Below are 69,880 nucleotides of genomic sequence, written 5' to 3'. Positions count from 1 at the left end.
AAAATCTGTATCATCCTAAAGGAAGAGGTTGAAGGAGATTAAAGAAGAAGGCTGAGTTCCTAGAACCAGAAATTTACTTAATGGCTGTATAACACGAAACAACACACTGGTGGCAGGTAAGCAATCCATTGGCTTCTGCCAGAATGTGAGCTGGGGAACAGAGAGAGGATTGGCCAGTTATAAGTGAGGAGAGGGCAGTGCAAACATGCAGAGAAATATGTCATGAGAGATAGAAATATGAGCTCCATAAACCAGGCACAGCGATAACTTGGAAGGCGGAGTCCACTCCTAATGGCCTCTCGTGTCCCAGTCCACTCTGACTCTCACACTGAGCCTTTTCTTCCCTGTGGCTCTTTTTTGTTTTTTTTTTAAAGCTTATTTATTTATTTGGCTATGCTGGGTCTTAGTTGCAGCATGCAAGATCTAATAACGGTTCCCTGACCAGGGATCGAACCCAGGCCTCCTGCATTGGGAGAACAGACTGTTACCCACTGGACCAGAAAAAAAGTCCCTTTCCTGTGGCTCTTGAATGAATAAAATATTGACTAAGCAAGGCTGTGGCAGGAGGGAGACTCCAGTGTGCAGGGACCAGCGGGCCTCTGGTTGATGTAGCTGGCAACAGGAAGGGGCTGAGGCCTCCCTGCCACACCCACTATCCACCAGGCCCAACTGCCTCTAAACCCAGGACAAATCAGGGCAGAGTTCTCTTTTTAGATTCACAGCAGATCCGCTGGTGTAAATGCCACCGGCTGCCATCAGCTGCTATTTCCCAGCCACCGGCTCCCCACCCACTACTTCCTCCTGGGTGTCTTGACACAAGCTGCTTTGGTCAGGATGATTCTGACACAAATATCTGGGCCACCACAAGGTTGCTTCCTCTTCTTCCCAGCTGCCAGTAGAGGTTAGAAGGCAGAACTCCCCAGAGAAGGAGACAGAGCCTCAGGGGAAAGGAGTTTACTAAGTCTATCACCCTCTTCCAAGGCCCTTATGATGTCATGGCTAGGTGGACCATGCATTCTAAAGTTCTAAAAACTCAACTTGGATTTTTCCTCTACCTGGAGGGAGGGCTGAGTGGAACACACCAAAGGTAGGGATCTCGTAAAGATGGGCATTCACCTGCAATCCATGGACCCCGTGGTCCCTGGGTGACCTCACTTCAATGGCTCCATTCCCAATCTCTAGATGTAACATTGATTTTTTTGGGAGGGCGGGGAGGGGAATTGATTTTTGTGGCCAAAAACTAATATAGTTCAGGGCCAGCAATCTGGAACTCAGTTGAGTCCTACTGTCTTGCCATGTGGTGCTGATCAATTTCTTTACCTCTCTGGGCGGTTCCTTCTTCTGAACGTAGCTCAGAGGACAGGAGTCAACCTCTGTGAGTTCAAATAGGACCATATTCATCTTTATCCTCCCATGCTGTTGCATTCTGACCCCCACCTGCTAGTACAAGGTCTCCAGCTTCCTGCAAGTCTTCTGTGCTATTTCAGAAGGCCAGTCCCTGGTGTGTGAGCTGCTCCAGGCTTCCTACCTCAGCTTCTAGAGCCTAGACCTGAGGCAACTAGCCCCAAGTCCTTCAAATGCCAAAGTTGACTCCACGGGGTGATAGAGTCGGGAGAAAATCTCTCTATTCTGAATTTACATTATGGTAGAGGTGTCCCCAAGGCTCCACTGCTTGGGCTCCAGGGCATTCAGCTGGTGAAGCAGTTCTTTCAGGTTTTACTTACTCTCCTATCTCAACTTCTCTTGGTCTTGAACCCTAAGTTATGCTCAGGGGGCTGAGCCAGATATATATACTTAGATAGTAGCTACTGTAAATAGGAAAGACCTCAACTCCCCTCTGGCAACTTCATTCTTGGGTCAAGTTCATGAGTCTCCCTCCCCTTCAGGAAACTTCTCTACTCTCTCTTGAAAAGAATTTCTATAGGGTTACCTCTAAAGTTCTCTGGGCATGCCCAGCCATTCTTGAACTTCCAAAGTGGTCATAACCCAAGTTTGGCCTGCTTTATGTGTATTGAGGATATCAGTAACGTCACCCTGTTTGATTTTTAACAGCAAAGAAAGTGACTCCCTACCATCTCTCTACCTCCGTGAGAAAAAAGAAAACATTTCCCATCTTCTGATTAGGAGGCTTGAGTCCATCTAGAAAACAGGTCAGGGAAAATTCCCTGGTGGTTCAGTGGTTAGGATTCTGTGCTTTCACTGCTGTGGGTCAGGGTTTGATCCTTGGTCAGGGAACTACGGTCCCACAAGCCATGTTGTATTGCCAGAAAGAAAGGAGGGAGGGAGGGAGGGAAGAAAGAGAAAGTAGGTCAAACAGAAAAACAGAATCTGGAAGACTGATTATTGTACAAGTGTTTGCACTGTATGAAGTGTTTGGGGGGATATCTAAGTGATCAGGGAGGCTTCCTTTCAGGTCTCATCACCTATCAGACTGTCCTCACCCTCTCCGCCACCCCTCCTCCAGATAAATATTCCTGAAACTCCTTCAGGAACTATGGATAATTCCTTTCAAGGCCTTGGTTGACTCCCTATGAAAGAAGGTCTTGGCCAAATCTCACACTGTGGCAAGTACCAGGAGCCCATATGAACTGGCTAAAATTAAAACAATAAATCTGTTTAAAGGATATCACAGAGCCCTCAGGGGGACCTCAAAACAACTGAGTCTTCCAGGTGGCTGGAGTGAGCACCCCATCTCCCCTCATCCTTCACTTCCTCTCTGCAGACCACCTTTCTCTACCTCTTCAACAAAGCTCAAGAATGGTTGCCCTTTATTATTTTTTAAATACTTATTTATTTGGCTGACCCGGTCCTAGTTGTGGCAGGCAGGATCTTTAGTTGCGGCATACAAACTTCTAGTTGCAGCCTGTGGGATATATATAGTTCCATGACCAGGGATCGAACCCAGGCCCCCTGTCTTGGGAGCACAGAATCTTAGCCACTGGACCACCAGCGAAGTCCCAAGTTTGCCCATTATTGACAGCCTCATCCCAAATGAAAAGACCATGGGGCCCTCAGGGGGACCTCAAAACAACTGAGTCTTCCAGGTGGCTGGAGCGGGCACCCCATCTAAAAAGGGAGAACCTGACTGGGCCAGCCAGCTACAGTAATCAGCTGAGGCCAAGGGAACAGGGTCACATTCGAAATATAAACCAGCCTATAAACCTGCATCTGGCCATCTCATCCTCAACCCCCCTGGAAGGGGCAGTAGTACTCAAACAGAAGTTGTGAGGCTAGGGTGAGGCAGAAATGCCAAAAGTTCTTTGTTATTTGGGGTAAATTTCAATCTTACGACATAACTAGGCTGAAACTTCTTTAGCTTCACGTCCTACTCTTTCTTCTTCCTCAGCCTCTCGTCGGCCCATCCCTTTTGCCTGAAATGTGCATTCCCCATCACCATGTGTCAGAATCTTCCCAAGGTGATCTCAAAGGCTTCATGCCAGCTTCTGCACGCCATCCTTTATGACATCTTCTGCTAGAAGTGTAATAAGAAAATTTCCGATTTGGAAGAACTCCTGAATCACCTAATCCAACCTTCCCTCACTTCACATAAATCTGCTATATTTTAACTTCCACCAAATCTTCAGCCAGGGGCTACTCACACACCTGGGACACACATGACTTCTCAAGGAGATTCATTGTGTCTCCAGCACTGCTGCCTGTAGGAAAATGCTTTCTTGTATTACATGCCAGTGTGCCTTCCTGCAACTTCTATTCTTTAATTTTTTTTTTTTTTTTTCCTGCATGGCATGTGGGATCTCCATTTCCCAACCAGGACTGAACCTGTGCCCCTTGCGTTGGAAGTGCAGTGTCCCAACCACTGGAATGTCAGGGAAATCTCCCATGCTTTAGACTTGGTTCTGCCCTGGGGAAATTCTTGTACCTGCATTCCTGTGTGCTGAGTCACTTCAGTCATGTCTGGCTCTTTCCAGTACAACCTGTCAGACTTCTCTATCCATGGGATTCTCCAGGCAAGAATACTGGAGTGGGTTGCCATGCCTTTGAAACTGAAACTAAAACTGAAGTCACTCAGTCGTGTCCGACTCTTTGCGATCGTGTGGACTGTAGCCTACCAGGCTCCTCAGTCTATGGAATTTTCCAGGCAAGAGTACTGGAGTGGGTTGCCATTTCCTTCTCCAGGAGATCTTCCCAACCCAGGGATCAAACCCGGGTCACCTGCACTGCAGGCAGACGCTTTACCATCTGAGCCACCAGGGAGACGACTCTCTCCCTTTGAGAGAGTCAATTCCTAGACAGGCTAATAAGAAGTCTGGGGTCCCCAGGGAAGAGAAAGGGGTCTGGGGTTCTCGAAATGGAGATAGCGGTTTGGAATTTTCAAGAAAGAGGAAAGGACAACTGTTTTTCTCCACATTCCTTAATCTTAGTCACATAAAACGTTTTTTTTCTTTAAGCTGGGAACTGATGATTACACAACAAACAACTCTCTTGAAACCCTGTGCTAAGGATTATATAACAACAGTGTATCCTGCTTGAAGACAGTTTTTCCTTCCTGGAAAACCTTCTAGCTAATCCTATTATCTTAAATGTAAATTTACAATCTTGAGACCTTCTTTTGATTTATTGTCAGTTCAGTCCCTCAGTCATGTTTGACTCTTTGCAACCCCATGGACTACAGCACGACAGGCCTCCCTGTCCATCACCAACTCCTGGAGCTTGCTCAAACTCATGTCCATCGAGTCAGTGATGCCATCCAACCATTTCATCCTCTGTCGTCCCCTTCTCCTCCTGCCTTCAATCTTTCCCAGCATCAGGGTCTTTTCCAAAGAGTCAGTTCTTCGCATCAGGTGGCCAAAGTATTGGAACTTCAGCTTCAGCATCAGTCCTTCTAATGAATATTCAGGACTGATTTTCTTTAAGATGGACCGGTTGGATCTCCTTGTGGTCCAAGGGATTCTCAAGAGTCTTCTCCAACACCACAGTTCAAAAGCATCAATTCTTCAGCACTCAGCTTTCTTTATAGTCCAACTCTCATATCCATACATGACCACTGGAAAAACCATAGATTTGACTAGACGGACCTTTGTTGGCAAAGTAATGTCTCTGCTTTTCAAAATGCTGTCTAGATTGGTCATAGCTTTTCTTCCAAGGAGCAAGCATCTTTTAATTTCATGGTTGCAGTCACCACCCACAAGTGATTTTGGAGCCCCAGAAAATAAAGTCAGTCACTGCTTCTATTATTTCCCCATCTATTTGCCATGAAGTGATGGGACCAGATTTTTGAACGTTAAGTTTTAAGTCAGCTTTTTCACTCTCCTCTTTCACTTTCATCAAGAGGTTCTCTAGTTCCTCTTCACTTTCTGCCATAAGGGCGGTGTCATCTTCATATCTGATGTTATTGACATGTCTCCTGGCAATCTTGACTCCAGCTTGTGCTTCATCCAGCCCAACATTTCTCATGATGTACTCTGCATATAAGTTAAATAAACAGGGTGACAATATACAGCCTTGACATACTCCTTTCCCAATTTGGAACCAGTCTATTGTTCCATGTCTGGTTCTAACTGTTGCTTCCTGACCTGCATACAGATTTCTCAGAAGGCAGGTCAGGGCTTCTGGTATTCCCTTTCCTTTAAGAATTTTCCATGGTTTGTCATGACTTACACAGTCAAAGGCTTTGGCATAGTCAATAAAGCAGAAGTAGATGTTTTTCTGGAACTCTCTTGCTTTTCCTATGATCCAACAGATGTTGGCAACTTGATCTCTGGCTCCTCTGCCTTTTCTAAATCCAGCTTAAACATCTGGAAGTTCACAGTTCACATACTCTTGAAGCCTGGCTTGGAGAATTTTGAGCATTACTTTGCTAGCACTTGAGATGAGTGCAATTGTGCAGTAGTTTGAGCATTCTTTGGCATTGCCTTTCTTTGGGATTGGAATGAAAACTGACCTTTTCCAGTCCTGTGGCCACTGCTGAGTTTTCCAAATTTGCTGGCATATTGAGGGCAGTACTTTCACAGCATCATCTTTTAGGCTTTGAAATAGCTCATCTGGAATTCCATCACCTCCACTAGCTTTGTTCATAGTGATGCTTTCTAAGGCCCACTTGACTTCACATTCCAGGATGTCTGGCTCTAGGTGAGTTATCACACCATCATGATTATCTGGGTCGGAAGATCTTTTTTGCATAGTTCTCTGTGTATTATTGCCACCTCTTAATATCTTCCCTGGTGGCTCAGAGGCTTCCCTGGTGGCTCAGAGGGTAAAGTGTCTGCCTGCAATGCAGGAGACCTGGGTTTGATCCCTAGGTCAGGAAGATCCCCTGGAGAAGGCAATGGCACCCCATCTAGTACTCTTGCCTGGAAAATCCAATGGACAGAGAGGCCTGGTAGAATACAGACCATGGGATCGCAAAGAGTCAGACACGACTGAGCAACTTCACTTTCTTAATATCTTCTGCTTCTGTTAGGTCCATACCATTTCTGTCCTTTGTTGTGTCCATCTTTTCATGAAATGTTCCCTCTAATTTTCTTGAAGAAATCTCTTGTCTTTCTCACTTTATTGCTTTCCTCTATTTCTTTGCATTGATCACTGAGGAAAGCTTTCTTATCTCTCCTTACTATTTTTTACCTCTACATTCAAATGGGTATATCTTTCCTTTTTCTCTTTTGCCTTTCACTTCTTTATTAAAGTATATAACTCCCTTGCTAACACTAGCAGGTGTGGGGCACGCTCCATCCCCCTTCTGATGTCTATGTCAGAAGCTTTTTCTGTCCCTTTTTATACTTTAATAAAACCCTGCTATTCAAAAGCTCTTGAGTGATCAAGTCTGGTCCCTTGTCCCCAAATTAAATCTTCTTCTTTGGAGATCACAAATCCAACACCATTCACCGCAAGCTATCCTCTTGGAAGCTTGCCTGGTATCTTCAGGACAAGGTAAGAACACTCAGAGCTCTAGCCTGCTTTCTCAGTATGCACATTTTCTGCTTTACTTTATAACTCTATGGTGTGCTTGTGTCAATGAATGACATGCCCTGTGCGATGCAAGTGATGAGCCCTGCTCTGTGGTTTTATGGTGCCTCTTAACGACTGAAGGCAGTCCTAAAAAAGGGAGCCTTGTCGGGGGTTTATACCGACCTGTCAAGGCCAAGAGACACTCAAGGTCCCTGCTAGGGGAACGGCCAGAGACGGGCAGAGTGTATGGACTGAACTTTCCTTTCTTGGTCATCTTTTCCTGGTCTCTGAACATTTAGTGATTGCATGGGGAATTAGAACTACTAACCTAATTTTTCATATCATACACTTTCAAGGGAATTGTGATCCATGCTGCTACTGTGTACTTTTACGTAGACCCCATGTATGGAAGCGCTTAGCCTTGCTAGACTAGGCAAGCCTCACTAGAAAGTTACTGCTGCTGCTGCTGCTAAGTTGCTTCAGTAGTGTCCGACTGTGCGACCCCATAGACGGCAGCCCACCAGGCTCCCCCGTCCCTGGGATTCTCCAAGCAAGAACACTGGAGTGGGTTGCCATTTCCTTCTCCAATGCATGACAGTGAAAAGTGAAAGTGAATTTGCTCAGTCGTGTCCAACTCTTAGCGACCCCATGGACTACAACCTACCAGGCTCTTCTGTCCATGAGATTTTCCAGGCAAGAGTACTGGAGTGGGGTGCCATTGCCTTCTCCGAGAAAGTTACTAGGAGCATGTAACTCTAGCTCCAGCAGCATGTTCGGGAACTCGGCAGAACTCGAGTTCCAGGAACGCCTCTCAGGCTAGAGGTTACTCCCTTGGCTACCTGCCTCAGGGCCCAGCAACCTGAAAGTGAGTCTTTGTCACAGCTGTGTCTCCTCTCTATGTGGATAGAAGCACTGCTGGTGACCATGTGTTTCTTGAGGACACAGATCAGGTTACAGGATCTGGTCAGATTGGAAATACAATAGGCTTCTTCCTATGGTAGCCTTGCTCTTAATGGGCCAGAGGAGACGCTCTGATGGCTTTTATCTCAATTCCTTAGGTATTTCTTTCTGTATAATCTGTGGAAATGAACTGGAAGGATTGGCCCCAGAAACTTGAGGAGAAAAATCACTTTTTCCTCGCTGGCCAACCCTCCACCTCCTCTTTTGCTGTCATATATACTGGCGTGGTGACACACAGAAGGGACATCTTGGTTGTTGTTCATCCCTTTACACTCACCATTTCTATTGCAGTTAGGGCTGTACTCAGGAATGTACATGGGCACACATAAGATGGATGCTTCCCCCTAGTAGTACTTGCTTGGGAAACATTCCAAGCAAGTACTTGCTTGGGAAAGCTAATCTGTTACATTCTGGGTGGCATCAGAGGAAAAGGGGAAATCAAATAAAGGTCTTGGCGGTATGGAACTAAATCATTCTGGGATGCCATCAGGTCTATCCCTGGTGCATCTCCACCCCGCCTCAGTGGTAGAACCAGGAGGGGTGAGTAAGATGCCTGTGTCAGTAAGGGACAGACTAAGACCGACCAGGGAAAGAAAGCTGCGGTGGAGAGTCTGTCTACATTCCCATCTAGAGCAGGGAAGGACACTTCTATTGGAAAAAAGTCATGGCTGTGGATGCTGCTTTTTTCTCTCTTACAGATGGGAGCTAGCAATTCCAGAACGACTTCTTCAAAATGTATTTTTAAAAACTGGGACAAGTTTGATCCCCAGAGTTTAAAAAAGACACTCCTGATTGTCTTCCGTGATACTGAATGGCCCCAGTGTCCTTTAGAAGATGGGGAATGCTGATCTGTTGAAGGATCTCAATTATCACCGTTTTACAACTAGACCAGATCTGTAGAAAACAAGAGAAATGGGTAGAAGTGACATATGTGTTGCTCTTTATCTCTCTGTAAGACATGTCAGACTTATGTCCTAAGGGCGCAGATTTGGGTGTGAAATCTTCAGCTCCTTCCTGTCCTCTTACTTTGCCCCTGTATCAGGGGCTCCCAACTGAACAGGCTGAGAATCAGGGCACTCTTCCAGGAGGGGTTGCCTCAGTCTTGGTAGAAATTCAAACAGTACCAATTGCAGTGGAGACTATCTAGAGAATCCAGAAAAGTATATAGAAGACTTTGTGGGACTAACTTTACTTTATGACCTTACTTGGAAAGATGTAATGTATGTCTTGGGACGGACGCTGACTCCTGACTCGAGAGCTCTAGTTCTGAGGGAAGCTACTACTTTTGGAGACGAATGGCTTGAACGTGAGACAAGGGGAAAGAGGGAACTTGAAATAGCCCTCCTTCCTACTAGGAGCCAAGCAATTCCTATAATAGAGTCACTTTGTCGGGTGTATTCTTAAAGGACTCAAGTGAGCACATGCTAAAACTTTATATGCTGTTTGCTGACACAGAACAGGAGAGACGGCAAGTCCTGGTAAACTCTTAGTACAGACTACAGGAGGCTCTCCACAAGTTTACTAATGTCAATCTTCAAAGTGCAGAAGGAGGAAAACAGAAGGAAAAAGAGAAGCAGGCAAAAGACTGAAGCCCCAAGCTGTTAGATTTGCTCTGAAACAGCCTCAGGAAAAACGCCCAGAGGAACCCAGGTGAAAAGGGATGGACTTACTATCATTGTGGAAAGGAGGGGTATCTCAAGTGAGATTGCCCTCAGGCAGCTAAGCTGCCCCAGCTCCCTGTCCTGTCTGCAAATGACCTTACTGGAGAAGAGATTGCCCTCTGAGGTGTAGGCCCCAGGGGTCAGACTCTCAAGACAATCGGACCAGAAGTGCCCGGGGATCCCCACACAAGCTCTTGTCCTAGGAACACCTGAGGAAGCCCGGGTATTAATAGCTGTGGAGGGCCAATCAGTCTTTTCTTTTGGACACTGGGGCCACTTTCTGCTCAGTAAAGCTCCTGGTCTGCTTTCTTCATGATCCACTGCCATAATGGGGCTGTCTGGACAAGCCAAATATTTTTCGATCATTGATTTGAAGGATGCTTTCTAGAGTTAAACCTATGTTAGATCATCCTCTACCTATGACTTTAAGACAGTTGAAAGGATTCTTGGGCATTTCAGGCTACTGCCAAATTTGGATTCCAGGTTATGGGGAACTTGCCTGGCCTTTATATAAACTTATAACTGAGACTCAGCAGGCCCAAACTGACAAGCTGGTTTGGTCTCTAGTTACGCAAAAGGCTTTTAAGACTCTTCAAATTGCTCTCTTGCAGGCTTCAACTTTGAGTTTGCCCACAGGATCAGAGTTTAGTTTGTTTGTTACTGAAAATAAAGGCTACAGCCACATTGTTTAAGGGTGATTGTTACTATTGTTTTACTAATGCCTAAAGCTTGTAAGTTGACTAATGGGCAAAATCTTACTGTACTGACTTCTCATGATGTAAGTGGGATCTTAAACTCTGAAGTTCAGAGCAACAATGCTCCACCTTCAAAGCTGCTATAACTCAAGGGGTGTCAAAAGCTATAGGAATAGAATTATCACTTACGCTGTTCCTGAAGACCCCAATCTTCAGAAAAAGTTGAAAAGGATAGTGACATTATTAAAAGACACCCGTGTAAAGTAACTCAGGAAACACAAGACAGCTGGTTACCCATAGCTTTAATGAGGTCTTGAACTGCCCTCCCCATCCAAAGAAGGGGCTGTCTCTATGACAGACTGTTTTTGTGAAGAGATATTGTCATAGATCCTGAAGCCTTAAAATTAACTATGTGACTCAGCTTTTAGCTTTTCAAAAGAACTCGTGACCCAGCCTTTGAATCAAACAAGACGGTATTTGAGCCAGGAACCGAGATGGGCCTGAGAATCTATGCGGGCTTGCTTCCGTTGACTCCAAAAGTCCTGAGTCTGCCATTTGACCCTCAAGACAACGCCTTCCTGTCCTGGGCTCATTCTTACGCCACATAATTGCTGGGTCTGCGGAGCACTTCCCTCTTCAATTAAAGACTTCCCATGGTGTTTCTCCACTTCAAGGAAAGGACTTTCTTCAGTTCTGAGAATACCTTTCTCCAACAACAATCATATGTGACTCCTCTTCTTGATTTGATGACATCTAACAATTCTAAGACAGAGAAGGCAATGGCACCCCACTCCAGTACTCTTGCCTGGAAAATCCCATGGACAGAGGAGCCTGGTAGGCTGCAGTCCATGGGGTCGCTCAGTCGGAGTGACTTCACTTTGACTTTTCACTTTCATGCATTGGAGAAAGAAATGGCAACCCACCCCAGTATTCTTGCCTGGAGTATCCCAGGGATGGGGGAGCCTGGTGGGCTGCCGTCTATGGGGTCGCACAGAGTCGGACACGACTGAAGTGACTTAGCAGCAGCAGCAGCAGCAACAATCCTAAGATGGATGTAACTATGGGCATAATGTAACTTTTAATTTTGATTATGTTTCAACTTGGTTTAATGACTATTTTGCTGCACAAAAGAAGGTAAATGGGTCTAGATCTGGTGGTTTTCTACCTGATGTTTATCAAATATGGGATGAGGTCATATGGCTAACTCCTAAAGAGGGATGCCTCCCAGCTAATACTCCTATATGCTGGAAACAAATAGAGCCACTCCCAGAAGTTAGCCGACAACTTAATTATAATGATTAGAAACAATTGGGATTTTTGCCTCAAGAAATATGCAATGTAATCATTCCTGTGTTCCTGTGTTTTCCAATCCCAGTTCAGGTCCTCCTTTTGCCTGGCCAGGCACTAATTGGGACTGGATCCCTCAGGCATGCTGGCTTGCTCCAGACAGGGTCTACTGGATATGTAGCTCTTACCTATGCGCTGGCTTCCCCCTGGGTGGATAGGGAGATGCACCCTAGGTCTAGCTTTTACTCTTGGCTTCATATTTTCAGAGCTTACAGAGAAGCCTTACTAATCTGCCACATGTTAAAACTCATTGGGCAAGATATGTATTTCACTGGTATGATTATCTGGCTGCAATGTTCGTTCCCTCTCTGGGAACTACAGATAAGATGCTATGCTGTAAGTGGACGCTCTGACTTTCAGCACTTAGTGATGAACAAATACAAATTAGAAAGGCGGTTTTACAAAACAGATTGGCCTTAGATATTCTAACGGCTGCACAAGGAGAAACTTGCGCCATTTTTCATACCCAGTATGAGTACTAATGTTACTCACTTTACTAAACACATGAACAAGATGATTCAGGCTATGGATTCTCCTAAAGCCTCAGTCACCTCACTTTGGGAAATGTTAACTAGCTCCCCATGTTGGAAAACTATCTTAATCGTAATAATTCTAATTGTTCTGTTTTTACTAGTTGCTCCCTGCATCTGTAACTGTATAACTGGATTTGTTTCTAACCATTTGAAAGCTTTTAAGTTACAAATGGTTGTCCAGGCTCCTACGAGTGCCACAACCTCTTCCAAATATTATTTGGAGCCCCTGGATCAGAGACCCTCAATATGAGCCTTACAGGAATATGTTGCCTCAACAATTTAGGGACCATGCCCCTCAACAGCAGGAAGTAGTTAGGGAATGAAAATGACACCCCTTTCCCTTGGCAACATAATTCTCCTAAAAGAAAAGGGGGGAATGAGAGTCAATTCCTAGGTAGGTTGATAAGAAGTCCGGGGTTCCCGGGGAGGAGAAAGGGGTCTGGGGCTCTCGAAGCAGAGATAGGGGTCTGGAATTCTCAAGGAGAAAAGGACAAACATTTTTTCCCCTACATTCCTTAGTCTTAGTCACATGAGACATTTTTTTCTTTAAGCCCAGAACTGATCATTACACAACAAACAAATAAGTTTAAACTCTGTACTAAGGATTACATAATAACAATATATCCCACTTGAGGACAGTTTCTCCTTTCTGAAAACCTTCTGACTTATCTTGTTATCTTAAAATGTAAATTGTGGGAGTGGGTCTAGTCAGATCTTTACAACCTTGAGCCATTCTTTTGATTTATTGTAATAACCAATTAAAAAAGTATATAACTCCCTTGCTAACACTAGCGAGGGGGGCACGCTCAATCCTCCTTCTGACGTCTGTGTCAGACGCTTTCTCTGTCTCTTTTTATACTTTAATAGAACTCTGCTATACAAAAGCTCTTGAGTGATCAAGTCCTCATAAATCTTCTTCTTTGGAGATCAGGAATCTGACCTTTCACCATAAGCTATCACTTTCCTCCAGGGGATCTTCCTGACCCAGGGATTGAACCATATCTTCTGGGTGGGGTTCCTGACTGGCAGGTGGATTCTTTACCACTGATCCACTGGGCAAGCCTGGGGAAAATGCTTGGAACTACTCTATTCATTTTCCCACCCAGAAGCCTCTTGAGAAATGTGAGCACGGCTCATATCAGCCCTTAGTCTCTTTCTGGCTGAAAATCCTCAGTTCAGTTCAGTTCAGTCGCTCAGTCGTGCCCGACTCTTTGCAACCCCACGAATCAGAGCACGCCAGGCCTCCCTGTACATCACCAGCTCCCGGAGTTTATACAAACTCATGTCCATCAAGTCAGTGTTGCTATCCAGGCATCTCATCCTCTGTCATCCCCTTCTCCTCCTGCCCCTAATCCCTCCTAGCATCAGGGTCTTTTCCAGTGAGTCAACTTTTTGCATGAGGTGGCCAAAGTATTGGAGTTTCAGCTTCAACATCAGTCCTTCCAATGAACACCCAGGACTGATCTCCTTTAGGATGGACTGGTTGGATCTCCTCGCAGTCCAAGGGACTCTCAAGAGTCTTCTCCAACACCACAGTTCAAAAGCATCAATTCTTTGGTGCTCAGCTTTCTTTATAGTCCAACTCTCACATCCACACATGACCACTGGAAAAACCATAGCCTTGACTAGACGGACCTTTGTTGGCAAAGTAATGTCTCTGCTTTTGAATATACTATCTAGGTTGGTCATAACTTTTCTTCCAAGGAGTAAGCATCTTTTAATTTCATGGCTGCAATCACCATCTGCAGTGATTTTGGAGCCCCCCAAAATTAAGTCTGACATTGTTTCCCCATCTATTTGCCATGAAGTGATGGGACCAGATGCCATGATCTTAGTTTTCTGAATGTTGAGTTTTAAGTCAACTTTTTCACTCTCCTCTTTCACTTTCATCAAGAAGCTTTTTAGTTCCTCTTCACTTCTGGCATAAGGGTGGTGTCATCTGTGTATCTGAGATTATTGATATTTCTCCTGGCAATCTTGATTCCAGCTTGTGCTTCATCTAGCCCAGCGTTTTTCATGATGTACCCTGCATATAAGTTAAATAAGCAGGGTGACAATATACAGCCTTGACGTATACCTATTCCCATTTGGAACCAGTCTGTTGTTCCAGGTCCAGTTCTAACTGTTGCTCCCTCACCTGCATATAGGTTTCTCAAGAGACAGGTCAGGTGGTCTAGTATTCCTATCTCTTTCAAAATTTTCCACATTTTATTGTGATCCACACAGTCAAAGGCTTTGGCATGTCAATAAAGCAGAAATAGATGTTTTTCTGGAACTCTCTTGCTTTTTCGATGATCCAACATATGTTAATTTGATCTCTGGTTCCTCTGCCTTTTCTAAATCCAGCGTGAACATCTGGAAGTTCACAGTTCACATACTCTTGAAGTCTGGCTTGGAGAATTTTGAGCATTATTTTGCTAGCATGTGAAATGAGTGCAATTGTGTGGTAGTTTGAACATTTTTTGGCATTGCCTTTCTTTGGGATTGGAATGAAAACTGACCTTTTCCAGGCCTATGGCCACTGCTGAGTTTTCTAAATTTGTTGGCATAATGAGTGCAGCACTTTCACAGCATCACCTTTCAGGATTTGAAATAGCTCAACTGGGATTCCATCACCTCCACTAGCTTTGTTCGTAGTGATGCTTTCTAAGGCCCACTTGACTTCACATTCCAGGATGTCTGGCTCTAGGTGAGTGATCACACCATCGTGTGTGTGATCACTATGTGATCTAATTATACTATTAGATATTAGACTATATCTAATAGTGACATAAGACCAAGACCCAAGTCTTAAAACCACTGCAGGAGGAACACATGTTTCAACTCTGCTTCTAAAATCTGGTGTCTCAAGGGACTTCCCTGGTGGTCAATGCAGGGGACTTGGGTTTGCTGCCTGGTGGGGAAACTAAGATTTCCATGGCATGGCATGAGGCAATTAAACCCAAGAGCTGCAAGTAGAGAAATGCCCTCAGGCCGCTATGAAGACAAGGCCCAGCCCAGAAAAAAAAAGGTGATGTCTCAAAATAAATACAACAAAGATATCCAAAGAAATCTTTACATTAAAAAAAAGGTAGAAAATAAGTTAAATAGCCAATATGAATAAGAATTTGCTTATATCGCTTAAACAAATTCATTTTATAGAATATTGTTCAGCCTTTTACTAAAAAATGGTAAATTTTTAGCGTAGAAAGATTGTCGTGATAATGCGAGTAGAAAAAAACAAGTTGCAAAACAGTGTGTGTCACATCTGTTTGTCTGCTAGGCAGGAAGTCTGTCTTTCTCAGCTTCTCTCTCTCCCATCTCTCTGCCTCTTAGACATTTTGTTTTTTAGTGTATCTATATACAAATGGGGGGAGAATGTTTCCTGAACTCTTCATGCTGCTGCTACTGCTGCTAAGTCGCTTCAGTCGTGTCCGACTCTGTGCGACCCCATAAACAGCAGCCCACCAGGCTCCGCCATCCCTGGGATTCTCCAGGCAAGAACACTGGAGTGGGTTGCCATTTCCTTCTCCAATGCATGAAAGTGAAAAGTGAAAGTGAAGTCGCTCAGTCGGGTCCGGCTCTTAGCAACCCCATGGACTACAGCCTACCAGGCTCCTCGGTCCATGGGGTTTTCCAGGCAAGAGTACTGGAGTGGGGTGTCATTATTTCTAAATACTAGAGATGTCTTGTTTCTAGAGTATAGAGGATGAGGTTTGGGGGATCGTAATGATATGATTGATATCTGTAACTTTTTTTTATAAAAAGCACATATTACTTTCATAATCAGAAAACAGCGACAACAATAATAAAGGATTTGCAGTGCTTTGGTGAGCTCACAGTGCTTTGGTGAACTCCGAATATCACGGTGTTGATCTGTTTCCTCCTTCACATTCTTTTTGTTTATTCATTCAACAAATGCTCTTTAAGGCCTTGTCTGCACCAGACCTCGTGCTGGGCCTTGGGCTCTTAGAGCTTAGTGAGATGTGATCCCCGTTGTGAGAAGCTAACAGATGTCAGAGAAAACCCAGCATGATAAATACTAGAACAGAGGAAATCACTGGGGGAGGGACTCCCTGAGTCTTGATGATAATAGCACTTGTCAGCCATAGACATTTTTTGGGTGATTGGGAGCAGCCTGTGCAAAGGCCTAGAAGCAGGAAGAGCTGTGATGTGTTGCTTAACCCTCCACCTATTTCCTCCTAGTCCAAGCTATCACCATCCCTCGCTGCCCTCCACTGCATGCTTCCCCTCCAGACTACCTTTGACCTAACAGCAGAGCGATCTTTCAAAAATACAAAGGCAACCATGTCAACCCCCTGCTCAAAACCAACTCTGTGGCTTCCTCTTGCGACTAGGAGAAAGAAATCCAAAGATCCTCCACCCAGGAGATCCTGCACCCAACTCATCAGGAAATCTGTTGGTTCTGCTTTCAAAACATGTCCTGACTCCGACTGCCTCTCGCCATCTTCAGTGCAGCCACTGCTGCAAACCACCATTGCTTCTTCCCTGTGTTTTCATAGAAACTTCCTCACTGTCCTCCTGCTTCTAACTCCCAAACCCATCTGCTCCCAGCTTAGTCAGAGTTGTCGTGTCAGGCCTCTGGTCTAAACATCCAACATCTTCTATTTCACCCAGAGCCAAAGCCAAAGGCTTCACAGTGGCCCATGGTCTCTGCACATCAGGCTCTTCATTGCCCCTCTGACGTCACCCCTTCCTGCTCTTGTCTCACCCACCGCTTCTCTCACCCACTTGGCACTGCTCACAATGGCCTCCTGCTCTTCCGCTCACATCAGGCTCGCTCTGGCCCCGGGGCCTTTGCTCCTGGGGTTTCTCTGTTTGGAAATCTGTGCTCCTAGATGATCATATGACTTTCTCTCTCACCATCTTCAAAGCCGCTCTCCTGATTTCTATCTTTGTCTCAGAACCCTCTCTTCCCTGAGTACCATTTTCATTCCCATTCTCTCCTTGCTTCTCTCTTTTTCTTGTGGCAAGCATCATTGACTCACCAGGGCTTCTCACGTTTGCCACAAATACAGAGATGAAACTTCCTGCCATTTGGGATGATGGCAGGTGGTTAAGAGTGTGATAGCTATGTGGCTGTGGGTGTCATTTCTCACATTTTCTGAGGTAGGGGCTCTTGCTGAAGGAGGAAACAGCTGGACTCCATCTTAGACCAGGCTGCGAACATTAGGCTACACGTATGGTCACCCTCCCGATGGACTCTGAACTTTGTGCCCGGTGTCTATAGAAATGGCACACCAATGGAAAACCAGATCCCCGGATAAAAGAGCTTCAGGACTTGTACTTGGACTCTCCGTTGCCTAAAAGAATATGCTAAGTATCTCTGTAACAGAACAAAGTGGTAAATTCCATTATGTTTATCGGGATATGACCACAGGCCCATTGATAAATATCCACTGCATATCTAGTCTTGTGACACATGAATCTTGGGTTAACTTTGATCGTATCTCTCTTTCACCTTGTCCAGATTAGTTTCGAGGAATTTGGGGAGGTAGGTTTGAGCAAGTACATTTACGGTATATAAGGTTTTCACAAAAACTGGTTGGGGTCCTTGGCTAAGAGGAGACTCTGCCTTGGGCCCGCTGGTGTAATAAACTGCACTCCACTATCTGCATCGTCCTTCTGAGTGAGTTTGTTTCCCGGAACACGTGGCTACAACACTGTTAGATGTCCCAACGGGGCAAGTTCAGGCGAGGTGAGAAATGGGAACTAGGGTTGAACATGGCCTGGATCAGGTCCAAATCAGGAACCAGCAATGAGAACACTGACCTGGGTGTCAGGCCAGAGCAGGGGGGCTCAAGCCTATGGGAAAAGTTTTGAACCTTTGGGATTTGACTGAAGATTAAAAGCTTAAAAGTTAGGTTATATCAATCCTACAAAGACCTATGAAACCCTATGTCCTGTGCCTGCTACCCTGTGCCCTTCTGTCTGACTTCATCTCCTCAAACTCTCCCCACTCACTATGCAGCAGGCACTCAGGCCTCCTTGTTCCTAAAACTCCCCAAGTGCACTCCTTCCTGCCCCAGGGCCTCTGCAATTGCCATTCTCTCTTCCTGAAACACTCTCTCCAAGGTGTCTGCATTCTTATTCCTTTTTTCATTCAGGTCTTTACTTCAAGGTTACCTTCTCAGTGAGGCCTTCCCTGGCCACAATCACACAATGCACACTCACACACCAGACTTCTTACCCTCCTCTCTCCAGATTTTACTTTTTCTTCTTAATATCTATCCCTAACTAACAAATTAGAGATAGAACTGGACATGGAACAACAGACTGGTTCCAAATCAGGAAAAGAGTACATCAAGGCTGTATACTGTCACCCTGCTTATTTAACTTATATGCAGAGTGCATCATGCGAAATGCCAGGCTGGATGAAGCACAAGCTGGGATCAAGATGGCTGGGAGAAATATCAATAACCTCAGACATGCAGATGACACCATCCTTATGACAGAAGGCAAAGAGGAACTAAAGAGCCTCTTGTTGAAAGTGAAAAAGAAGAGTGAAAAAGTTGACTTGAAACTCAACATTTAGAAAACAAAGATCATGGCATCTGGTCCCATCACTTCATGGCAAATAGATGGGGAAACAATGGAAACAGTGACAGACTTTATTTTCTGGGGCTCCAGAATCACGTGTGGATGGTGACTGCAGCCTTGAAATTAAAAGATGCTTGCTCCTTGGAAGGAAAGCTATGAGCAACCTGAAAGAAAGTGAAAGGTGCTCAGTTGTATCTGACTCTTTGTGACCCCCATGGACTATTCTCCAGGCCAGAATACTAGAGTGGGTAGCCTTTCCCTTCTGCAGGGGATCTTTCTGATCCAGGGATCAAACCCAAGTCTTCATTGCAGGTGGATTCTTTACCAGCTAAGCCATAAGGAGTCAGACACGACTGAGCAGCTGAACTGAACTGTGGCATGTGGGATCTTAGTTCCCTGACCAGGGATCAAACCCAAGACCCCTACAGTGGGGGCACACAATCCTAACCCAGGGAAGCCCCAATTTGAATTAAAAACTAAAAAAATAATAAAAAGAGGATCATCCTATTTATTTCTAGTAAGAAATAAAAGAGTGGTAGGAAAATATCAGGCAAGTAATGGATGCTTGAGACTCCCCTAGGTTCATTCACAAGTATTTATAGAAGACCTCCTTTGTGCACTGGCTCTTAGAGATATAGCAGTGAACAGCAATCCCTGTCATCAGTCTGTTGCCATGCTAATGGAGACAGAGATAACAATAGATAAAGGCAGTCATTTGTTAGTTCAGTTCAGTCGCTCATTGTTAGTTCAGTTCAGTCATGTCCGACTCATTGCGATCCCATGGATTGCAGCAGGCCAGGCTTCCCTGTCCATCACCAACTCCCAGAGCTTACTCAAACTCATGTCCATTGAGTCAGTGATGCCGTCCAAAGATCTCATCCCCTGTCATCCCTGTCTCCTCCTGCCTTCAATCTTTCCCAGCATCAGGGTCTTTTTTAATGAGTCAGTTCTTTGCATCAGATGGCCAAAGTATTGGAGTTCCAGCTTCAGCATCAGTCCTTCCAGTGAATATTCCAGACCAGTTCCCTTTAGGATGGACTGGTTGGGTCTCCTTGCAGTTCAAGGGACTCTCAAGAGTTTTCTCCAACACTACAATTCAAAAGTATCAATTTTTCGGTGCTCAGCTTTCTTTATAGTCCAACTCTCACATCCATATGTGACTACTGGAAAAACAATAGCTTTGACTAGACGGACCTTTGTTGGCAAAGTTATGTCTCTGCTCTTTAATATGCTGTCTAGGCTGGTCATAGCTTTCCTTCCAAGGAGTAAGCGTCTTTTAATTTCAAGGCTACAGTCACCATCTACAGTGATTTTGGAGCCCCCCAAAATAAACTCTCTCACTCTTTCCATTGTTTTCCTATCTATTTGCTATGAAGTGATGGGACTGGATCCCATGATCTTTGTTTTTTGAATGTTGAGTTTTAAGCCAAATTTTCCACTCACCTTTTTCACTTTCAACAAGAGGCTCTTTAGTTCCTCTTCACCTTCTGCCATATGGGTGGTGTCATCTGCATATGTGAGGTTATTGATATTCCTCCCAGCAATCTTGATTCCAGCTTGTGCTTCATCCAGCTCAGCATTTCCCATGATGTATTCTGCATATAGGGCTTCCCTCATAGCACAGCTGGTAAAGAATCTGCCTGTAGTGCAGTAGACCCAGGTTCAATTCCTAGGTCGGGAAGATCCCCTGGAGAAGGAAATGGCAACCCACTCCAGTATGCTTGCCTGGAGAATCCCATGACAAAGGAGCCTGGCAGGCTACAGTCCATGGGGTCGCAAAACTCGTACATGACTTAGCGACTAAACTACCACCATTCTGCATATAAGTTAAATAAGAGAGTGACAATATACAGCCTTGATGTACTCCTTTCCCAATTTGGAGTACGGTACAGCCACATGTGGCAAGGTACAGCCAAAAAATAAAAATAAGTAAAATAACAATAAAAATAATAAAATAATTATTAAAAGTTTAAGTTGATACGTTGTATTTTCATTCAGTTCAAGAATTTTTTTTTTTTTTTGGCCAAGAGGCATGCAGGATTTCAGTTCCCCCACCAGGAATCAAACCCTCACCCTCTGCAGTGGAAGCACAGAATCTTAACCATTGGACCGCTAGGGAAGTCCTCCATCTTTTTGTAATGCACCAAATACACAGTATGCTGCTCCACATAGCCTGGAGGGAATGACTGGGCGCCCCCTAGAGCTCAGTGTCAAGTGGTGGCCCTCCACGTAGCATGGGAAGAAAAACTTAGCTGTGCTCTACTAAGGGGTTATTAACACTCTTTCTGGGAGAAAGGATTTCAAGTGCTTTTTAAAACTTTTTTCCTCCTTACTAAGTTGCAATTCGTGATTTTTCTACAATGATATGCATGCTAGGTCGCTTCAGTCTTTTCCAACTTTTTGCGACCTCGCAAAGAATTCTAGGCAAGAATACTAGATTCTCTAGGCAAGAATACTAGAGTGGGCTGCCATTTCCTCCTCCAGGAAATTTTCCTGAGCCAGGGATCAAACCTGCATTTCCTGTGGCTCCTGCATTGCAGATGGATTCTTTACCACTTGAGCCACCCAGGAAGCCCTCAAAAAGCAACCCGTCCTTGCGACCATGACAGGACTCGAACCTGTAATCTTCTGATCCGAAGTCAGATGCCTTATCCATTAGGCCACATGGCCACCGACAATGATAAGACAGTGATTTTGTAACAAGAAAAAAATGTAATGGAAAGAGCCTGCTGGAGTGTTTTCAGTGTACTGAAAACGTACAGAATGTCTATCTTCCCACAACAACAAAATTTTCCAAGTGTATGGAGGAAATTCCCTTGTGGTCCAGTGGTTAAGACTCTGCCCTTCCAATGAAAGCAGCATGGGTTCAAGCAGCAAGATCTTGCTTGCGGCTCGGCAGGGCAGCATGTATTGAGTTGGCCAAGAATTCATTTGGACTTTTCCATAAGATGGTACAGAAATATCCAAACAAACTCTTTGGCCAATTCAATAAAATAAATAAAATGAAAAGTGCACTGAAGCCTAAAGTGGAGTGTTATGATTCTGAATGATTATAACTGGAAATAACTGTAAGCAGCCCCAGCCCCAAGGCTTTTATTGCATATGAAAAACAAGTAGGGGGAGTGGGGGGCAACAGACAGGGGTAATTGAGGTCCAAACTACTGACTCTGTGTATAAAATAAGTAAGCTACAGGATGTATTGTACAGCTCGGGGGAAGTATAGCCAATATTTGATAATAACTTTAAGTTGAATACATCTGTAAGTTTTGAAGCTCTATGCTGTATACCTGAAATTAATATCATATAGTAAATCAACTATGTGCCTCTATTTTTCTTTAAAATGATGGGCCAGTACTCAGATTATCTTATTCTTTAAAATCCCTCTTTCTTCTGTCTGCTCTCCCCACTCCACCTCCAGGTTTCTACCTTGCAGTCTTTGGCTGGAATGGCAAATGTAGTTTAATGAATCTCTCAGTGAAAAAAGAAGAAAAAGATAAAAAGGATGCTTTTGAAAGCTCATGATGCAATCATAAGGATCCACCCAGGTGAATGGTCTGCACAAAGGCACATGAACTTGTCCTGGCCCAGGGGGTTGGTCACTGGCCAAGGAAAATTCCAGACTTTCTATGCACTGGCCCCAGGGAACATTGGTCCCAGGGAGAAGTGACAGGAAGTAATATGGATACATACTTTCCCCCCAAAGAGTCCCTGGGTGTGAGGGAGGAGAGGGTGAACAAATTGAGAGAGTGATGTTGACATACATACACTATTACGTTTAAATAGACAGCTAGTGGGAGCTGCTGTATAACACAGGGAATTCAGCTGAGTCCTCTGTGATGACCTAGAAGGGTGGCAACAGGGGAAGGAGTGGGAGAGAGACTCCAGAGGGAGCAGATATGTGTACGGGCTGTGCTGTGCTGTGCTAAGTTGCTTCAGTTGTGTCTTACTCTTTGTGACCCTATGGACTGTAGCCCGCCAGGCTCCTCTGACCATGGGATTCTCCAGACAGGAATACTGGGGTGGGTTACCCTTTCCTCCTTCAGGGGATCACCCAGGGATCGAACGTGCATTTCCTGTGGCTCCTGCATTGCTGGTGGGTTCTTTACCACTTGAGCCACCTGGGAAGCCCTCAAAAAGCAACTCATCCCCTTGCGACTGTGGCAGGACTCGAACCTGCAATCTTCTGATCCGAAGTCAGATGCCTTATCCATTAGGCCACACAGCCACCCATTAGATGAGTTAGCTAAGCCTGTTAGGAGAGTCATGATGACAGCTTATTCTAAATCTAACATTCTGGTTCCTTCCAGTTCACTCCAGGACTTAATACTGTAGTATGCCTGCAATGCGGGAGACCCAGTTTCGATCCCTGGGTCGGGATGATCCCCTGGAGAAGGAAATGGCAACCCACTCCAGTATTCTTGCCTGGAGAATCCCATGGATGGAGGAGCCTGGTAGGCTACAGTCCATGGGGTCGTAAAGTGTCAGACACAATTGAGCAACTTCACTTCACTTATGTAGTAATAAAAACCAAATGTAATGGTGGACTATAAAATCTATAAGTATCTACTATATTTTTTAATATTTGTGACTGTGGAAAAACACACATAACAGGTGATTCCTTGGCGATCCAGTGGTTAGGACAGTGTGCTTCCATTGTAGGGGGCACGGATCGATCCCTGGTCAGGGAACTAAGATACCACATGCCTCTCAGCTCAGCCCAAAAAAAACCCACCAAAAACACCACACATACACACAACATAAAATTTACCATCTTAACTACTTTTTTAAACCTGAAGTACTTTTAAGTTCAGTAGTGTCAAGTACATTCACACTGTTGTACAATCCTCTCCAGACCTCTTACAGCCATTCTTGTATATATCATCTGGGGCACAAGGGCAGGATTTTTCTCTAGGGCATGTCTTTGGGTGGAATCACATGGGTTTGCATATGTCCGACTTTATCAGTTAAGGTCAGGCTCTTTTTCAAAATGTTTGCATCAATTTATACTCCCATAGGCATTTACTTTTGTTTTAAGTATTACATTCAACTGTTAAATTTTATTTTTAAGTTCCAACACAAAAAGATCAAAAAGACAATACAATGAAAAAAATCTCTGTCCCCTAATCATCTTATTGTCTCCCCACAGATAATCAAAATTACCAGTTTCTGGTGATCACCGTTCCAGAAATATGTTTTTGCATATATTTCCCCCTTTTACAACAACTTGTAGCATTCTATACATACTTTTCTGAAGCTTGTTTGTTTCTCTTAACAAACATTATAGGTAATATAATTTGGTGGTCTCTGGAGCAGATTGCATGGATTCATATCCAGCTTCATGCTAAACTCATGGTGATTTTGATTAGGTCATTTAATCTCTCTGTGTCTTATATTACTTATCTGTAAAATGTGGAATGAATCCTAACTTATAAGGTCTTTATGAGAATTAAATTTGTTAATATATGTAGAGCATTTAGAATCCTGCCTATTAGAACTGTAACTATTGTCAGCATAATATCAATGCTTTCTCATTCTTTTTTATGGCTGTCTTATAGTCCATTATATATATGTATCAATTTATTTTAATCATAATTGATAAACATTTAAGTTGTTCAGGTATGTTTATAGCACAGCAATAACTATCATTTCCCACTCACACAGGTGAGTATATCTAAAAAGATAAAGTTCTAGAATGGAACTACTGGGTCAAAGGTATTTAGTGCAGCTATCATTCTAACAGATATTGACAAGCTTTCCTTCATGAATACACCACACACTCTCATATATATTAACTTAAAGGGATATAAAAAATTTAGACTAGAAGAACCCTAGGTAAAGCTACTTTACTGTTCAGATGAGTCATTGATCCCAAGAGAGAGGAAGTGACTGGCATAGGTTTAGTGGTGGAAATAGCACCAAAACCCTCGCAGGAGTCTGGATTTAAGAGTCCTAAAACACTTTAAAGTCCTTGTTCAGTCGCTGTTCTTAGTCGCTCAGTCATGTCCGACCAAGTCCTCGTTAACATTTCATTACGTTGATGCTGCAGTCTGCTTACATGATGGTAGTAACTTAATATCTAATTTCACAATATTCGTTCCGATTTTTCTCCTGGGCTATTTTTCTACCCTGGATAGATCATGTGCGCTACCAAGTGACCCTTGGACTAATCTGACCGGCTTGAGGTTGACCAAGTGACCGATCTGCCCTCGTCTTTGAAAATGCTGGACTTGGTAAACTGTCTCTAGGGAATCAGAGTTCTGCCAACCACTCCTAAGAGATCATTTAAATTACATCAAGGGAAATGAACCAAAGCATTTGCTCAGTAATCTAGCCGAGACCAATTTCGCAAGCTGCTGGTTGATTTGTAGTATATCTTTTAGACCAAAGGAAGCCCGCCCCTTAGTGGCGAAGCCGTCATTGGCTGATACGGCTGTCAATCACCAGCAAGATAAATACTGAGAGGCCGGCGGCCCCTTCCTCAGGACGTCCTGGAGCGCGTGGTGTGGCGGCGGTTGTGCTGCGCGAGTTTTGCCAGAGAGAGTCTGCGGTAATGTCGTTACGCCTTACTAACTGGAGTGGAAAGTAAAAGGGACCTCTCCTCCTCCATCCTCTTTTCTCCCTCCCTGCGGGGCAGGCGTAATGGCGGAAGTCGCGGCGACTGGCGCCGGCGGAGAGGCTATGGCGGCAGTGGCGGCGGGGGAAGGCTCCTCGGGCCCGGTGGGCTTGCCTCTAGGCCGGGGCTTCTCGAGCTACCGGCCCTTCGAGCCCCAGGCGTTGGGTCTCAGCCCGAGCTGGCGGCTCACCGGCTTCTCTGGCATGAAGGGCTGAGGCTGCAAGGTCCCCCAGGAGACGCTGCTCAAACTCCTGGCGGGACTGACGCGACCGGAGGTGCTGCCTGCGCCGGGCCGGGGCCTGGTCGGAGGCCTTGAAGAGACGGCCCAGGAAGCCGGTCTGCCGGTGAGGGCGGAACCCAGCCCTCCCTTCCCCAGCCTGGGCATTGGGATGGACTCCTGCGTCATACCCCTGAGACACGGGGGCCTGTCCTTGGTGCAGACCACCGACTTCTTTTACCCCCTGGTGGAAGATCCCTATATGATGGGGCGCATCGCATGTGCCAACGTGCTGAGTGACCTCTACGCGATGGGCATTACTGAGTGTGACAACATGTTGATGCTACTCAGTGTCAGCCAGAGTATGCCTGAGGAGGAGCGAGAAAAGATAACACCACTCATGATCAAAGGCTTTCGGGATGCTGCCGAGGAAGGAGGGACTGCGGTGACTGGTGGGCAAACGGTGGTAAACCCTTGGATTATCATCGGTGGAGTTGCCACTGTAGTATGTCAACCCAATGAATTCATCTTACCTGACAGCGCCGTTGTTGGAGATGTGCTCGTGTTAACTAAACCCTTAGGAACCCAGGTTGCCGTCAATGCCCACCAATGGCTGGATAATCCTGAACGATGGAATAAGATAAAGATGGTGGTCTCCAGAGAAGAGGTAGAGCTGGGTTATCAGGAAGCCATGTTCAACATGGCTACCCTCAATAGAATTGCTGCCGGGCTGATGCACACGTTTAATGCCCACGCAGCCACAGATATCACCGGCTTTGGCATTCTGGGTCACTCTCAGAACCTTGCAAAACAACAAAGAAATGAGGTCTCCTTTGTCATTCATAATCTGCCCATCATTGCCAAGATGGCTGCCATCAGCAAGGCCAGCGGGCGCTTCGGTCTCCTGCAAGGAACCTCAGCAGAAACTTCTGGGGGGCTACTGATTTGTCTGCCAAGAGAACAGGCAGCTCGCTTTTGTTCAGAAATCAAATCTTCAAAGTATGGAGAGGGTCATCAAGCCTGGATCGTCGGTATTGTGGAAAAGGGAAACCGGACAGCCCGGATCATTGACAAGCCTCGCGTTATTGAGGTCCTACCTCGTGGGGCCACTGCTACTCTTGCTCCTGAGAACTCCAGTGCCTCCTCTGAGCCTAGCTTGTGAGATGGAACAGCAGAAGTTGTTCGAACTGTACAGCCTTTGTACACAAGCATGGAGCAATCGCTAGAGTTGATTTTAGGAAGAAATTTCCAAAGAAGGCTGCCTGCATAGTAGTTCCAGCTGCTCTTCCTAGGTAATTTGAATCAGCCCATCAAAAGCTGCACATTCCAAGGCCAGAAGTAACATTTTGGACTTCCGGGGGGTCGAGGGTATATATTTGGTCATCTCTTGAGTGGAAAAAGCAGAAAACCCCCCGTTTCCTCTTTCCAAGAGCAAGAGGAGATTACTCAGGTTTGAGATATTTTTCTTGGCACGGGGTTAATTGATTTCTGCACAGGGAGTGAGATTATTTAACTAAAATTACACCAAAAATGCAAAATGAAAAAGACTTAGATCAGAACAAATAAGTTTGGACCAATACTGTTGGTAAATTGAAATTGTTATGAGAGATTTAAATGCAATGTCAAATTCTTATTAGATTACTCTGAAACACTGGCTCTTTCCTACTCCGGACAAGAATTGAGCAGCTTGTCCAATGACTGGGAAAGGAGGACTTCCAACCACCTTACTTGGTCTCTGTTAATGACGTCTCTCTCTAAACCCCTTTAAGGACTGGGAGAGGCAGACCAAACCGCAGAGCCCAGGTCTTGGTGGACATTAAGATGTTAAATCTTGTGTTGAAAATTCCTGGTGATTTCATCAATAAAGCGATTTCTAGTGAAATAATTTTGTTGAAAATTCTTCTGGCGAATGTATCTTTGGAATTATTCATCTTTTACAGTTTTATAAAATGAACCAACATAACATTTGGTGTTGACAGCAAAGGATCATAACAGTCATAAATCCCAAGGCCTAGAGGGTGGGAGAGGAAATGGCAAAGGAAGGGTGTCAGCCATTCTTGGAAGATGGAAGGTGGGTGTAAGACGGGTAATTGACTTAGAACAGAGGAGGCCAAAGTATAAATGCCTTCAGAAGGACTTTTCTGGTGGTCCAATGGTTAGATTCCAAACTTCCACTGCAGGGGGCATGGGTTCCATCCCTGGTTGGGGAACTTAGACCCCACATGCTGTAAGGTGTTCAGTTCAATTGCTCAGTCATGTCTGACTCTTTGCAACTCCATGCAACTCTGTGGACTGCAGTATGCCAGGCTTCCTGGTCCATCACCAACTCCCAGAGCTTGCTCAAACTCCTGTCCATCGAATCGGTGATGCCATCTAACCATCTCATCTTCTGTCGTCCCCTTCTCCCGCCTTCAGTCTTTCCCAGCATCAGGGTCTTTTCCAGTGAGTCAGTTCATATCAGGTGGCCAAAGTATTGGAGCTTCAGTTTCAGCATCAGTCCTTCCAATGAATATTCAGCACTGATTTCCTTTAGGATTGATTGGTTTGATCTCCTTGCAGTCCAAGGGACTCAACAGTCTTCTCCAACATCACAGTTCAAAAGTTGCAAGGTGTGGCCCCCCTAAAAAAAAGCCTTCAGAGTTGGGGATAGGCTCCAAATACACCAAGGAAGATGGGGTCAAAGATACTGGTTAAAAGTTTATGCATAGGGTAATTAATCTTCACAGTTTTCAAACTTCTCCCTGCACCATGTCATACAGCCACATGACTGCCTCTCACCTCTGTAGGTAAAGGGCAGTTTGGTCTCTGGAAAATGTGAATTTAAAAAATACTATAAAAAGACAATCAGCAGAGCAGAGGACAGGGAGCCTCACCAAAAGCAAGAATAAAGACAAAAACAAGATTGTCCAGCCCGCTCTCTCAGCTTCGGTATTAGAAGCACTGGGAAGTTTATATTGCCCCTGCCTGGCACAGGTGGAAGGTACTTCTCTGGAGAAAATAAATCTGCTCAGGGGAGAAAAACCTATAAATACAAACATTTAGGGAGCCTCCAGTGAAAATCCCTGTACTAGGAAGCCTCCCAGTTGGAAAGCTTCACTTAAAAAACATTCTTTTTAATGCCTCATTGTCAAATAGCAGTAAAGGATCACCAGACATTTGAGGCAAGTTCCAACTGGAAAGAAGTCAAAGCAAACAAACAAACAAACAAAAAAAAGACTCTTTAAAAAAGAGACTATACAGGGAGCAAAAGAAAAAGGAATAAAAGAAAAAGCAGCCATTGAAAGATAATAAGAGAGCAAAGCACTTAGAATATAAAAATACAGCTAAAAATCTTTAAATTCAGTAGTTTTTGTTGTCATTTATTTGGGTGCACTATAAGACATAAGGGATCTTAGTTCCCTGATCAGGGATTGGAAGCTTGGAGTCAACCACTAGACCACCAGGGAAGTCCTCAGTAGACGATTTAGAAGGTAAAGCTGACATTTATCAGAAAGGAGAACAAAACAAAAAGATGCACAATGAAGGGGGAAAACAGGAAAATCAGAGATGGGCCAGGAGGTTTAACAAATAAGAATTCCAGAAAGAGGTAATAAAACATATGAAAGGAAGAAAATGAAGAATTACACAAGAAAGTTTTCTGAAATGTAAAAGCTGTGTCTGTTAATATGCCTTTTGAGTTCCCAGCACTGGGAGTGGAAAAAGGCCTACATTTTATTATCAACTATTGTTAAAATACCACAGATTAAAAGACCATAATAAAAACAATAGCAAATGCTTATATAATAGTCTTTGCCAGGCACTGTTCTAAGTGCTTTTATATGTATTAACTTCTGTAAACTTCCAACAACCCCATTTTGCAAATGAGGAAGCTGAGGTGCAAGGAGATTGAGAAATTTGGTCAAGGTTGCACTGGCAGTCTACTAACTAAACAGCCTGGTTCCAAACTACATGCTTCCAATCATGGTGAGCTCCTAAAGCTTCTGGGAAGAGAGGAGATCACAAAGGTTTGGTATCAGACTTCTCAGCAGTGAACTGGAAGCTAAAAGACAATGAGAAAGTGCTTCCAAAATACTGAGGGTAAGTGATTTTCTCTGTGTAATTCTATAGCCATGTTTTTTTGTTTTTCTTTTTTTTTTCAAACAAATAGCCTAAGGATATTTTTAGACGTGCAAGGTATTGAAGTGTTTTCATCGCATTCACTCTTTCTTAAGAAACTGCTGGAAGATGTGCTCCAGCAAAGCAAGGGAGCAAACGGAGAAAGAGGAAAAACACGGGGTCCAGGAAATGCAACCCAGCACAGGTGAAAGGTGAAGGGAGCTCTCAAGGTAAGAGCTGTCTACCAGGCACAGAGAAGAACCAGCTCATGCTGGAACAGAAGCTTGGAAGGCCTCTAGGAAAAGGAAAATGGAACTGATAGAGTATTGATATGTTTAATTGTGTGAAAAATTGTATTGGAAGGTAATTGGAAGATGTAAAAAGAATTAGTGATAATTACATAGGAAATTGGGGCTTCTCCAGTAGCTCAGCAGTAAAGAATCCATCTGCAATGCAGACAACTCAGGTTCAATCCCTGGCTTGGGAAGATCGCCTGGAGAAGGATATGGCAACTCACTCCAGTACTGTTGCCTAGAGAGTCCCATGGACAGAGTCAGGCTCAACTGAGCAACTAAACGACAGCAACAACATAGAAAATTAGCAAATTAAAAAAAACTGAGGCAGTTACCAACTCTAGCCAAAAATAAACGAAATGTAATCTAACAACAATAAATAGATAAATTCAATCAGGTTTTCTCAGAGCTCAAAGCTCTCAAATTACTTTCCACAAAACCCCTGCTTCATCTCAAGGGACTTCATCTCACTGCACACTCACGGCCTTTCTCACTGAACTCTATCTAGCCCATTAGCCTTTCTATGACTTCCCTGGTGGCTCAGACAGTGAAGCGTCTGCCTACAATTCGGGAAACCCGGGTTCAATCCCTGGGTCGGGAAGATCTCCTGGAGAAGGGAATGGCAACCCACTCCAGTATTCTTGCCTCCCCCCCAAAAAAAGGGGGCTCAAAGTATTTGGGCTTCCCTGGTGGCTCAGATGGTAAAGCATCTGCCTTCAATGTGGGAGACCTGGCTTCGATCCCTGGGCCAGGAAAATCCCCTGGAGAAGGAAATGGCAACCCACTCCAGTACTCGTGCCTGGAAAATCCCATGGACGGATGAGCCTGGTAGGCTATAGTCCATGTGATTGCAAAGAGTCGGACATGACTGAGTTACTTCTCTCACACAAATCGAGATCCTTTGTTCTCCATCTCTCTATACAACTGGCTAACTTTCAGTCCTAGCTCAGTTAGAATAAAACCTCTTCATAAAAGCCCTCTCTGACCTCAGCCAATACCCAGCAACTCTCCAACTCATCATCCTATTTATTACCTTTTGCGTGTCTGCGTGCTCAGTTGCTTCAGTCATGTCCAACTCTTTGTGACCCAATGGACTGTAGCCCACCAGACTCCTTAGTCCATGGGATTCTCCCAGGAAGAATACTGGGGTGGGTTGCCATACCTTCTTTCAGGGGATCTTCCTGACCCAGGGATCAAAATCGTGTCTTCTGCATTGCAGGCAGATTCTTTACTGCTGAGTCACTAGGGAAGCCCTTTCTTGGCTTCTTAGATATATATATATATATTTTTTTTTTTTTGGCCATGCCGGGTCTTAGTTTGAGGTATGTGAGATCTAGTTAACCAACCAGGGATCAAAGTCAGGGCCCCTGCATTTGGAGTTCAGAGTCTCATCCACTGGATTATCAGGAAAGTTCCTTCTTAGTTTACTTTTTAATTGTCCCTTTCTGCAAGTGTGTAAGCTCCAAGATGGCAGAGGACATTCTATATCCCCAGCATCTGTAACAGTGTCTGGCCCACAGTTAATGCTCAGGATTTACTGAATCAATGAGTGAGTGAGTGAGACACACTGGGACTCCGGCACCCTTTGTTTTCACACTTTCCTTGCTCTTAGTGTCTCCTAGTGGTGGAAGTTGGTACCACCAATCTCTCAAGACAAGGCTTTGGATAAGAAATTTGGGCCTTGGTTCTGCTTACCAATGAACACAACTAACTGGTTTATTTTCTTGCTTGGGCTGGACAGTAGAAAAGGGCAGGAAAATGATTGGATGCTTCCCTGGCCTGGGTCCTCTTAGTTAATCTAGGAAGGGTTAGGGGGTTGGAAGCAAGGTAGGCATCCAACTATTCCTTGAAGAGGGCCTGGGCAGCAAAGTGGAAGTAGCAGGTAATGGGAGGTGACAGGCCTGAGGTGGAAATCAGAACAGAAGATCCCTTGTTACACAAAGGTGTAACAAAGGTGAAGGAGGATGTCCCTGGTGGTCCAGTGGTTAAGAATCCTCCTGCCAATTCAGGGGACACGGGTTCAATCCCTGGTCTGGGAAGATTTCACGTGCCACAGGGCAACTAAGCCCATGGGACACAACTACTGAGCCTGCATACCCTAGAGCCCGTGCTCCACAACAGAGAAACCACAGAAGCCCGCACACTGCAACTGGAGAATAGCCCCTGATCACTGCAACTGGAGAAAGTCTGAGGGTAGCAATGAAGACCCAGCACAGCCAAAAATAAATAATAATAAAGAAAAAGCAAAAAAAGTTTTTCTTAAAAGGTGATGGAGAGAAAGAAAAAGGGAGCCAAAGAAAGAAAAGAAAAAGAAGAGGACACTGAAAGTAGAGAGAGAGGAAGATGAAGAGGAGGGACAGAAAGGACAGAAGGAAAGGCAGCGCCAGGCGACCTCAGCAGATACTCAGGCATGTGTGAGCTGCCTCCTCTACTCCGTGCTGAAGAGCACTGGGGACTCTAGGGAGCTTCAGCCTTCGCCCTTCCGGATGATCTCGATGAGTCTCCAGACCTCTCTGGGTCTCAGTTTCCTCATTTGTAAAATAGACACAGCCATACTCACCTATGGCAGGCAAGTCATGGAGAGAATCCCGTGAGATACCCTCCTCTAAATGTATGTATAGATCAACTCAAGTACCAGGTCCTGGGAAACAAAAGCCTGACACTGCTTTTGTTCTCCAGGAGACTGGACTGAGGGTGGATCTAGAACAGGGTCACCAGTCTCCCCCAAATTAAAGTAAGAAGTGGTAAGTGCCATGGCAATAAGAGTAAAGGAAGTACTATCTAAAACCAAATTCTGTCCTTTTAGAGGAAGTTTCAGAAGGCTTCCTAGAGGAGGCTTTGAAGCAGGGCTCTACAGGATGGGTGGAATTTGGATTTGGATATGCAGAGAATGGGGATGGGCATTCCAGAAGAAGGGGAGTGGGTGAGCAAAGGCTGGGAGAGTGGATTTCAGCCTGTGTGTAGGGGGATATGGCCAGACAAATAGGTTGGCGAAGGACTTCCAAGGGTGTTGGGGACTCTCTGGCCTGACAGGGCTAGGCTAGAGTTTCTGAAAAAAGCTCTGTTATGACTGGCCCTGAAAAATTTATATGCGTGCATGCTCAATCACTCAGTTGTGTCTGACTCTTTGCGACCCCATGGACTATAGCCTGCCAGAATCCTCTGTCCACGAGATCCTCCAGGCAAGAATACTGGAGCAGGTTGCCATTTCCTCCTTCATGGGATCTTCTTGACCCAGGGATCAAACCCACGTCTCTTGCACTGGCAGGCAGATTCTTTACCACTGCACCAACCAGGAAGCCCATTTTAATTATAGCAGCACCCTTTCTCCCATTCCCAAGTTCAAAACCAGTAAGGCCTATAGATCTACCTCCAATAAGAACAGCACTGGGAATTCCCTGGCAATCCAGTGGTTAGGACTTTCCGAGTTTTCATTGCCAAGGGCCCAGGTTCAAACCCTGGTCAGGGAACTAAGATACCACAAACTGTTTAGTGCGGCAAAAAAAGAAAACAAAACTGAAGTAGATTATTGGGATCCACCCATGGACAAAATACATGTTGTCCTGGTCCTCCTAGCACACTATGAAGTGTCCTTGGAGGCCACCTAGGCCAAATCCCCATTATATAGATAGGGAAATCAAGGCTCCGAGAAGAGAAACAGTCTTCCCAAGGGCATTGGCAGGTAGGTTCCCAATCAGTCACCTGAGTCCTAGTTTCCCGTCGCTCTCTGTTGTCTCTGGGACCTCTGACTGGCCCAGGTTCCCCTACCCTGACACCACCTGCACAGTTTACAGGCCTTTACTGCTTTGTTCTCCAGCTGCTGCGGCCACTTCCACTCCAAGTTTTCCCAAAGAGCCTTACTGAGACCAGTTGTACCTGTTTGGCTCTAGCGGGGAAGGTGGCCAAACTCTTGAGTGGTATAAGGGTGTATGTGTGTCTGTTTCAGCAAAAACAAAGTTCTGTCCACTCTGTCATTAAACATTTATTAGCCGGCAATGGAGAAACACCTTTGTATGTTTGTTTTAGCTGCGCTGCCCAGCACGCAGTATCTTAATTCCTGACCAGGGGTGAACCCAGGCCCCCTGCAGTGGAAGCAGAGTCTTAACCGCTGGACTGCTAGAGAAGTCCCGGTTGGTCTCTAGAGGATGATGTCGTGGGAGCAAAGAACGTGGATGTCCCTGCAGGATGTTTTGGAAGAGCTTTACAGCTCTGCCAGGGAACCTCCTGGGGGGTGGAGGGGGGTTGGGCAGAGGCAGTCACAGTGAGAGTGCCTCCTCCTTCAGATCAGTCTCCAAGGACCATTTGACCTGTGAACTCTAGAAGTCCTGAAAACCTGACTCTTAAAAAATCTGCGATGATGCAGAGGACTCCCGAGAAAGTTGCTCTCCAAGTGGTGTTTTATATTCCAGTAAGAGTTTGTCTTCAGGCTAGAGAAGCTGGGCTTCCTAGGTGGCACTAGTGGTAAAGAATCCGCCTGCTAGTGGAGGAGACACAAGAGATGAGGGTTCGACCTTTGCCATCAGGGAAGATCCCCTGCTGTAGGAAATTGCAGTCCACTCCAGTATTCTTGCCTGAAGAATTCTATGGGCAGAGGAGCCTGGCAGGCTACAGTCCATGGGCCAGCAAAGTCAGATGTGGCTGAGCACACACACAACTGGAGAAGCTTAGTAAACACCAAGGAAGGTGATAGGGGTGGTACTTGGCTCCTGAAACTTTCAGTACCCAGATCCATAAGGCAGCTCAATGCTCCAAACTTCAGACCTGTATATCCACCTACCTGCTGGACATTGCCTGGATGTTTTGCCTAGATCTCAGACTCAGACTCAACCTGTCCCAAACTGAATTCAGTATCTTCCCTCCTACCACAACTTCCAGATCTTCTATGTCCTCATTTCAGCAAATGACAAAACTATTCACCTATTTACTCAAGCCAGAAACCTAGGAGTTACCCAGGACACCCTCATATCTCCGACCTCCCATATCTAAATTCCATGTTGCCTAATCCAGTAGCAAATTCTGTGCTCTCACTTTACCCAGCTGCTCGGCCGCAATAGATGTCCACTCATTCTGGAATACTTTCCTCTCTTGTTGTCCATAACTTCACACTCTGTCAGTTTTCCTCCTACCTCACCTTCTCTTCTCTTGTTATTGAGTCGCTCAGTCATGTCTGACTCTGCAACCCCATGGACTGTAGCCTGCCAGGCTCCTCTGTCCATGGGATTTCCCAGGCAAGAATACTGGAGTGGGTTGCCATTTCCTCTTCCAGGAGATCTTCTCGACCCAGGGATCGATCCTCCTCTCTCTCACGTTGGCAAGCGGATTCTTTACCAATGAGTCACCAAGGAAGCCCTTTTCCTCTCTTCTGCTCAACTGCTAAATGTCAGAGTACCCCAAATCTTAGTCTTGCCTATCGAGATTCTTGTACTAGTTATTCTCGAATTCCCAAACTTTAGTGTTTAAATGACAGAGACTACCAGATCTGAATTTCCAGCCCTCATCTTGCCTCTAACCCTTAGGCTCATAAATCCACCTGCCAACTTGATGTGGGTCTTCACTTGCTTTGTCCTAAACCACATTTCTGATGCCTCTTGTGTTCAATCTTGCATCTCATCTTCCTCATCCCAGTATTAGTCACTATCCATCCACCAAGCTGCTCAACACTCAAAACCTGCAAGCCATGCTTGAGACTACCCTTTCTCCCATCTCACTAGTTCAAAACCAACAAAACCTACAGATCTATCTCCAAGATACGCATCTATATTTTTTCATCTTCACCTGCCATCAGCCCAGGCTAACTCATCAACATCTCTTGCTAGAAAACTGCAGTAACGCATCTCCCTGCTTCTTACTCTTGCCCTCCTCTGGTCCATTCTCTTTGAAACTATTTGTTTATTTATTTTTGGCCGCACTGAATCTTTGTGAGGGCTTTCTCTAGTTGTGGTGAGTGGGGGCCCCTCCCCAGGTGCCATGAGAGCTTCTCACTGCAGTGGCTTCTCTTGTTGTGGGGCATGGGCTCTAGGGCATGTGGGCTTCCACAGCTGCAGCACAAGCTCAGGAGTCATGGTGCACTGGCTCCTGGACCAGGGATCGACCTCATGTCTCCTGCATTGGCAGATGGACGCCACCTTATCTTCTTATCCACGGCACCACCAGGCAAGTCCCTCCTCCAATTCATTCTTAACACAGCAGTAAGAGGGTTCAGAAATACAAAATATGATCATATGGCTCCTCTGCCTAAAATCCTTCAAAAGGTTCCCACATACTTAAAATCTAAAATAAAATAAAATCAAAGGTTGATTGATCTGATCTCATCTCTTTTCACTTCTCCAGCACCACATCCTGCCATTCTCCCCCTTGTTTGTTCACTGCATTCCTGCCACACTGGAACTCTTTTTGCATTTAGAACATGCCAAGCCTTCCGTACTTTAACCACTGGTGTTCTCTCTACCTAGTACTCTATTTCCCTTGATTTTTCTTTAATGTTTTTTTTTTTTTAATATGTATTTGGCTATGCCAGGTCTTAGTTGCAACATGCAGGATCTTTGATCGTCATTGCAGCACCTGGGAGATTTAATTGAGGCATTTGGGATATTGAATTGCAGCATGTGGGATCTAGTTTCCTGACCAGGGACTGAACGTGGCCCCCTGCATTGGGTGCGCAGTCTTAGCCACTGGACCACCAGGGAAGTCCCCTATTTCCCTTGATTTATGAATAATTACTCAGGTTAAATGTCAATTTCTCAAAGACAAGCAGCAAAAACGAAACCCTAAAAGTGGTTTGACCAATAAAGGGATTTATTATCTTATATAACCAGAGTCTTAAATCAGGGCATCTCTGTAACCTGTTTTAAAATAGTGGCTCAGCAATGTTATCAAGGATCCAGGTCCTTTCTATCTTACTATCTACCATAGTACTTACCACCATTTGAGACAATATACCCACTCCGGTGTTCTTGCCTGGAGAATCCCAGGGACGAGGGAGCCTGGTGGGCTGCCGTCTATGGGGTCGCACAGAGTCGGACACGACTGAAGCGACTTAGCAGCAGCAGCAGTAGCAGCAGTGTAGGAGTTAACCCAGATTCTGAAGCCAAACTGCTTAAATTTGTAACCTGGCTACCACTTTACTAGCTGTAGAGTTAAATTACTCAATCCCTCAGTTTCTGTGCCTGTAAAATGGAGATGATGACTATAATATTAACTACCTCAGAGGGCTGATTTGAGGACTGAATGAATAGCTGTGAGGATTAAATATGTAAAATTGAAACAGCTTCCCTAGTTCCCCTAGAGGATGAGATGGTTGCATGGCATCATCGACTCAATGGACGTGTGTGTGCGTGTGTGTGTGTGTGTGTGTGCGTGTGTGTGTGTTTTAGTGGCTCAGCCATGTCCGACTCTTTGCCATCCCACAGACTGCAGCCAACAAGGCTTCTCTGACCATGGGATTCTCCAGGCAAGAATACTGGAGTGGATTGCCATTCCTTTCGCCAGAGGATCTTCCAGATCCAAGGATCGAACCCTGGTCTCTGGCATTACAGGCAGATTGTTTACCTTTTAGGTTACAGAGAAGTCCTCAAAGGACCGGAGTTTGAGCAAACTCCGAGAGGCAGTGAAGGACAGGGAAGCCTGGCATGCTGCAGTCTATGGGGTCGCAGGGTCGGTCACGACTGAGCGACTGAACAACCCTAGTTCTAGTTCATTCCTCAGGCTCAGTTTTATCCTGGAGACATTCCTGTATCGTTTTAATAAACTCCCCTCTCTCCTTTAAACCATTCGTTTCTGGGGTTCGCCACGAGGCTCCCCGCTCTGTCATTTCGCTTTGGTGCCATCTGGCGCCCCAAAGGGAAATGACGCGCCTGCGCTCTCCATCCTCTGCCCTTTGTCTCTTCCCTTGGTCGAATCTGGTACCTATATCTTTAAGGTTCTCGGTCAAGACTCAAGAATTCAGGGGCGGGAGCCAAAGAACGCCCGCTTGAAGTCCTCTCAGGTTGGTCCAGTCCGGGTAAGGGGAGGGATTTAGCTAACTCCACATGAGTAATTGGTCTTTCCTTTGGCTCCGCCCCTATGAAGCAATCACAAACGCCTGTGATTGGTCAGGGGCTCTGGAGGCGGGGGCTCCGAGCTTGGCTGCTGGTTCTCCCTGACGGTCCCAGCTGCACCTTGGTGGGCGGCATGTCCGCGAATGAAGAGGTTCGTGGAGGTGCCAGAGGAGAGAGCACTACCGCTACCGGCCCCTTCAGCTTCAGCTCGGAACCAACGCTGGAAGACATGTAAGCCGTCCTTGCCCAGCCTGAGCTGGGTAGATCACCCCTATCCTTTCGGGTAGGGTCCCTCCACGTGTTCGGAAGAAAAGGCTAGCAGCTGTGCTCAGGTTCTAGTTCTGGGGGCTGACCCCAGGCGAACTTCTAACCTTCTCCTCTGCAAAATGGGTTTAACTATACACATCTGAGGCAGGGGACATGCCGGAGTACGGTGATGCTTCTGCCCTGCCTCTGTCCTCCAGGAGCGGGAGGTAGGATGGGAGCAAATGTAGTGTTGAGACGTCGAAGACATTTCTTTCTGGAGGAAATCCAGGAGGGCTTCTTGGGGGAAGTGTCCTGGGGCTGCATTCCATAAAATCAATAGGATTTAGATATGCAGAGACAGGGTTATTCCAGGTGGAGGAAAACTGCAGAAGCAGCAACAGGAAGTGGAATAATGAAAATGAGGGTATTAGATTTCTATAGTTTAGGGTCTGTGTAAGGATGCACCCATTTTACAGATGAGAAAACCACATCCTTTAAAAAAAGAGATGACCTGTTTAGGCCATCCAAAGAATTAGTTGCAGAATCCCCTCTGACTCGCATGCCCCCATTGCATCTCACTGAGTACCTGCCAGAGCCCTGCATCTCCTCCCCCATCCCCTAACCTTGGACCTGGACTTCCACCCCTTTCTCCCATTCCAGCCGCCGCCTCCATGCTGAGTTCGCTGCTGAACGAGACTGGGAGCAGTTCCATCAGCCTCGAAACCTCCTCCTGGCCTTGGTGGGGGAAGTGGGGGAGCTGGCAGAGCTCTTGTGAGTAGATGACAGGCTCTCTGGAAGAGTCTGTGTTGAGGAGGGGAGGGGAGGATTCATTTGACCATCAAATATCCATGGATCCAGTTTCCACTCCTCACTACAAAGCTCTTCTGTACCTGGTTGCTGGGCATTCAGAGAGATGACTTATGGGTCCTCTGCCCTCTAGGGGCTCCCAGTCTCCTGGGAGAGAAAGGTGTAAAAACAGCAAGGTAGATCCAGGTCTGAGAAGGGGTGGTGGCAACCTTCCTTTACCTCTGCCTCTGGGGTAGAAAGGCTGATCTTCTATAGAAGGCATTCCAGAGAGGGGGAACCACATTTGCAAAGGTAGTGAGATGGAAAAGGGCGAGTTAAATTCAGTGAGAATGTAGGAATTCAGCGATAAGGTAGGATTCCTTTAGTGTAAGCTTCTTGACAAACGGTAAGGGTTTTGTATCTGTCTTGTTCTCTGGTGTGTCTCAAGTACCCAACACACAATAAGTACTCGATACATGTATCTCTTGTGGCTGCAGAGGAGAGGGGTAGGATAGGAACACAGAATGGTAGGATTTGGCTGGGAAGTAATGGAGTTCTGGACAGAACACCTGACCCGATTTGAGTGGTAGAAAGATCACTGTACCTGCAGAGTGGATTTGATCCCCTAGGAGAATTGTGTCAGGGGAAATCCGTGAGGAGACTGGTGTAGATGAGGCAAAATGTGGTGAGGACTAAACCAGGGTAGTCTCAGGGGCATGGAGAAATGACAGCACAGATGTGTGGGAGGGCAATCCATTCATTCATTCATTCCAGGTCCATGAGCACTGTCTGGGTGCTAGGTCATCTAGAATCAAGATATGGTCTTGAACAAGATGGATACACTCACAGTGCAAAGAGACTGACAATAAATAAGTGAACTAACTTTAAAAGATATGGAATTGTGACAAGTTCTAGGAGGCAAATAACACGAGGTGTTGAGAAAGAAGGTAACAGAGGGAGAAGGCTGTCCTAAGGAGGTAACATTTGAGCTGAGACCTGATGGGAAGCATGGGTGGGGTAGAGCATTCAAGGTTGAGGGAGCAGTAAGTGCAAAGGCCCTGTGACAGTTTGGCCTGTTTGCAAGACAGAAGAGGCCAGAATTAGTGGCTTTAAGGGTGGGAAGGGGGGGCGGGTCAGAGGGAGTGTGGTGGATAATGACATTGGCAGAGACAGGAGTCATTTCATGCAGAACCTGGAGGGCGAGGTAGGAGTTTGGATTTTATTCCAAGAACAGTTGGAGGAGTTGGCATTTTTACTTTTGGCTGTGCTGGGTCTTTGTTGCTGCATGGGAGTTTTCTCTAGTTGCAGTGATTAGGGTCTACTCTCTAGGTGTAGTGGTTTCTTTTGTTGCAGAGCATCGACTCTAGGGTGCTCGAGCAGTGCATGGGCTCACAGCTGTGGCACATGGGCTTACCTGCCCCTATGGCATGTGGAATCTTCCCGGACCAGGGATCGAACCTGTGTCCCCTGCGTTGGCAGGCAGATTCTTAACTACTGGACCACCAGAGAAGCCCAGTTGGGGGAGTTTTAAGCAGGGGAGGGATGAAATGTAATTTGTTCTTTTCAAAGATGGTAGGGTAAGAAGAGGAGTTAGCAGACTTTTTGCAGTGGTCCAGGTCTAAGGTTTAGTCTGGGGTCAAAGTGACTGGGGGTTGGCAAGTAGGACTGGGTCCCAATAAGTGAAATGTCCTCTCCTTGGCTTAGGTAGGGACACAGAGGTCTGGGTGAATCATCTGAAGAGGTCTCTTCCCCACCATAAGGAGTCCAGGGCCCAGACGGGTTGACTTGTCCTGGAAGAAACTTCCCAGGAGGTGGGAGTTCACTGCTTCAAGGTCTGGGCTGCTCCTAAGAGAGGTGGAACCCACTGTCCTAGCTCCATCTATGTGTGTGTGCCCGTCTTGTGTGTTCTGTCCCCAGTCAGTGGAAGCCTGATGAGGAGCCTGGGCCCCAAGACTGGTCCCCCAGGGAACGAGCAGCCCTTCAAGAGGAGCTCAGTGATGTCCTCATCTACCTGGTAGCATTGGCAGCCCGTTGCCGTGTAGACCTGCCCCAAGCAGTGCTCTCCAAGATGGACACCAACCGGCGACGCTACCCAGCGCATCTATCCCGTGGCTCTGCCTGCAAGTATACAGACTTGCCCCATGGGGCCACCTCTGAAAACCAGGCCATGGGGCCTACAGACCCTGCCTCTGAGTCCACAGGTCAGGTCTCAACCTAGAAACATGGGCACAAAACCTGTAGCTCAGCATGGCCTCTGAGGAGCAGAGGGTGCCTGGCCAAGGTATCTCATTCTAGTTCTTTCCTAAGAGATCACGGACCTGGGGGCTACACTTCTTAAGGTCTAAGGGCCCAGAACCTCCAGAAGGTAGCCTCCTGTTTTTTTCTCCCTCAATAAAACTTTCAGTTATCAGCTTCTAGACTCTTCCTGGGGCAGCCGGGGAGGCTCTGTCTCAGTCCACGCTGGAGAGGGGCACCCAGAATGCCTGCGAGCCCAACTCCCATGTTTTTCTATTGTACCTCCCACCTGCAGAACAGAGAGATCTGATTTCTAGAAAGTTCCCTGTCTGATCTCATTTAAGTCCCTTCCCCTTCTCTAAATAAGATCAGAGGCTTTATGTAGTGTTGGATAGGAGCCCAGATTCTGGAGCCAGGCTATCTGAGCTCAGATGCCATCTTTGGTACTAGATGATGTTCATTATGGAGCTTCTCAGGTGGTGTTAGTGATAAAGAACCCGCCTCCCAATGCAGGAGACACAAGACACACAGGTTTGATCCCTGGGTGGGGAAGATCCCCTGGAGGAGGGCATGGCAACCCACTCCAGTATTCTTGTCTGGAGAATCCCGTGGACAGAGGAGCCTGGCTCCAGTCCATAGGGTTGCAAAGAGTTGGACACAACTGAAGCAACTTAGCATGCAACACAATGTTCATTATATTTTTATCTTTATGTATGTCCATTTCCTCATCTAAAATGAAAATAATGGTATCTACTTAATAGGGTTGTAAGGTTTAAGTAAGCTATTATATTATAAATAGAGTGCTGGACTTCCCAGGTGGTGCAGTGGTTAAGACCCCCCACTTCCAGTGCAAGGGGCCTGGGTTTGATCCCTGGTTGCAGAACTAAGATCCCACATGCCACACAGTCAAAAAAAAAAAAAAAAAAGAGTAAGGACAGTGTCTGGTACATAGTAGGTAGTTGTTAACTTTGCAGTTGTCGTTATCAGTTTGCTCTTTCAACTCAAAACTTTCAGGGGCCCAGGGCAGGAAATATGTTAAGGCCAGGCTGGGCCTAGGGCTGAGTCCCAGGCCTCAGTCTTGTCCATCAGGCCCCAGAGCTGTAAGAGCCCTCTGCCCCTCTCCCTTGGCCCCCAGCACAGATCAGGGTCGGGTCTGTCTGGTGTGGAGCAGAACAAGGGTTCTTTTCTTTTGGACCTTGGAATGCCTAACATTCCCCATCCCCTCGGCAGCCTTCCTTCCCAAGGCCAGTTTGTTCCACTTCTATACCTAAAGATAGTGTTGGGAACGTATGATTCACACGTTGTGTGACCTCAGGCACATCACTTCCTTTTCAGAGATAGCTGTGGCCTGCCTCCTTCACCCTATTTCCACATCAGTGAAATGAAGCCTTCCACTTTACTGGCCTCAGTCCTCTTATTAATGACCTCACTCCCTCTTAACCAGTGACCTCTCTTACTTCCCTGGTAAGAGAATCCATCAGATTGGAACTGCTTTAAGTTCCCAAACCTTCCTTTCCTCTTCCTAACAGTGATAGCAAGAGCTTTACATTATTGATCTCTTATTTCATCCTGTCTCCTTGATCAATTATCTTCTCTCTATATATAATCAAGGTCTCTTCCTTTCCATTAGCCCTTCCCAACAGCCCATAAAGCCTAATCGAGCCTCTTCCCTATTGATAAGGCAAAACCGACAAAACTCCAGCTATTTCCATCATGCTTTTCATAGCCAAGCCGCCCACTCTGCTTCCTCATTCCTACCCTAACCCACTCAAGGTTGGCTTTCAGCCCCACCCCTCCCCTGGGGGGGGCTTCCCTGTTGGCTCAGGGGTAAAGAATCCATCTGTGATACAGGAGGCCTGTGTTCAATCCCTGGGTCAGGAAGATCCTGTGGAGGAAATGGCAATCCACTCCAGTATTCTTGCCCGGAGAATTCCACAAAGAGAGGAGCCTGGCGGGCTACAGTCCATGGGCTCATAAAGAGTCAGACACAACAGGACTGAGCGTGCACACACCTCAACGGAAACTGTTCTCTTCGCTTTCCCTGAATTCACACACACACAGTGGTCGCCAGAGCAGCATCTGACAGCTAAATTTCCTGTGAAACACTTTCCTCTAGATGTCCCAGACACTTTCGGTTTTCTTTCTACCTCTGGCTGTTCCTTTACAGATTCAAGTTCTCAAGTACCCTCTTCTGGATGTGGTGCCATATCTTCCAGACCTGACACCCCTGAGCTGTTACTTCTATCTCTTCCCTGATGCCTCCACATTTACTTCATACTCAGTGTGTCCAGACTGGGCTGCAACAATGGCTGCCACCTCAACTCCCATCCTTAGCCTCATCCTGTGGCCCCATTTCAGTGACACTGCCTGCAGTCCCCCAAGCTAAGAAGTGAAGTCAGCCCCAGCTCTCCCGTGTCCCAGGTCCACTTTAACGCCTATGAATTCTAGCTCTATGTCAGATCCCTGCCTCCCCTCTAACCCCTCAAGGCTTCTGTGTGGCCTCTGAACCGTTCACCTGGCTTTCAGTGTCCTTAGTGGTCTGTCTCCTGCCAACCTGCTTGCTTTCTGTCCCTACATTCCACCCCCGGGATGTCTGTAAGCTCTAACAAGTCTGCCATGCAGGTTCAGGGGCTCTCTCCATACTTCCCCAACCCCAACTCTCTTGACCTTAAGACCAGCTTAAATATCACCTCTGAGGGAACTTCCCTGGCAGTCCAGTGGTTAAGACTCCACGCTTCCAATGCAGGGGCGTGCAGGTTCCATCCCTGGTCAGGGAACTAAGATCCCTGCAGGGCACAGCTAAAAAAAAAAAAAAGTCATCCCTGGGAAGAGCTTCTCTAAACTCCAAGATAGCACTGAGGACCTCTCCTATCCAACAGCTCCACCATCACTGTCCCAGTGACAAGGGACTGCTGTCAGTCCCCCAAGGGACTACTGACGCTGTTAGTACCTATCTGATTATCTGCAGAAATAGAGGTAAAATGAGTTACCTAACTTTGGAATGCTTTGACGAAGAAAATGAGCTAGCACTGAAGGCCTTTAAACCCAGGTGGTGCAATGGTAAAGAATCCGCCTGCCAATGCAGGAAAGTCAAGAGACGTGAGTTCAATTTCTGGGTTGGGAAAATTCTGAAGGAAATAGCAACCAGTACTCTTCCTGGGAAATTACACGGCCAGAGGGGCCTGGACATGAGCATACACCGGCACACAAAGTTGCCACTATTGCTTCTCTTTGCTAGACTGAGTTGCATGAGGGTCATGCCCGCTCACCAAAGTTCCGCGAAATGCAGTGCCCATTGATTACGAATGTGACAAATTTATGAACCCTTCTAGATCTGAGTTCATGAAGACATAACCAAGGAGCAAGTGTAGAATGACTCCACACCCACAAACCCAGTTCCTGGAACCCTTTTGGGCTTATAGCCCCACTTGAATCCATGCCGATTCACCTAAGCCTAGGGAGACCCCCCAACTTTCCGCCTCTCCCCACCCACCTCAAACACAGGCACGGGTGGGGTAAGGATATAATACTTTATTCACTCTAACATGGGCGGAGGGGATGTAATGAGGGGGAAGTGGGCACGTTTCCAGGGATCCCGGTAGGGGAATCCTGTCTCCCAGGTCCAGGGCAGCCAGGCCTGCCAGTCTCATCCTATTCAAGACGCTGGTGGTGGGGCGGGGAGTTTGTCCAGATTAACGCAGCCCCAGGTTGAGATCCCAGAGTGCCCCTCCCCACCTGGAGGCTCGCACCCCGCGGAGAAAAGAAACGGCGGCTCAGCTGCCCTCACAATCTGGGCAGCGCTCGGTGGCAGTGGCTCCAGCTGGTAGCTTGAAGTCCCGGCCGCAGCCGGCGCAGATATAGAGACGGCGCCGCATATGCGCGCGACGATGGCGGATGAAATGCGAGCTGAGGCGGAAGCGCCGGCCGCACTCGGAGCAGGGATAGGGCCGCTCGCCAGTATGCGTGCGCGCATGCTCCGCCAGGTTGGAGCGGTGGCCGAAGCCGCGGCCGCACACAGGGCAGCGGTGCGGCTTCTCGCCCGTGTGCACGCGCCGGTGCTTGGCCAGCGCCGAGCTCTGGGCGAAGCGCGTGCCACAGTCGGCGCAGGCGTACGGCCTCTCGCCCGTGTGCGTGCGTCGGTGGCGCGCCAGGCAGGAACTGCCGCCGAAGGCGCGTCCGCAGTCCGGGCACGCGTACGGCTTCTCGCCCGTGTGCACGCGCAGATGCTGTGCATAGTTGGAGCTCTGCGCGAAGCGGCGGCCGCATTGTGCGCATGCGTACGGCTTCTCGCCCGTGTGGCGCCGCCGGTGCTGCCGCAGGTTCGAGGCGGCCGAGAAGCGCTTGTCGCACTCCGGGCACTCGTAAGGCCGTTCGCCCGTGTGGGTGCGGCTGTGTTTGGTCAGCGCCGACTTCTGCGAGAAGCGCCGGCCGCACTCCGTGCACGCAAAGGGCCGCTCGCCCGTGTGTATGCGGACGTGCTTGGCCAGTGTGGAGCGGCGTGCAAAGGCGCGGCCGCAGTCCCGGCACGCGTGTGGGCGTGCCGGGTCCGCCGACGGCGCTGGCGCCTCACTCGGGACCTGCGGGGAGAGGGGGACAGGTCAGCCCTGACGGAGAGACCCAGGAGCCGGGGACCTGGGGCTCCACCAGCTGCAGCCTCTCCGTCCCTCGTTTGTAAAGTCAAGTCAAGGGGTGCACTTCTCAGGACGGTTGTGCGCGTCTAATGAGAATTAACGCACATATCACAATGCCTGGTGTCATTCCAGCTATTCTTTATTAATTCAACCAAAATTTATTGAGCGCGTAATGTGCCAGACTCTGTTCTAGGAACTGAGGATTCAGCATTAAAATTTTTTTGAATTCATAATTTCAGGAAGAATGGCTGAAAGGGGTGCTGGTACTGGGGGGATGGTGCAAATTTAAATAGGGTTAAGAAACCTCACTGATGTCATGAGCCTTTACCTAAAGGAGGTGAAAGAGCAGGTTCCAGAGGGGAAAGCAAGGCCCCCGAGGCAAGAGTTTTTCTGTTCCAGGAATGGCAAGAAAAAGTGCCTAGGGCAGAACAGAGGAGGGGAGGAGTAATCCGTGGAGTGGTCCTTAAGGTATCTTAGCATAGAGCGTTGAGTGAGAATCTGATGAGGAACCAGTAGAGGAGATGTCCAGAAGGTTCTGAGCAATGAGGTACAGATAAGACTCATTTTAAAAGGTTCCACAGAATAGAGGAGGAGAAGGGGCAGAAACCCACCGAGGAGTCCCCTGTACTGCAGGCCAGAGAAGACAATGGCTTGGACCCAGGTGACAGAGGTGGAAAGTGAAAGTGGTAAGTGGTCTGTTTCTGGATATATTCTGCAATTGGAGACAGCCAACCTAATGATAGATTAGACATGAGATATAAAGAAAGAGAGGCGTCAAGACGACTCCAAGGATTTTGAGCTTAGCAACTGCAAAGGCGGAATTATCATCTACAGAATGGTTGGGGGGGGGGGGGGGTTGCAGGGGAACAACGAGTTGGTACCTGTGATCTGTTTCTGATCCTATCCGCAATTTTCCTGGACACATCTGGAGCTCAGGAGAGAGGCCCAGGCTGGAGATGTAAATTGGGAAGACATCAGCCTGCAGGGGATTTTTAAAGTCTTGAGACTGGATGAGTTCACCCAGGGACTAGAGAGAACTGGGAGGCAAGATGCAAAGCAGCCAGCAAAGGAGATTGAGCAGCCAGTGAGGTCAGAGACCCAGGAGAGCATGGTGTCTTAGAGCCAGGCTACAATCAAGTTCAGGCTCTTTAATAAACTTTTAAGAGCAAGCACCTATCATTTTTTTAAGCTGCACAAAAGGCAGCAAGGGTGAAACCCAAATACTCTGAGGCCTGAAATGAAAAGAATTTGAGAATAAATCAGTTTCATGAGGTCTGGGTCTCTAGAGATAAAATCAGAAGAAAGAAATGCTTTATAAGAGGCAAATGAAGGGAAAACAGTTTGTACTAACAGTAAAGAGGAGTACTGAGGATACACTGCTTCCTTGGTAGAAAAGAGAAGGCTCATCCTAGCAAAAGTGATGTTGAATCTCTGCTATGGACTAAGCAGGGCTTCCCTGGTGGCTCAGATGGTAAAGTGCCTGTCTGCAATGTGGGAGACCCAGGTTCAATCCGTGGGTTGGGAAGATCCCCTGGAGAAGGAAATGGCAGCCCACTCCAGTACTCTTGCCTGGAAAATCCCATGGACAGAGGAGCCTGGTAGGCTACAGTCCATGGGGTCACAAAGAGTCAGGCATGACTGAGAGACACACTTTCATGGACTAAGCAAATAGAATATTAATTCATGACCAAGTGAAAAAACAGGCATGTATTAAGGATAAGACAGCATTAGCTTCTGTCTCCCCATATTCTTTCTTTACCAAGTAATTATCATTATTCTTTTATAGATAAAGAAACAGCTTAAGAGAGGTGACAATTAGGGAGTAGTAAGGCCTTTTTCTGAAGCTGTAAGGAGAGCAGCTTCAGGGCCTTCAAGATCCTTTGTTAAAGACTAGCTTTTTGGGACTCCCCTGGTGGTCCAGTGGCTAAGCTTCCATGCTCCCAATGCAGGGGGCCCAGGTTCAATCCCTAGTCAGGGAACTAGATCCTACATCCCACAACTAAGACCTGGCATAGCCAAAATAATCAATTAATTAATTTTAAAAAGACAGCAGCTTTTTGGTAACCTCAGAAATGTGGGGCTTCCCTTGTGGCTCAGCTGGTCAAGAAACTGCCTGCCATGTGGGAGACCTGGGTTCAGTCCCTGGGTTGGGAAGATCCCCTGGAGAAGGGAGAGGCTACCCACTTCAGTATTCTGGCCTGGAGAATTCCACGGACTGAATATAGTCCAAGGGGTCGTAGAGGGTCAGACATGACTGAGCCACTTTCACTTTCACTTTTTCAGAAATGTGGAAACGAAGCAGTTTGAAAAATTAGTCACCAACCAAAGCAACCCTGGCTACAGCAGTTATATAATGATATTAGTGATAACAACATTAGAGTATAAGATTTGACAGTGTTGTTATATACATTATTGTATTAAATCCTCTGTCACCCCTCTCCCCCACCCCTACCCCCAGGATCAGGCATTATCTTTTGGTAACTGAGAAAACTTAGCTGAGAGAGATTAAATTGATATAGCCCATGAGAGTCAGGACTGACTTTTTTGAGTTCTCATCCTTCAGCAGTAGGCTACACTGCTTGCCTGCACTCAGAGTGCCAAGATGTGCCAGCGGCTGGATTCCAAGTGCCTGGCACTCTCCAAGAGGGATTCAAGGTTAAAATACAACTTGATACTTTAAATTGAGAAACTCCCCACAGCAATTTGGCACAGTCTGAATTCAAGGTCACACTTTCCAGTCTTGCCCTGGTTTTAACAACTATGGGGTTTATATAGTGGAAATAATTTTTCTCATTATATCTATATTTTTCTGGCCCATTTTTTTCTTTGGCATCCTTCTTTTAGGTGACTGTCCAGTCTGAGGACTTTCTTAACCCTGGATTCACTAATTTGGGAAAAAGAAATTCTTCACACAAGTAACCCTGGAATCTCCAACTCCAGGAGGAGAGGCCTTGGGTGCTCCAGGAAGAATCTTGGTAAGAGGGGTTGAGTCTAGCTCATTAAGACCCCAGGCAAGTCCCTCACTCCTCCTGCCTCACTGAACCAAGGAGGGCAAGGTAGGCTAGGTAACATCAAGTATTTCCAGACTTGAAGTATGCACATTACAGAATGCAGGAGGCTTCTAAGTATTATGTAGGCTTACTTTTATCTTAGTATGATCATCATGTATTTATCTTCATGATTATTAGAAGAACAACAGATCACATGAAACCCAGTTTTATCGGCATTATTGTTCAGATGAAAGTAAATTTATTTATCAAAACAACATGAATCTATTTGAAGAAGGCAACTAAGTAAATGAGCACAACAGGTGAGTAATAGACACGTGAATGAAGTTTGGCAAATACCAGACTTACATGTCTTTTCAATTCTACAACTGTCAGATTTTTAAATTAAAATAATGGGTATCTGCACTCTTAACATGACAGCACTAGGGGGATAATGTAGTATAATAATATGATAATCCAAGTATTTAAAGTTAGAGATTTTTGTCTTTCTGCTTAAGTTTAAAAAAAGAGCAAACGTTCCAGTTTCTTCTTCAACCATTACTTTTCTAATTAATAAATAACTACCATTTACTAAGCACTCACTATGTGCCAGGAACTGCAATAAATACTTTTCACCCATGTTCTTGTTTTAAATTCTCCCATCCCTTTGAGTTAGATTGTATTAGCTCCATTTTAAAATAAGGATAGAAGACTCCAAAGTAAGTGACTATCAAGGCCCTACAGCTGATCCATCACCAGGGCCAGGGTTTACACTGGAAGGCTGTCATTGTCCAAAATGCCTTTTCTCTCAGCCATGATGCAATCCTATCTCACTGACAAGCTTGAGGTCACCTCCACAGCTTGTCTCCCTCCCCTGGATTCTTTTAGCTATCCGAATCTCCCTTCTTTGGAGTACAGAGTATAAAATACAATCCTGACCTCCCTCATTCCTTGCTACAAGAAGGGTGGTCCGCAGACCAGCAGCGTCACGGGCAACTTGTTAGAAATGCAGAATCTCAAATCCCACTCCAAACCTACTGAATCAGAATCTTCACTTTAGCAAGATCCCCAAGTGGAATGTATGCATGTTAAAAATGAAAGCTGATCTAGAAGAGAGGCGCACTACTCCCAGAGAAAGCAGATGGGAAAAGTAAAGAGCATTTTACAGGCCAAAAGACCACATGGGCAAAGTCTTCGAGGTCAGGTGTACTTGAAACTGGAGCATGGGAAGGATGCTGACTGATGAAGCCATGAGGTTGAAGGATGAAGAGCTTGGAATGCCAAGAGTGGGAGCTTAGGGAAACAAAACTGCTCAAGGTTCAATTTTAAGCAAGGAAAGACAGAACTGGATGTACATAGAACCCTCTGGGAAAAAATCTTTCTATTCATTAAGACAGTTTGGATTTTGATAGGGGGTAAGAGACTAATCCCTGCGTGCAGCATAATTAGGGCCTGTCCTGGACAATGACTGGCCATGGGACTGGGTGAGAGCTGAGACTCATAGAATGTGGACACTGAGCTTTGGAGACCACTATTTCATAAGAACCCAGAGTCAAGGAGACCACACAGCAAGTTGATGAGCTATTTTGTGGGCACAGTGCTAAATCTTTGTGGGATGTGTGTGTGTAACTCATTTCTACTCTCCTCCAAATCCAGTCACCCACGTGATATTTAGACTGGATTTCAAGGATTTTACTTTCATTATCTCATTTTATAGATGAGAAAGCTGTTGAGGCAAAGCTGGTAAATGTGGTCGTTAGGATTTGAACCGACGCTTTTAACCACTAAGTGACACCATTCAGAGTGTAGCCCTACCACCCTTTCATGACTAGCCATGCCTACCTCCACCCTTCCCATCCTTAGCTCCAGCCACTCCAATCAATGTTCCCAAATATCTCCTTCTTTCCATCTTCCCTCCACTGCTGCCACTACCTTAGAGCAGGCTATCAGCCTTACTTGACCTGGTCTCCCCATAACAACCAACGATTCTTCTAAAAAGGAAATGTGATCATACCTCTTCTCTGATTTGAAGCTTCTCACGGCACTGCATAACCTAACACAGTAGGTACAAATCTATAGGCTGACTACACGCAAACAGTCTGGTCCATCTGTTTCTCTGGCCTTATCTTTTCTGAGCACTTGCTGTTTCCTCATCCTGGAATGCCCTTCCTCCTCCTCTATTTGCCATATTCCCACTAAGTTTACAAGGCCCATGTCAAAGTTATTTCCCTGAAACCTTTCCTACTGCCTTGAGTTATTTGCCTTCAATCCTCTGTCTAGGCCTCCATGTTGGTTTCCCTGTTCACATCCAGCCCCAGGATTCAGCCTTATTGAGGCCTTGATAAAAATGAGTTGAAACATCTCCAGAAGGATGACCTCGCCCAACGTCCTGAACTTTAGGAGGAAGAATGAATAATAATAGCAACAAATATGTACAGAATGTTTATTGTGTGCCAGACATAGTTCTAACTCTTTACAAGTATTAACTCATTTAATCCTTCCAATCCCAAGAAGTAGGTGCTATTATGATTTCACTTTTACCAATAAGGAAACTGAGGCACAAAGAGGTTAAACTTGCCAAAGGTCACACAGCTGGTAAGTAAGTGATGGAGTTGAAAGTCCACCCTAAACTCTGGAGTCTTGAGTTCTTAACTTACAGGCCAAAGGAGACCAGGGGATTCACAGGGCCGGAAGAGGCAGGCTGAGCTAGGAGGATGGGCCAAGGAGGCCTGAGAAAAACAGAACTAAACGAGCCAAGGCAGTGAAAGCGCGGAGTCCTAACCACTGAACCGCCAGGGAATTCCCTAAATAGTTATTTTGACTGGAAGAGGAGGCCACAGAAGCCAGCCCCCTCCCCCTAGGGCCCACCACACCCACTAGGGGGCAGCAGAACTTTCTTTTCCTGGGAACTGGCCCCTGTGCAGGAAGAAATCAGGGAACCCGGGCCCAGCAACCCTGCATATGGACACAAGGGCTGCTCTGGCTGGGGATGGGAGTAAGTTCTGGGAAATAGAAATATACCTAGTGGCAGCTAGGGTCCTGAAAGTGGAAATCTAACTCATACTTTGATCTCCTTAAAACTCCCCTCTTTAAACCTTCCACACCCTTGTCAGTCTAACCCTGCTACACATCAAGCTCCACGAGAAACCGAGGAGGGCATTTACTCTCCAGCACCCAGCACAGAGCCTGGCACAGTAGGCGTGACATCTGTATTGTGGCAGCATGGACAATGGGACAGAAGGATGGGTGGCCAACTCAGATTCTAAGCCTGAGAGTCCAGGGAAAGTAGGGGCAGGATCCCTGGCTTCTGACTGAGGGAGATTGGACCTGAACCAGATTTAGGGCCGATGGGACCCCCATGGTGTGGGACACGTACCTCCTTGTTGTCCATAGGGATCTTGAGTTTCACCACTTCATACTTCTCTTCACCCTCTTCCTCCTCACCCTTCACCAGCAGCACCATCTCCTCTTGCATCTCTTCCTCCTCCTCCTCCTCCGTCTGCTGTTCACCGGGCATCTTGGTGTCCTGGGGCAGGGAGCTGAGTCAGCTCAGGACCCGCCCCCTCGACCATGGCTCTGGCCCACACAAGGCGATGCAGCCGTGGCTTCTCCTCCCATGCCCAGATCTGTGTCTGACCCTCTTCCCTGTATCCCAGCCCGGCCCTAGGCCCCAGCCTTGTCCCGGGACCAGCTCGAAAGACTCATTCACGCTACTCATTCTGGCATTCAAGGCCCTGAACACTTCGAATCTCCAGCCCCAGTGAGACGCCACCCTCCCCGCGCTGAGTCACTCCCAGGAGCCTGGGTCAGCGGCCCGGAGCTCTAGGGCACGGGCTGGAGGCGGGATCGGGGCGGAGACCCTGGGGGGTGCGCACTCACCAGCCGCAGGTTCGGGCGCTCGCGCTGCCCCAGGCCAGGGCGCCGGGCGGTTGGGCACTCTGCGACGCCGCGACTCCGGGGGCGGGGCGTGGGCGGGGCCTCAGAGGCGACTGACCATTGGTTCAGAACACATAACTCCGCCCCCGAGGGGGAGGGGTCAGAGGACCCAGGCGTCCGGCCCAAACTGCCCTGGGAGGGTGGCAAGCCCACACCCAGCGCCTTCCGCTATTCCCTAACTCCTAAAGACCCCAGGCTGGCCTACTCGGTGTTCAACGTCCTCACAGTCCAGTTGTGACCTACCTTCAAGGCTCGTTTCCTGTGGCCGGCTCGGAGGTCTCCGTGGCGGCCAAGCGCGTCTGCTCCGCCCGAAATAGGCCACGTGCGCTCCCGCCCCTGCCTGGGCCTCTCGCTGGCGCCCCGCCTGGAGGGCGGACCCTGTTGCCTCCTTACCTCTTTCCTTCCCTCTTTTTGCCTCTTCTTCCATCTTTTCCGCTTTCCCGGCATTGCCTTGGGCAATGGTCTCTGAGGTAGCTTGCCCCTTTAGTACATACTTACCAACAGGCACCCAAGTTATCGCTGCCATTTATTGTGTGGTGCGCCTCTTGGGCGCCATCGTTATGCTAAGCCTTTTACACCCCTGATCTCACAAAGATGGGTCCATTTCACAGATGAGTTAACTGAATGAAGTTCAAGGAGGTAAACTGATTTACCTAAGTTTCACAGTAAGTGTTGTCATAGCATCTCTGACAGCCCAGTAGCCTAGGTGGAAATGTATAGCACACAGACCAGATCCAATCCACAGAAGTATTTTGGCCCTCAGGTTTAAAAGTAAACTTCAAAAAACGCCTGAGAGGTCTTTTACAAATTTTAATTCCCAACATTTAAAAATTGAGATAGTTCATATATAAAGATCTGTATTTTCCCACTTCTCTTGAAAAAGATACCTAATTCTCCTATTTTATGAATGGGGCAATGTGAATTCAGAAATGATGAAATAAAGAGAAATAACATTCAGTAAGTGCTTACAATCCCTAGTGTCCTTACAACCACCCTGTGGGGATCAATAATATTATCTTCCTTTGACAAATGAGGGAACTAAAAGCTTAGAGAGCTTAAGTAATTTGCTCAAAGTCACATAGCTGGTAAGTAACAAATTCCAAAGCTCATTTTGTTTCTGTTGCACCAAATTATCTCTCAGAACTGAGGTTACATGAGGAAATTGGTAGCAGAGCCAGGAGTGAAGCCTGATCCTCAATCTGCAGAACCCAGAGCATAATTTGGATGTTGGGATTACATCTGGTCAAAGTTTTGCTCTTCCTCAGACCTGTGAAAAGAGGGTAAATGAGTATGATAGAATCAGGATCCCCAAAATCACTTTGTGTTCATTCTCTCATCAAATATTTATTGAGCCCTACTGTGTGCCTGACACCATTTTAGATATTGGAGATGCAGGCATGAACAAAAGAGATGAAAACCTTGACTACTATGGCACTTCTCAGGGTGTACAAAATGTCAACAAGTAAATAAGGTAATTTCAGCTAAGGATAAGTATCAGAAGGAAATAGGACCAGATGGTGCAACAGGGGGTGGCTATGGTTGGGGGCTTCTTTAATGTGAGCAGGGAAGGCATCTCTTAGGAAATAATACATGAAACTTGAATGATGAGAAAGGGTTAATCATTTGAAAATCTAGATGAAGAATGTTCTAGACAGAACTACAGAAACTTTACGGTGAGATTAAAGTTGGCATGTCTGAGGGAAAGAGAGAAGACTTGTGTGGCTGGAGCCAAGTGAGGAGAAATGTCATGTGGGAGTTGGAAGAGAGGCAGGCAGGGGCCAGATTATGGCTGGAAATCTAGTAAAAGGCCAGACGTGCTTCGCCCTGATTCGGAGGATCAGTGAGGAGACTCAGCCGGGAGCAGTGAAAGTCCCCACTGGAAGGTCTTCCTACTGTGGGAGGATTTGGGAACAGACACTTGCAGAAGGAGGATCATGAACAAGTACCTGTCTGGAATCCGAGCTTGTTCCTGAGGATCTCTTAGTCTAGTAAAGAAGATCATGATTTTAAAACACACATGTAGGGCTTCCCTAGGGGCTAAGTGGTAAAGAATCCCCCTGCCAGTGCAGGAGAAGATTCCACATGCCATTGAGCATCTAAGCCTGCGTGCCACAACTATTGAGCCTGTGCTCTTGAGCCTGGCAGCCGCAGCTACTGGAGCCTGTGCGACTACAGCCTGTGCTCCACAACGAGAAGCCGCTGAAATGAGAAACCTGCGCGCTGCAACTAGAGAGTGGCCCGTGCAGCAACAAAGAGCCAGCACAGCCAAAAATAGTTTTAAAACGCAATAATACATTCTCCAGGGGATCTTCTCAACCCAGGGATTGAACCCAGGTCTCCTGCATTGTGGGCAGATTCTTTACTGTCTGAGCCATGAGGGAAGCCTAGATAATATTTTATATGAAAAATATACATATGAAAAGGAAATAATAGGTGTTCTGGCAGGAGATTAGTGGGATGAGTGAATAACTCCCTGGAAGGGAGTGGATATTGGGTACAGGCCTCACTGAAGAGATAGTGAGTGAGTGAAGTCGCTCAGTCATGTCCGACTCTTTCTGACCCCATGGACTGTAGCCTACCAGGCTCCTCAGTCCATGGAATTTTCCAGACAAGAGTACTGGAGTGGGTTGCCATTTCCTTCTCCACTGAAGAGATAAAGGACCTTCAAAGATGAGTGGGGGTTTTATGGACAAACAGGTAACAGTTTGTGAGATTGTGAACTCTTGTGGAGAGCACATCATGTTCAAGGACATCATTCACCAAAGTATTGAGGGAGTGCTATTATGTGCCAGGCCCCGTTTAGGACTAGGCAGTAGAAAATTGAATTTGGAAAAGTCTTTATCTGACTTTTCACTATTCTGCATTTCACTATTCGCCTTCAGCCTCAGTAGTTTACTTGAGCTCCTGAATCCCTAAGGACTTGGTACAGAGAACACACCATCCGGCATCCATCATTCTTTACGTCTTAACATAATTGCCACTTCTTTGAAGAGGCATTGGATCATGTAGGATTCTCTCCTACCTGCAAGCTTCCTGCATAGTCTTTACCACACTTGAAAATATTTGTTCAATGTTTATCTTCTGCATAGAAACTGAGGGCAGAAATTTTGTCTTGTTCATCTTTCTATGCCCAATACCCAGCACGCAGTAGGTAATGCTGTTGTTGAGTGTCTCTTTATCCTAAAGAAGCTCTTGATGTGTTAAGGGCTCAGAGGAAGGGGGTTCTAACCCAGGTTGGAAGTTTAGGGAAGGCTTCTGGGAGGAAGTAACGCTTAAGGTATTTGGATTGGGGGTGGGGAGCATTCCAAGTTATGAAAACAAAACATTTAAGAGGCACAGAGTTGAAATCACACAAGTGGAAGGTCTTGAATGCCAACTAAGGAGTTAAGTTTTACAGACAGGACATGCTGCTATACGGCAGAGTTTTTAATAGGGGAGTGATGTGGTCAAATTTTTACAAAGTTCACTGCAGATTAGCTTGGAAGCCGACCTGGTAGTGGGGAGACACGGAAACCAGCAGAAACGATCTTCCCAAAGGCCTCCATTAAAGTCTTTGAGGGGTGTGTGCATCTAAGGACAGAAGCCGCAAAGAACCCCGGGGCTGAAGTCAAAACACTGGGATTTCGAGTCTGTAACAACTTGGTAGGGATGGGAAGGCTGGGAGGAACCGCGCTGCAGCAAGCTTTCATTGGTTTCTAGGGAAGCCCGGCCAGTGGTTAAGATGTCGCGAGAACTTCTACCCAGGGACCGTTACCCCACGCAGATTAGCTGAAATGCCAAGCCAGCGAAGTTGCAGAGCAGTCTTGTACTTCGTTTCTTAGGTGGGTGAGCCGCCCTAGTCTTTTTGGTCCCTGGCCAATCAGGTCAGTTCCTTTTCCCCCCTTCCTCCCTACTGGCGCCCTCCTTGGAAAAAGCTGGGAATTAAGAGTCCAGCATCTAACGACGCACGGATGGCTGGGAAATATGGTTGCCTTTTCCAGGGCATAGAGACATCGCCTTTGGGCTATGCAGCCTAATGACCCGTTTCTCGACAAATAAAAAGGGGTCGTAGGGAGGCGGGGTTTCCCGGAAGGCAGAGCATCAGCGTCTGTGTCTTCTGCGCCCCTACCAGACCGGCTGGCCACTTTTTCTCCGGGTACTTGTCGCCATAGCAACAGCGCTTGCCTAACACCGACCCCCCACGCTCCCACCCGTGGCGTCGCGTTTTTCCTATTAAGGGTCGCGCTAGATCCTGTGGCGTAGGTGGCGCCTGTGGGCAGCCAGCACTCAGGTCTAGGGCATCGACTGACAGACCTGGTGGCCGTTTTTTAACCCGTTGCCTGAGCTAAAAAGCAGCTTTGACGACCCAATTTCTTTGACGGGCTCAAAGATGGCAAGTTTACACATGGCTTGTGGGTTTTGCCTGTGGTGACCCTTCAGCACCTTTTTCACCCCTCACGATGCACACACACGCACACACCAGTCCAAGCCTCAGATAAGAAGCAGTTTATTGGCGAGAAGACATGGAGATGTGGCTGTCAGGCCTTGGTTAGTTCCCTGGCCTTTCCTCACTCCTATACTGCCCTTCTCCCAGCCAATGTGTGTCTGCTGCCGTCCACCAGGACCTGGGCTTGGCATCCAAGAGCAGATGAGTGCTCATTCTGCTGTCTCACCTATTCTGTGTCCAGGTGGTCAGGGGAGTTGGGTCTGAACTCACTCCAAGTGTCCTCTTCCTGGCTCCGACCATGTCCAGTGGCCCAAGGCTGGGTACTGCCTGCCTACCAACAGTACTCTTCCCATCAGCAGGATGGTCAAGATGGCCCTGCCTCACTCTCACCCTTAACCTCAGAAGTCTCATTGCTTCTAGGTCTAACAAACCTGGTTCAGGATGCTTGGTCTGGGTGGGGGTGGAGGGGAAGGCAAGGTTGAAAGGGGTCAATTTACAGGTTAAGAGGCAGTAGGAATTTAGAATTCTTTAAGGGCCCTCAGGCTAACGCTAGTTTACCAACAGGTATTTATTGCCTGTTGTATTCCAGGCAGTGTTCTAGAAGCTGGGGGTATAAACCAAACTGGCAAGGTCCTGACCCAGCCCAGCCAGGACAGTTTCCTGAGCTTCAAGTCTCCAAATCTCTATTTCTATCTATTCACTCCTTTCTCCCCCCTTTCTTCCCTTCCTTCTCCCTCCCACCACCTCCCAGGCCCTTTCTTCTCTGCTTAAGCAGCAGATACCCTCCCTTTGGTCTCTTGGGCCTCCACCCTCCCTGGACCCCATCATTCCAGTCCCGTTGGTGGCTCCTCTTTGAGGGGCCTTGCCAGACCATCTCCTGTCCCAAAGGGCCTCAGGATCAGGTGCCCACGCTGGTGCTTGATACGGGCAGAACTGTCACCAAAGCCCTTGCCACACTCTGCACACTTGTATGGCTTCTCCCCAGTGTGTGTGCGCCTGTGTTTGACCAGGTCTGAGCTCCGGGGAAACTCCTTCCCGCAGAAGCCGCACACATGGGGCTGGCTGGGTCCAGAGGGCTGAGCCCGGACTCGTGATCGAGGGGCAGTGGGTGCTGGGCCAGGGGGGTTATGTGGCCTCAGGAGAGTGGATGGTGGTGGTGGCCTAGCCCGTTCCCCACGATGGGTGCGGAGGTGCTTGACTCGGGCTGAGCTGTCGGCAAAACCTTTGCCACATTCCGGGCAGAGGTAGGGTTTTTCCCCCGTGTGTACACGATGGTGTTTCACCAGGTCCGAGCTCCGGCGGAAGCCCTTGCCACACTCAGGGCACTTGTGGGGCTTGTCACCCTCCAGTGGTGGCGGCGGCTCTCCAGCCTGTGGGCCCCCAGGTTCCGGCTCCAAGCCAGGCAGGCCAAAAGGGCCATCCCCTGAGTGTGAAGGGCTTCGAGGCGTCAGCGGGGGGCTGGTGCCTAGAGGAGGTGGGGGCGGGCTGGAGCTAGGGGGTGGACTGGGGATCAGGGGGGCCAGAGGGTAGCCTGGGAAGCTGAAGTCCTGGGGCTCCATGTGAGTGAGGCGGTGGCGGAGGAGGGTGGAGCTGAGGCTGAAGGTACGGTCACACTCGGGACAGGCATGAGGCCTTTCGCCACTGTGGGTGCGGAGGTGCTTGACTCTCGCAGAGCTGTCAGCGAAGCCCTTGCCACACTCGGGGCAGAGGTAGGGCTTCTCTCCTGTGTGCACTCGCAGGTGCTTGACCAGATCTGACCCCCGGGCAAACTCCTTTCCACACACATCGCAGCCGAAGGGCTTGGGCCCCAGGTGACTGCGCTGGTGGCTCAGGAGGCTGCAGCTGAGCACAAATCTTTTGCCACAATCGGTGCAGATGTATGGCTTGTCCTGGGCCTTAGGTCCCTGTGTGGCTGCTGTGGCGGCTCGAGATGGCTGCCGCCGGGGCACCACGGGCCGGGGGGGCTGCTCCCCTCGGTGTGTCCGCTGGTGCTTTATACGGGCAGAACTGTCGCCAAAGCCCTTGCCACAGATGCCACACTTGTACGGCTTCTCGCCCGTGTGTGTCCGCTGGTGTTTCACCAGGTCTGAACTCTGCCGGAAGCTCTTGCCACATTCACCGCAGATAGTGGGGCGCTCGCCAGCCGGGATCCTGGACCGAGGAATCTTTGGGGGCCCCTGGGCTGGCGCCCGGGCTCTGTAGGGCTTTTCGCCACTATGAGTTCGTTGGTGTTTAATCCGGGCAGAGCTATCCCCAAAGCCCTTGCCACAGACCCCGCACTTGTAGGGCTTCTCCCCGGTGTGGGTTCGCTGGTGTTTCACCAGATCTGACATCTGCCGAAAGCTCTTGCCACATTCGCCACACACAGCAGCCCGATCACTAGCCTGGCCCCAGCGTGGTTCTCCTAGCAGGCGAGGGCCTCTGTCCCGAGCCTGAAGTTTTCCAGGCCCCTCCCTCTGGACCCACAGGTCATCCCAGGTCTGAATGCTTTTAGGTTTGAGAGAGGCATTTCCTACTTCATGACCTGGGGCCAAATCTTCCTCTTCCTTGAACTCCAAGTCATCCTCCTGTGGGGCATGTTCAAACTCATCTGGCTGAGAAATCTCCACATGCTCACTCCCTAGACCTGGGGAAAGAAAAAGGAGCGGTAGATCCTGCCTTTTGGCTCAGCCTTCCCTCTGAGGCTCAGATGGTAAAGAATCAGCCTGTGACGTGGGAAAAACAGGTTCGATCCCTGGGTTGGGAAGACCACCTGGAAAAGGGAATGGCCACCCACTCCAGTATTCTGGCCTGGAGAATTCCACAGACAGAGGAGCCTGGTGGGTCCATGGGATCGAAGAGTTGGACACGCTGAGCGATTAACACACTATCTTCAATAGCAGTCTCCCCAGAAAGGCATCCTTGACAATCTGTGGTAGCAAAGATCTCTCTCCTCTGAATTTCCGAAGCCCTTATATTGTCTGTGCCTCTCAGTAACAGTAACCTCCTTTTACCATGCCTTTCATATGTGCCAATCACTTAAGTAAGCATTACTGAATCCTTGCAAACAATCCTATGAGGTAATACTATTAACTGTCCCCATTTTACAGACATGCAGTCTCTGAGTCACTTGCTCAAGGATCTAAAGTAACAAAGCCAGGTTTCTAACTCGGGTCTGATTCCCAAGCCTGCTGTTAAGCCCTACCTTATATTCTATGTGGAAAGCCTGGTATTTACTAATTAGATTTTATCTTTTATTAGCCCAATCTGCAGTTTATTTCTTCAGTCATCTTGTATGTACCTGAGAGGAGCCAGACATACAGCTGTCCCTCAGGATACCTAGCGTTGGTAGGAGAAATAAGATAAAACACAAATAATTATAATTGCAGGCTCAGAATGAACTGTGCTGTCACTAGAGAGAGGACATTAGAGAGATAGGGCTAGGCTTTCACAGCACAGAAAAAAAGTAAACCATGGAAAGGAATGTGTGGAAAAGGATATTGGGACTGGATGAAGCATGGAAGATCTGAATTGAACGCTAGACTAACGCTTTTAATTAGTAGCAGAAGGGAGCTAGGGAAGATTTTTGTGGAGGGAGACAGGATGAAACCAGGACTCATATCAATGTGGCTGCACAGTGAGTGCAACACTGGAGAGAAAAGGGCTGAGGGGAGGCCGCTGCATTTGCCAGGATGAGACAGAACGAGGCCTGAAGTAGGACTGAAGCAGCGAGGATGATGATGACCGCAGGGGACGGGGAGAGAGTCCTTGAAATGATGCCCCTCAAGGCGTGTCGCTTAGTAGGTGCTCAGAAACACTGGTTCCCTCCCCCTCCCTGGCAGCACAATTCACGTTCTATTTTTCTGGGTCTGGGCTAGGCAAAGCCCAGAACTGGGGGCCCCACCCGGCCATTACCTGCCCATGGAGGTGCACCGCTTCGGCCCTCACCTGTGCGGGCGCCTCTCAGCTGCTCTCTCTCCTCTGAGCCACGGAGATCCGGACCCCAGGGCTCCACCGCGCGCTCCATCGCCGGCACGGCGCCCTAAGCAAGGAGACAGACACAATTTCACGGTCACACAGCCATGTGCGGACGGCGGGGCCCTGCCGCTGCCCTCTGCCGGCCGGCACGGGCACCGGACAGCATTCGGGTGTCCGAGGTACGGGGCGCGGCTCCGGTGACCCTCGCCCGCGCCACCGGTCCCCCCTGCACCTGCTGCTCCTTCCGGCGCGCAGCCGCCCCCTTCCCCTCCCGCCGCTACCGCTGCCCCTTCAGCCGCCGCTTCCGCCAGTCCGGGGCCCTCCGGAGCTCCTCCGCGGGGCTCCGGTGCCCGTGCCACCAGTGGCTAGGGGATCGGGCTCGGCGCCAAACGAGGAGGGGGCTCGGACACGGGCGTCCCGGGGGCGGCCGCTGGGGGCGGGGACGGGAAGCGGAAGCGCCGGGCGGCACCGGGCCGCTCTAGGACCCTGGAGGAGCTGCACGCCTGTGGGGGCCGCCCGTGTCCTCTGGAGCTCGGTGGCCGGCGGGCAGCCGCGTGCCGCGGAGAGGGCTACTCTGAGCCAAGTCCAATTGCCCGAACTCTGTGGTATTAACCGTATGTTTCCTGGGCTGGAGCTGGATGCGGAGGGCCGAAGACTCTTCCTAATTGTCGCTGTGTCCGGCCACCCGCGCCGACCTCCGGAGGTGGCAGACAGCTCCAGCCACCCCAGCCTGGAGAAACAAAGAGACAGCCAAAGACAGACCCAGGGAAAGGGGTGGGGGAAAGACCAAGGCAGACAAAGGGCGGCAGAGGGCGGCGGAGACCCCAGACGGGGCGGGGGCGGGGCGCCGAGACGCAGGAAACAAAGCCGGGCTGGTCGGCGAGGCCGAGGGCCGGGGGTGGGGGCTGGGCTGGGCTGGGGGAGACCGAGGCGGCATCGGAAGCTAGTGGCAGACGCCACATAAATGCTGGGGAGAGGCAGGCCGATGGACTTAGACTTGGATCCGGAGACTCACAGAGTCGTAACCCAAAGAGCCCCTAGTCAGAGGATGCAAAGGCAGAGAGACCGAGAGACTGCAGCGGACCAAACACACAGGAGCAAAAGACTGGCCTCCTGAAACAAAGACATGTAGAAACAGATAAGAGAGATATAAAGTCGCTGAAGCAGAGTCGGAGGAACTGGGCAGGGCACCTGGAGAGAAACAGGCCCGGAGGCAGAGGAACAAAGAGTGAAACTAGCAGAGACAAAGAGAGACGGACGCATAGAAAAGAGGCCATGGGAAGATTAGGGACAGGCCTACGGCGCTACAAAAGGACCCAGGGAGAAGCGAAAACATTAAACCTTGTTTCCCAGCTTGGTGCGGCCCTGGTTGGGGCTGTTTCAGTGGTCCCAGGGGTGTGATTCCCCAGTATCTCCTCTGGGCATGTTTGCCTTTGGGGAGTGGGTGGGGTGCCTCTGTTTGCAGCTCACCTAATGATGGAGAGAGTTAATTAAGATTTGTATATTAGTCAACACTTATTAGTGCCTCAGTACTATGCCAACAGTTTGATAAAGAGATAAAGCACATGTAAGAGTTGTCTTTGGGGTGCTACCATTTTAAAGGGGCAAGCACACAATTCATGATAAATAACTGTAAGGGCGTGCGAGTTATGTGCACTAATTCAAGATATTATAGTATGGGAGACCAGGAAGACGTCTTTGTGGGAATGAGCGTGCACAAATGTTTGTTGTTTAGTTGCTAAGCCATGTCCAACTCTTTGTGACCCCATGACAAGCTTCCCTGTCCTTCACTGTCTCCCGGAGTTTGTTCACATTCATGTTCATTGAGTTGGTGATGCTATCTAACCATCTCATGCTCTGTTGCCCCCTTCTCCTCCTGCCCTCAATCTTTCCCAGCATCAGACTCTTCCCATGAGTCAGCTCTTTGCATCAGGGGCCAAAGTATTGGAGCTTAAACTTCAGCATCAATCCTTCCAATTAATATTCAGGGTTGATTTCCTTTAGGATTGACTGGTTTGGTCTCCTTGCTGTCCGAGAGACCCTCAAAAGTCTTCTCCAGTACTGCAGTTAGAAGCATTAATTATTTGGTGCTCAGCCTTCTTTATGGCCCAATTTCTCACATTTAGAACATGGAGACATACAGATGTGTGGACAATCTACAATGACCTAATGAACAAAGATATGATAGGAATGTGGTACAGAGAGAAACCTGTAGAGTTTAGTGGCTGCGGACATTGTCTTTAAGGTCATTCATGCAAAGTTTTATTCCTGATCTTGTCATTTACTCCCTTTAATCTTGGGTGGGGAAGTTACTTCTGTTTCCTGAACTGTAAAATGGAGATACTACCTAATTTGAATGGTTGAGAATATGTGTAAAGTACTCAGTAAAAAATGTCAGTGTGACTCTTTGGGCTGAAGTAACCAAGGAAGAAGGTGGTGTTTTCAAGCTGATCCTTTCAATCAGCCAAGATTTCAGCAAAGTCCAGAGCCTGGCTGAAGGGGACCCTGAATGAAGAACTCCAGGCACAGTGGCTCACACACTAATGGAAAACCTACTATGCGCTAGAAGCTTAGGGATCCAAAGATGATTAAGGGGACTTTCCTGGTCATCTGGTGGCTAAGGCTCCAAGCTCCCAGTGCAGAGGACACGGATTCAATTCCTGGTTGGGGAGCTAGATCCCACATGCTGTAACTAAAAGATCCCTGATGTGCAATGAAGATTGAAGATCCTGCATGCTGCAGCTAAAACTTGGAGCAGGCAAATACATACATACATACATATATATATATATATATATATATATGAAAAAATGGAAGTGTTAGTCGCTCAGTTGTGTCCAACTCTGCAGTCCCATGGACTGTAGCCTGCCAGGTTCCTCTGTCCATGGAATTCTCCAGGTAAAGAATAGTGGAGTGGGAAGTCATTCCCTTCTCCAGGGGATCATCCCAAACCAGGGATCAAACCCGGGCTTCCTGCATTGCAGGCAAATTCTGCAGATACTTTACTGTCTGAGCCACGAGGGAAGCCCTATATAGACTGTAATTATATATTCAGTTCAGTTCAGTCGCTCAGTCATGTCCGACTCTTTGCGACCCCATGAATCGCAGCACGCCAGGCTTCCCTGTCCGTCACCAACTCCCGGAGTTCATTCAGACTTGCGTCCGTCAAGTCAGTGATGCCATCCAGCCATCTCATCCTCGGTCGTCCCCTTCTTCTCCTGCCCCCAATCCCTCCCAGCATCAAAGTCTTTTCCAAAGAGTCAACTCTTCTCATGAGGTGGCCAAAGTACTGAAGTTTCAGCTTTAGCATCATTCCTTCCAAAGAAATCCCAGGGTTGATCTCCCTCAGAATGGACTGGTTGGATCTCCTTGCAGTCCAAGGGACTCTCAAGAGTCTTCTCCAACACCACAGTTCAAAAGCATCAGTTCTTCAGCACTCAGCCTTCTTCACAGTCCACTCACATCCATACATGACCACAGGAAAAACCATAGCCTTTTCTAGACGGACCTTAGTTGGCAAAGTAATGTCTCTGCTTTTGAATATACTATCTAGGTTGGTCATAACTTTTCTTCCAAGGAGTAAGCGTCTTTTAATTTCATGGCTGCAATCACCATCTGCAGTGATTTTGGAGCCCCCCAAAAATAAAGTCTGACACTGTTTCCACTGTTTCCCCATCTATTTCCCATGAAGTGATGGGACCGGATGCCATGATCTTCGTTTTCTGAATGTTGAGCTTTAAGCCAACTTTTTCACTCTCCTCTTTGACTTTCATCAAGAGGCTTTTTAGTTCCTCTTCACTTTCTGCCATAAGGGTGGTGTCATCTGCATATCTGAGGTTATTGATATTTCTCCCAGCAATCTTGATTCCAGCTTGTGTTTCTTCCAGTCCAGTGTTTCTCATGATGTACTCTGCGTATAAGTTAAATAAGCAAGGTGACAATATACAGCCTTGACATATGTACTCCTATTTGGAGCAGTCTGTTGTTCCATGTCCAGTTCTAACTGTTGCTTCCTGACCTGCATACAAATTTTTATATATATATATTTATTTATTTATGACATGACAATCTCCATGATTATCCTCAAAAAAGGAAAATAAATAATAGCTCTGATTAATGTGTCATAAGTTTACATAATAGGAAAGTAGTGGAAGCTGCAGATAAGATGCTAAGTTAATGATTAGTTCCACAAACATTTCCTGGGGGTCGAACATGTACCAGGCACATTGCTGGGAAATGGAGGTAAGAGGGTACCAAAATGGCAAAGAGCCAGTCCCTCTTGGAGGGAACCCCCCAAAGGCTGGTCAGCCCTTATGCCATAGTCACTTGTAGAACAAGGTCTAACTTTTAGAAGATGAAACCTGGAGTTATTGGGTCTGAATCTGAACTCAGGTCTGAAGATATAGAAGCCCTTCCAGGGATGTCTGGTAGGGCCATAGGTGGTTATGAACATATGATGGTGAGATGAAAAAGAAGTAATCGAGGTGATTATGAAATGGTAAGACTGCTGTCTACCATTCACTGCCCCATAGAAACCTCAAGAGGGGATCTACCTTTCTCCAAACAGGCCCCAAAGTTTATCATTATAAAGTCTTTATCCCAGGAATGACTAAGCATAATTTGTTGGAATTAATAAGCATGTAAATGGAATATTATGTTACTACTAATTCATGTCATTTCTGAACTTAACCAGGCCACGAATCTTTTTTGAGGGTGTTTGTTAATATGCACAAATGCCTTAAATGTGTGACTTCCTTTGACTCTGTAATTCCCCTTATAGAAATGAGGCCCAAGGAAATGGTTTGGACAAGTGCACAATGATAGCACCACATAGTCATCCCAGCTCAGCGTTGTTTATCACGGGGAAGAGTGGGAATCAACCTAAATGTGTTTGTGTGCACTAAGTCGCTTCAGTCACGTCCTACTCTTTGCAACCCTATGGACCGTAGCCGCCAGGCTTCTCTGTCCGTGAGATTCTCCTGGCAAGAATACAGCCCAGACACTTCCACTCCATTTCCTCCTCCAAGGTATCTTCCCGACCCAGGGATCAAATCTAAATGTCTTATGTCTTCTGCATTGGCAGGCGGGTTCTTTACTAGTGCCACCTAAATACTAAGCCCATCAACCCACTAAGCAGCTATGAAAACGATAATGTAGGCTAAGACGCCACACTCCCAATGCACGGGGCCCAGCTTCTATCCCCCAAGCCGCAATTAAGACCCGGCACAGCCAAATAAATAAATAAATACAAATGAAATATAAGTGTATATAAATGATAATGAAATAAAATTATTAAAAAATGATAATGTAGATGTGTGTTTATGATCATAGACTTACAGGACATAGTAAATGACAAAAACAGGTTTCTAAAATTATAGTATGATCTTAGTTTTGTGAATATATATTTATTCATATGCATAGGCATATGAGAAAATCCAGAAGGATGAAAATCAAAATGAGGTTATATCAGTAATGATATTAGATGTATGTTTTTCTAACCATTTGCAGTTGCTCATTTTCCCATGAGAATATGTGTTGGTTATACAATAAATAAATGAATATACATGTTATTTTTCTCTTGTTTTCTTTTTCTGTTGAGGTATAGTTGATTTACAATATTATATAAGCTTCAGGTGTGTGAGATAGTGATTCACAATTTTTAAAGATTATACTGCATTTATAGTTATTATAAAATGTTGGCCCTATTTCTTGTGCTGTATGATATATCCTTGTAGTTTATTTATTTTACACATAGAAGCTTGTATCTCTTAATCTCTCAGCCTTATCTTGCCCTTCTCCCTCCCAAGTCCTTACTGGTAACCACCAGTTTACTCTCTAGATCTGTGAGTCTCTTTCTGTTTTGTTATATTCATTAGCTTGCTTTATTTTTAGATTCCATATGTAAGGATAATATATAGTATTTGTCTTTGTCTGACATTTCACTAAGCATATTACTCTCCAAGTCCATCCATGTTGTTGCAAATGGCAAAATTTTATTCTTTTTTATGACTGAGGCACCCCACTCCAGTACTCTTGCCTGGAAAATCCCATGGACAGAGAAACCTGGTAGGCTGCAGTCCGTGGGGTCGCTAAGAGTCGACTGAGTGACTTCACTTTCACTTTCATGCACTGGAGAAGGAAATGGCAACCCACTCCAGTGTTCTTGCCTGGAGAATCCCAGGAACAGGGGAGCCTGGTGGGCTGCCGTCTATGGGGTCGCACAGAGTCGGACATGACTGAAGCGACTTAGCAGCGGCAGGTAGTACTCCATTGTGTGTGTGTGTGTGTGTGTAACACCACATCTTATTTATCCATTCATCTGTTGATGGGGGCATCTGTTGCTCCCACATTTTGGCTGTTATTGCTTCCATACTTTGGACACTGGGATGCATGTATCTTTCTGAGTTAGTGCTTTTATTTTCTTCGGATCCATGCCCATGAGTGGTATTGTTGGATCACATGGTGGTTCTATTTTTAGTTGTTTACAGACCCTCCATACTGTTTTCCACATTGGCTACACCAATTTACATTCCCACCGACAGTGTACGAGGGTTCTCTTTTCTCTACATCCTTGCCAACATTTGTTATTTGTGGTCTTTTTGATGATAGCCATTCTGACAGGTGTGTCCATGTTATTTTCTTAAAGGTTGTTGAGTAATTTGGGGAAGAGCCTGATTTGAGTCTGAAACCAGGGCAGGGGCAAAACAGTGAGGGATGTAGGTAGGAAGGGCTGCTTTTTCTCATCAGTAAAAAGGACTTGAAAATCAACTGGATATATTTGCAGAGGGCAAGGGAGGGAGGCGTTCAGAGTTTTAACTAAAATGGTAGGGCTGCTTAGCCTCATGAGAAGTGCAGAAGGAAGGGTTGTGGTGCCGGGGAAAGGTGTAATTATCCCGTCCCTCGGCTTCTCAAAGTACTCTGTTTATCTCCTTATTACACTACATTTTTAGCACCAGTGGTGTGTGTCACACTTACTTGTGGCTGTCTCCATCTCCCCAGCGGGCGGCAACCCTGACTGATTTCACTCCGTCTGGATTCTCAGCAACTGATCCAGAAGAGCAGTCGCTAGGTTGGAGCTATTGGCACCGTCATACCTCTCAGCTCATGTCATAGCAAGAGAGCATTCAAGCTTATCTTTTATGTCAGGCACTGCTAAGAGTTTTATGTGTATCAGAGAGATAATCCTCATCATGGCTCTATGAGGTGAAATTATTAACAAATCATTTAACAGATACAGAAACAAAATCACAGGAAAGTTAAAGTAAGATGGCCAGGATCACACAGCTCTTAATCCCTATATGTTTTTATAAGCATATGAAACCTGAACAACTTCTGTGAATTCAGTGTGGCAGGAGTATGCAATCCCATATGATAGATGAGGAAAGTAAGGGCCAGAGGGGTGGTTTTCCCAGGGTTACAGAAAGGGAGTACTAAAAATGAGGTTGAAGGACTTCCCTGGTGGTCCAGTGGTTTTGAATCTGCCTGCCAAAGATATGTGTTTGATCCCTGGTCTGGGAAGATCCCACATGCTATGGGGCAACTAAGCCCGTGTGCCACAACTACAGAGCTCAGGCACTACAACTGCTGAAGCCCACACTCTAGAGGCTGTGCTCAGCAACTAGAGTAGTCCCCACTCGCTGCAACTAGAGAAAGCCTGCGTGCAGCAACTAAGACCCGGCACAGCCAAAAATTAATAATTTGAAATATACATATATATAATAAAAATGAGGTTGACAAGGATAAGATGTCAGCATGGATGGATCTTAAAAGTTAATGCTAATTGAATAAATTAATAAGTAGAAATATATATTAACACAGATAACTATTTGTGGGTCAACTGGTAAATAATCAGTCTGCAATGCGGGAGACCTGGGTTTGATTCCTGGGTTGGGAAGATGCCCTGGAGAAGGGAAAGGCTACCCACTCCAGTATTCTAGCCTGGAGAATTCCACAAACTCTATAGTCCATGAGGTCGCAAAGAGTCGGACACGACTGAATGTCTTTCACTACTACACTACTATTTGTGTAAATATTTGTGTACTATGTCCATGTAATACATACATAGTGGAAGTCGCTCAGTCATGTCCAACTCTTTGTGGCCCCATGGGCTGTAGCCTGCCAGGCTCCTCTGTCTATGGAATTCTCCAGACCAGAATACTGGAGTGCGTAGCTGTTCCCTTTTCCAGGAATCTTCCCAACCCAGGGATTGAACCCAGGTCTCCTGCATTGCAGGCAGATTCTTTACCTTCTGAGCCACCAGGGAAGCCCATTACATACATAACATATATATAACACATATGTAAACACATACAACTATTTCTGTAAACATTTGTGTACTGTAAACTACACATTTTTCAAAATATATACGAACAAAAAAAATTACACATTGTGCACATTAGAGTGGTTGCCTTAGGATAAAGGAGGGTGCTATGAGGCTGTATTAACTCAGGCTGACATAACAGAGAACCACAGACTAGAAGTCTTAAACAACAGATATTTATTTTCTCATAATTCTGGAGACTGGAAGTCCAAGATCAAAATGCCAGCAGAGGCTGTTTCTGGTGAGGCCTCCTTTCTTGGGTTGCAGACAGCCACCTTCTCACTGTCTTCACATGGCCTTTTCTCTGTGCATGCGCAGAGATTGCTGGTGTCTTTTTTTATAAGGACACCAGATCTATCCAATCAGGGCCCCACCCTCCTGACCTCATTTAACCTTAATTACCTCCTTAAAGGTCTTACTTCTGAATATAGTCATGGGGGTTAGGCCTCCAACACATGAA

At 47.0% G+C, this 69,880-nt stretch overlaps 4 protein-coding genes and 2 non-coding genes across 8 annotated transcripts; 2 read left to right on the top strand and 4 right to left on the bottom strand.

The window, feature by feature from the left end:
- Positions 1 to 21,239: 21,239 nt before the first annotated feature.
- Positions 21,240 to 21,312, bottom strand: TRNAR-UCG. Its single transcript has one exon. It is a non-coding gene; the product is annotated as a tRNA-Arg (tRNA).
- Positions 21,313 to 22,794: 1,482 nt separating this feature from the next.
- TRNAR-UCG lies at positions 22,795 to 22,867 on the bottom strand. Its single transcript has one exon. It is a non-coding gene; the product is annotated as a tRNA-Arg (tRNA).
- Positions 22,868 to 25,034: 2,167 nt separating this feature from the next.
- On the top strand, positions 25,035 to 27,372 carry SEPHS2 (selenophosphate synthetase 2). Its single transcript, XM_040259040.1, has one exon. The coding sequence runs from the start codon at positions 25,282 to 25,284 to the stop codon at positions 26,632 to 26,634; it is 1,353 nt and encodes a 450-aa protein (XP_040114974.1). The 5' UTR covers positions 25,035 to 25,281; the 3' UTR covers positions 26,635 to 27,372.
- A 10,450-nt stretch (positions 27,373 to 37,822) lies between these two features.
- DCTPP1 (dCTP pyrophosphatase 1) lies at positions 37,823 to 41,339 on the top strand. Its single transcript, XM_040259691.1, has 3 exons — positions 37,823 to 38,127; positions 38,803 to 38,913; positions 40,846 to 41,339. The coding sequence occupies exons 1-3, from the start codon at positions 37,922 to 37,924 to the stop codon at positions 41,144 to 41,146; spliced, it is 618 nt and encodes a 205-aa protein (XP_040115625.1). The 5' UTR covers positions 37,823 to 37,921; the 3' UTR covers positions 41,147 to 41,339.
- Positions 41,340 to 44,676: 3,337 nt separating this feature from the next.
- On the bottom strand, positions 44,677 to 53,044 carry ZNF771 (zinc finger protein 771). Of its 2 annotated transcripts, none has more exons than XM_040259350.1 (3): positions 52,961 to 53,044; positions 52,158 to 52,307; positions 44,677 to 45,740 (listed from the first exon to the last, which is right to left on the bottom strand). In XM_040259350.1, the coding sequence occupies exons 2-3, from the start codon at positions 52,296 to 52,298 to the stop codon at positions 44,937 to 44,939; spliced, it is 945 nt and encodes a 314-aa protein (XP_040115284.1). In that variant the 5' UTR covers positions 52,299 to 52,307; positions 52,961 to 53,044; the 3' UTR covers positions 44,677 to 44,936. The 2 variants fall into 2 exon arrangements, with proteins under 2 accessions (XP_040115284.1, XP_040115277.1); XM_040259343.1 differs by having other exon boundaries at positions 52,661 to 52,996.
- A 4,142-nt stretch (positions 53,045 to 57,186) lies between these two features.
- ZNF48 (zinc finger protein 48) lies at positions 57,187 to 61,937 on the bottom strand. Of its 2 annotated transcripts, none has more exons than XM_040258799.1 (3): positions 61,714 to 61,937; positions 61,071 to 61,164; positions 57,187 to 59,769 (listed from the first exon to the last, which is right to left on the bottom strand). In XM_040258799.1, exons 2-3 carry the CDS (start codon positions 61,147 to 61,149, stop codon positions 57,968 to 57,970), a joined length of 1,881 nt encoding a protein of 626 aa, XP_040114733.1. In that variant the 5' UTR covers positions 61,150 to 61,164; positions 61,714 to 61,937; the 3' UTR covers positions 57,187 to 57,967. The 2 variants fall into 2 exon arrangements, with proteins under 2 accessions (XP_040114733.1, XP_040114724.1); XM_040258790.1 differs by lacking the exon at positions 61,714 to 61,937 and adding an exon at positions 61,333 to 61,353 and having other exon boundaries at positions 61,038 to 61,164.
- Between the last annotated feature and the right edge of the window lie 7,943 nt (positions 61,938 to 69,880).

Source organism: Oryx dammah, unplaced genomic scaffold (assembly GCF_014754425.2).
Source record: "Oryx dammah isolate SB20612 unplaced genomic scaffold, SCBI_Odam_1.1 HiC_scaffold_2, whole genome shotgun sequence".
Taxonomy (NCBI): Eukaryota; Metazoa; Chordata; class Mammalia; order Artiodactyla; family Bovidae; genus Oryx; species Oryx dammah.
Note: the sequence above shows the minus strand (reverse complement) of the source record. Positions and strands in the feature narration are given on the sequence as shown.

Excerpts from the sequence above, each read along its gene's own strand:
- DCTPP1 (XM_040259691.1), top strand. The coding sequence starts at position 37,922 with ATGAAGCAATCACAAACGCCTGTGATTGGTCAGGGGCTCTGGAGGCGG. Across the intron at positions 38,128-38,802 it reads GAACCAACGCTGGAAGACAT|CCGCCGCCTCCATGCTGAGT; the intron begins GTAAGCCGTCCT and ends CTCCCATTCCAG. Across the intron at positions 38,914-40,845 it reads GGGGAGCTGGCAGAGCTCTT|TCAGTGGAAGCCTGATGAGG; the intron begins GTGAGTAGATGA and ends TTCTGTCCCCAG.
- ZNF771 (XM_040259350.1), bottom strand. The coding sequence starts at position 52,298 with ATGCCCGGTGAACAGCAGACGGAGGAGGAGGAGGAGGAAGAGATGCAA. Across the intron at positions 45,741-52,157 it reads TCCCTATGGACAACAAGGAG|GTCCCGAGTGAGGCGCCAGC; the intron begins GTACGTGTCCCA and ends CTCTCCCCGCAG.
- ZNF48 (XM_040258790.1), bottom strand. The coding sequence starts at position 61,149 with ATGGAGCGCGCGGTGGAGCCCTGGGGTCCGGATCTCCGTGGCTCAGAG. Across the intron at positions 59,770-61,037 it reads CGGTGCACCTCCATGGGCAG|GTCTAGGGAGTGAGCATGTG; the intron begins GTAATGGCCGGG and ends TTCTTTCCCCAG.